General features: G+C 37.9%; 1 protein-coding gene across 1 annotated transcript; it reads left to right on the plus strand.

Annotated features, from left to right (window-relative positions):
• The first annotated feature begins 3,094 nt into the window (after positions 1 to 3,094).
• Positions 3,095 to 58,050, plus strand: LOC147401603 (GroES-like zinc-binding dehydrogenase family protein). The gene is made up of 11 exons (XM_086442930.1): positions 3,095 to 3,418; positions 3,526 to 3,662; positions 21,859 to 21,905; positions 22,150 to 22,472; positions 32,433 to 32,515; positions 32,627 to 32,702; positions 32,788 to 32,849; positions 50,952 to 51,047; positions 51,132 to 51,293; positions 57,218 to 57,345; positions 57,759 to 58,050. Exons 1-10 carry the CDS (start codon positions 3,397 to 3,399, stop codon positions 57,332 to 57,334), a joined length of 1,125 nt encoding a protein of 374 aa, XP_086299056.1. The 5' UTR covers positions 3,095 to 3,396; the 3' UTR covers positions 57,335 to 57,345; positions 57,759 to 58,050.
• Positions 58,051 to 72,089: the final 14,039 nt, after the last annotated feature.

Here is a 72,089-nt window from a genome sequence, read left to right on the forward strand (position 1 = left end):
TTATAAAAAGGCTAGAGACTAGAAATTGCTCATCAACATGTTCTAGGTAGATCCACCTTCAATGGTGCTTTAATTTCATAAGTTTACTTGCTTTTAATTTCATTTACTAGTAATTTTACATCTTATAAGTTCAAAAATACAAAGAAAAACAGTTTTAATTCCATTTAGTTAATTTGAATTTTATCTTCTTAACTTAACTCTACCCCTCCTTTCTCTTGGGTTCGATCCCCTACTTGTCCCACAAGTAAGGTAAAAGTAAGATTAATATTAATTCCGGTGAGAAGAACAACGATAGTCTCATCAAAATACTTGGTGGTAAAACAAATATATTTACAACATGAGCAAAGAAGTCAAAGCCATGGAAAGTGAATAAGCCTTGAACCTTAAGTTACTATAATTAAGTGTAATTAGTAAATTAAAATCGAAGTTATAATAAAAAAGCAAAACGAAAAGAAAAAAAACTTTTTTAAAAAGGTTTGTGTGCAACCAACAACTATTGGTGTGCCCCTAGTTGATCTCCTTAACCATTGGTGTGCAACAATCGTTCCCTAAAAATAAAATTATAAATCGTAATGAACGTGGAGGATATTTAGAAAGAAAACGTTAGTAAAAAAAAGAAACTGCATGACTTGCCTATTAAATAATTGGGGAAATTACTTAAAGGACCTAGGTGGAGGGATTTCTTTCTAATTAGTCCCTAAGTTTTAGGGCTTCTCTTAATAGTCAATTTCGTTAAACTTTTTTTTTCTTTATTTCTAATAAGTCCTTGAACCTCTCCCCGCATCTCTCACAATTGAAACGTTAAATGTGTCATAACCGTTTGAACTCACTTTTTTCATAAAAAAATTTGGAATTTTGGCATCCCAATTGAATTTCAAAGACTAAAAAATTTGAGAAGGAAGAAGAAGTCATTTTCAATTTTATTACTTCGTTTTTGGATGAAAATTGATGGAGGGTTCTTTTGGTTTGAAATAATTTAAACAAAGTCGTTATGTCAAGTTATTAACCTATCTTTCCATATATTTTAGTAAAAAGAACTCGAAAAATGAAAATGGGTGGGTTTTAACAGCATTGGGTTCACCAAATTTTAAAAATTGACGAGTTCAACAATAAAAAAGGGGTGAGTTCGAGAATAAATAAAAAAACGATGAGTTTGACAATAAATAACAAGTTGTGTGAGGGAAATGTAAAATTTAGAAAATGGACTATCAAATACCACCCAAAATTAAAGTACTATTTAGAAAGAAATCCCTCCGTCAGGATCCTTTTTAAGTTATTTTCCCTAATAATTTCTGAAAAAGAAAGAAAGGGCCTGTGTGGATACATGAACCAGAAGTACTTAAAACATAAGTACTTCCAGAAGTATTTTTTGAAGTACTGTTTGAAGTAGCTTAATACATGTTGTACGTTTGGATGCAGGATCTGAGAAGTACTGTCAGAAGTGCTTCTCATAGAGTTTTGTGTTAGGAAACTATTCTGTATTTGGTTAAAATGACCATAATACCCTTATATGTAATAATTACTGTTTTTAACATTATAACTCACAACATATGCTCAAAAAAAATAACCGTTATTGTTTTTATTACATAAAAATATTATAACATCATTTTATACTCAAAATATACTTATTCTTATTTTTTTTTAAAATTCGATAGAACCTCTTCTAAATATTGGACATATGAAAAATAAAACCTGTATAAAAACATAACAACTATCATATAATAAAACCTGTATCATCATACATAAAATCATATGTAATAATCATACCAACATATGTAAAATGAAAATAAAACATTCATAAACAAAATTTATATGTGATCGTCATGCCTAAACAATAGTGATGCAACAACCATAATTAATTATGAGGGATGCTATTAGCACACCAACTTTTACTTATAACACACCAATCCATATGTGATTAATTACAAAACATTGGAGTGTTGATTTGGATTGGGGGTGGGGCTTTCACATAAAAAACATGCCAAGTTGATGAAGCTCATGTTCTTTTATGTTATATTTCTACCCATCTTTGAAACTTGGGAAAATCAACGGCTCTTTAGGGGAAAAAATCACATTTGAGTAGATTGGAAACCAAAGCATGGGATTTCTCAACATGTGAAAATTTAATAATTTACACACAAAAATCAGTGGGAGTGTTGATTTGGGATGTGTTTTTTTTTTTTTTTTTTTTTATATGAGCAAGCACATGCAAAGTAAAAAAAAAAAAAAAAGATTTATGAAACCAATGCTCAAATTTTATTCTTAAACCATTCAATTTTATCCTTAAATTAGTTGTGTATGACCCCAACCATTTAACCATATTGATTTGTGAAACCATTCAATTTTATCTTGGTCTTCTAAACATTATTATGACTGCAAGATCAAGTTCAACTATGTTCGAAAATACGAACTATATTTTTAGTCAATCGATTTTGTATAATCAGTCGATTTTGTAACAAAATTATAAAACACAGAAATTCCCCTTTGCTTTGAAAGATATGAGAAGAGAAGAGACAATCAAATGAGTGTAAGCCGATCGACTTACCTATGAGGAGAGGACGAACTCACCACTATAATCGTCGGAGACGTCGTCGCCGTAGTCGTCTAAGGGAAGATATGCTTTCGTCGTTTGGAGGAGAGAGTTTCGGGAGAATTTCTGTCGAGGATTTATGGTGAACGATAAGGGTTTACAAAACGAAAAAACATTGACTGTTTTGCCGAATTGACTCGGAGAGGTCGTCGTCATAGTCGCCTGAGGGAGGAGATGCTTTCGTCGTAAATAGGAGAGGGTTTCGATAGAATTTCTGTCGAGGGTTTCAAGCGTGAACGACGAGGGTTTACAAAATAACAGGGATTTATTTTGACGAACTGACTTGATATATATGGAGTCAAATAAAAAATTCATGAGGGTAGTTTTGGAACCGCACCTTAGACAAATTTGCTCCCTGCAAAAACAGATTTGAGAAGCACTGTTCTCACAACTTCTCATAGAAGTACTAATTTTACCTTTTTGAAAAATTATTTTTCGAAGTACTTATTTGTCCAAATGACAGGAGCTAGAAAAACTTTAAGAAGTCAATCTAAACAGGCCCAAAAATTGTTAACGAAAAAAATCCGGCGAAGTTAAGTTTGGAGTCGGGAGTAGGTACAAGGAAAATGCTAACCTCACAATGGGTAGATGCTCTGCATAAACATGATCGTTGGGATTCCCAGTGCCAATGTATCTCTAGGAGAAATGTGTTTCTCCTGAAATCATAACGGTCATGTTGATGGAGTAGTAGGTAGAAAAGTCGCTACTAGGTAATAGGTAGTCTCTTAATAGGTAGGCTCCCTTGACTTTCTACCATCTCTATAATATCATTCTGCGTTTCGGATTTCTTGACAGTCCAATTCATCATGTCTTCCATCCCCTGCAAAGGTAAATTAACATCTCTCACGCTGTGTTTATCTCTGATATCGTTGTTCTTGATTTCAATTGTTGCATCTCTTGATGTGTTATGTTTATTCTTCGTTGAATTTGTATAGCTGCGGTTGCTTGGGGACCTGGAGAACCTCTTGTGTTGGAAGATGTGGAGGTCGATCCTCCAAAACCAATGGAAATTCGTATAAAGGTCGTATGTACCTCACTCTGTCGGAGTGATGTCACGCAATGGGAATCCAAGGTCTCTTTTTTTCTTCTTCTTCTTCAAGTTTTGTAAAGAAACTCTTCAAGTGTTTTTTCCTAAATTGATTCGAAGTCCTCCATGTAATTAGTAAGCATATATATCTCCAAAATCTAACATGAATTATCCTTTTGAGTTTGATGATTTTCTTAATCATATGTGTTGGCTTTTGATTTAAATAAACAAATTTATACAATATTAAATTGAGTTTTAAATCTCTTTCCAAAGGGATGTATGGTGTTTAGAAATTAATCAAATAAGTTCATTGTATCTAGTCAAAACTTAAATTCATGAACCCATATTAATGAACCTAGGTGCATTGATTAATGTTCATGGCATTTATGTTGGTTCATAGATCAATGTTCATTCATTAATTCTAGATGAATGAATTTATAGATGAACGTAAGGTTGAAAGGTATTTTGGGACGTGTATTTAATAAATACATGTACAATGTACCTTACTTGGAAGGATTTGTGGGACATGTATTAATTAATTGTGATGCATTTCTCTAAGTTCATCTCCACCAGTATATAAACCCCTAATCCCATTCGTTTTGGTATCTCACTCATTTATCAAATCTCTCAATTTTCACTCTACTCTTTGTGAGAATTTTCCTTTTTTTCTCCATCTTTCTTTTGGGCATCCTAAAGAGGCAAAGTACAAGTTCCTACTGAGTAGTGCATACTTGTAGAGGAAAGAGATCGAGTCTAGGTTAGGTTGAATCCCGGAGATAGTGTTGTTGTGTTCCCTTGCACGAACGGGAGGCTTCGATTATCTTCAAGAAACGTTTACACGCCTCTTAGCCAAGTTGATTTGATCGGAGATTATAATTTTTTATTTGTTTCTTACAAAGAAATCAAGTTCTGTGCTCGATTTTCAACAATATGCAAGTCCTTGGCTTCTTTGAAAACCCAAAACCCAAACAAACAAAATATAGATTATTTATAAGTTACTAAATTGTGGATGTGAAAATTGTAATACTGAATTAGTACTAGTATACAGTAAGTAACAATTGTGAATCATGAGGTGATTCTCTCTCTTTTATTTTTCTTCTTGGCTGCTTTGTTGAATTTTTTAATTAATACATTTATTTAACTAATCAAAAGATAAAAGGAATAGCTATTAATTAGCAAAAAACATACTTACGAACCAAAAGGACCAAGTTCCTACCTACAATATTATGAGCTTTGACATTCCTTCCTATCCTTAGGTAAATTAAAAAAAAAAAAAAGGAATTAGAATTATCAATTACCTATGTGATTCCTCTAATTTGAATGCAAGATTTGAAAGTTAGAAGAGAAAATAAAAAAAGATTAACAACCAATTTACTTGTTCTTATTGGAGAGCAATATTTTACTACAAAAATCTTCAGTATCCCCTAAAGCTGAGAGATAATTTAATAATGTGTAGGTTTTGTTAGGGGATATGAGTGTTGGGAAACCACATGCCTTTCCTTATATTTGCAAATCAGAAAATTGGAACTAAAATAATGCAAACAGACCACAACACGAGAACTCCACCACGTGACAAAATCTTTAGTTTGAAGGAAAAAATCATGAGATCTAGTCCAGTAAAAAACTTCCACTATGTGAATAATGGGTTACTTGTTATCTCTATATGAAATCAACCTTTCCAGCCTTGGGTCCATCTATATAACCCTCTAATACAAGCTTATCACCTTCAAAGCTCCATCACACTTTGGATGTACCTCCGAGATACCTGAGAATCCACTTGAAAATTACCCATTGCATGTTGCTTGAATTTATCAGAAATCTATTATCACCATCTGTATATGTGATGTCTGGCCTCATGTACACCATAAGATGCATACAACTTCCTATGATCGGAGCATGAGTAACTTCCTTCATTTCTTTATCTCTTCCATGGTAGAAGGACATTGCTTAGAACTTAAAATCTTTTGTAAGTGGAGACTGATTTTGCTTTGTCAATTTTGAACTTTTGAAAAACCTTCTCAATGCATCTTCTTTGTGAGAACCATAGATTTTGGTTTTTCTTTCCTGATAGATTTGCATGTCTAAGATTTGTATTGCTGGTCCTAAGTCTTTTATGGCAAAGGACTTTGTTTATTTTTTTGCTTTGTTAACCAACCAGCTACTTCAAAAGACCGATCTGTTGGACAGGGGTTAAAAAGGGTATGCCACGCCTGAGTGTAGAGGAAAAACCCACTCAACATGCTTGAATTTTCTAATTTGGTCCTAAGTCTTTTATGGCAAAGGACTTGTTTATCATTCGTAACAAGCAACATATCATTAAAATAAAACATCAAAACAATAAATCACCATTGGAAAACGTCTTGCTGAATACTCAATGGGGACTGTTCTTCAACCTGTATCTCTTCATTAGCTTACAAATCGTGTTTTTTTATCTTTAACTTTGAAACCTTCTGGCTGCTCCATGTATATTTTCTTCATCCAAATCATGATAAAAAAGGTTTTTTCACAGTAGTTGCTCAATCTCTAGATCCATGTTTGTAGTCAAGCCCAACAAAACTTGAATGGATGATCTCTTCAAAAAAAATATCATCAGCATCAATGCCATTTTTTTCCCCAAAACTTTAACAATCAACCATTCTTTGTATCATGGTTGTGAGTTATTGTCTTTTGCTTTCAATATGAAAAACCCACTAGGCCTTAAATGGTTTCTTACTCTTTCTTAATTTTGCCAATCATAAGTGTGGTTCTTATCCATCTTTTTTCGCATAGTTTCATCAACTCCGCCTTATGCTCACTTTCTTGAGCTTCTAGGCAGTTTTTTGGTTTACCCCCTTTGTAAGCAAAACATACTCCAATGGAAAAATTCCTGAGATGACTTACATTGTAGACTTCCTTAATTGGGATTCTCTTGATTGAAGGGATTGATCCTCCCACTTTAGCAATTCCACATGATCTTCATTCTCAGTTTGAGCATCATCACCAACTTGTTGTACAATACTTTTGGCCCACACAGTTTTGTGTCTCCCGCTTTAGCAATTCCACATGATTTGCATTCTCAGTTTGAGCATCATCACCAACTTGTTTTACAATGCTTTTGGTCCACATAGACACATTTTTGGCCACTTTATGCACAAGCAAACTTGCAAAGTTTCAGAGCAAAATTGAAGAAATTCCATGGAAAATTGTCCAACTAAGATATAAAGCGATTTCTGATCGCTCTAGCCTAGAGTGATCGCTCCATACTTAGAGCTATTGACAAGAGCTTTTTTCCATTTTTTAAGCCCTTTTTTGTAATTTTTTGTTACTAAATCCCCCCTATGAGCCTATAAATAGAGGGGATCAAAGAGAAAAATAGGGAAGAAGGAATTGTAAGGGAAAACTTTGCCAAAGTTACACCAAAAAGCTTAAAGAATTATTGGATCTTTCTCTATTTCCGTCTAAGCCGTTTATCTTTGGTACGAGCTTCTTAGATCTTGCTTTGTTATTTATTTTCCAGCAAGTTAATGGAGTTACAACCATTGGAATTAGGGATTTAAACCAAAAAATTCATTTTTGATGCTTTGTAAGAAAATCCAAGGAATTACCCATTACTTGTGAGGTTGGATCTTTGATCCATCATCCTTGTAATGGGAACAAGAGGAAAAAAACTCAGCCACGGTCTCTCTCTTGATGTCCCTTGAATTTTGGTTGGCTCAAAAGTCTTGAAGAAAAAGAGAAAGTAATACCCCACATCTCAAACTCTAAAGGATTCTACAAAATGGATCCAAAGTGGATGAACAAAATGGTGCTTTCATGGATCCCCTTGGTTGTAATTTCTGGATTTTTGTTCTTAAAATTCACTGTTTTTGTTACTACTTCCTTTGGCTTCTCCCCATTTTCCTGCTTTTTTTTTTCCTTGTTTTTCTTTTGTTTTCTGTTTTTGCTATTGTTTGATCACTGTTTTACTGTTTTCATGCTTCTTTCTTGCTATTTTTTCAGTATTCTCTATGATCCTTTTAATGGTCATTAAATTTTCTTCTTCCTTTTCTTTGTTTCCAAGCTCTAATGGATATTCTGTTTTTATTTCTTTTGTTTTTCTTTGATTTTCCCTCAAAAATATCTTTTTCAATCATTAGTTAATTATTTTCTTTTGTGTCTACCAGTTTTTGGTTATAAAAGGAATCATTGTAACTGAATTTTGTTAGAAAGTGATTTCCGATCACTTTAGTTAGAGAAACAGAGCGATCGCTCTGACCATTGTCCACTCTTTTCTTAGTCACATTCACCCGGTCTCTTGTAGACCTACTTGGTCGTTCTCTTGAGCGACCACTTGCTCTTTTGTGCTCGAACTACCTTGAGCTCTCTTTGCAAAGTTTAGAGCGATCGCCTAATTGCTCTCTTCCAGCAACACCTTTTTCTGTTTTTTCTTCCTTATTTTCACTCTTTTCTATTTTGTCTTTTCTATTTTCCTTTGATATGTTCTGTTCTCTATGTTGTTGTGTACTACCCCCCACACCATTTTATAATTGCGATGCATTATCCCTTCTAGGATTTTGTATTTTCTCTATATCTAGGGTCTTTTTTGGTTGCTCGATTTGTGATAATTACCCCACATTTTTCTTCGGAAAAATAATATCACTTACGTGATATCATGGCTTTGCCCTTTTATGCCCTTGCATCCGAGGACTTTGCTATAATCTCGCTTATGTGCTGTGTTTCTTCTCTTAATGTGGTGTTGTACCACCCATCTATACATGCTCTCTCTTTGCACCTATTCTTTGTCTATATTGCTCATGTCACATTCATTCTTTATTTGCCCACGTTTCCATACACCCACTCTCTCACTGGAAGTTGATAAGGTTGTACCCAAACTTTCTAAAAATAAGACATTCTTTCATGACCCTTTTTGAAATATAACATCAATACTTTAATTCATTTTCCAAAAAAAAAAAAAATGCAAGAACATTTTCTTTCTCCATAGCAAAACATCATTTCTTCAAAATTTTCAGCATGGATGACTTGATTTTAAAAGCAAAAGAAATTCTAAGTCAATCCAAATGGTACAAAGGAAATGCTAGAGTATATGATTGTTTGGTGGAATTAACTAGTGGGATGGCGGATAACAAAACAATTAGGCCACCGGTCGACAATCAACAAGCATTGGATTTAGAAGCAGCGAAAGACATCTTTTATGGTTTAATGAGAGAAGAAAGGAATACCCAATAGGTACAGGCGAATGACAATATTTCAACCTCAAAAGCTCCAATAAGAGAAATTAACCGATTGTGGGAAGAAAGATTGTTAGAAGAAAACGAGGCTCTAAAGTCACAGTTTGCTCAATTAAAGGATGCTTTTGAACGAACAAGTAGAGATAAGGAAGTGAATCACATTCCTGAGAAAGACTATAGTTACACTGAAACTCCACGAAAACTTTCTTGAGATGCAGTTACTGAGAGGTTTGATTTCAAATAATATGACTGATGTTAAGAGTGCAATGACCATGATGAAGGATTTTGTCAGCGTTGAGAAAGGAGAAAGAAAGAACCATCGTAGGGTGCTTTGAAAAGAGGTCTTATTTCCCCCTTTTTTGAAAATGTTTGTTGCTCCCATTTTCCAATAGTATGATGGACCATCGCACCAGCACTAACAATCCAAAGGAAGCTCCATCTACATAAAACATACTAGTAGAGGCCACAATACTCATTCAAAATCCAATAGAAGTGGCTTCAACATCCCAGTAGGTAGCAACCCAAACACAACAATCAACTGAGCGACAAGTTCCCAAAATCATCCCACAACTTGAAGAGTGGCCAGAAGCTTCGGCAAAATACATAACTGATACAAAAGAGGATGCCCCATAGGAAGCAACCGTATGGGAATTGTTTGATGGAGAATATTGTTTTCAACCAACTGCACTATAAAAGAGGGTCAAAGTTGATCAAATTTTGAAAAAGCAAATCCTCTTTAACTGGGCTGCAAAGGATCAAAGTGTTACCCCGAAGTTTGAATACATTAGGATTTGGGAGTCGACACAATGGGCTAACTGGGTGAAAAGAGTGGTAAATAACAATGAAATGAAGAGAAGATTGAAACAGTTGGGTTTATTGGCTGTAGTGGAGATCAACATGAATGATGTCTACTAGAACAAACTGATGATGTATGTATTAACTGATCTATGGAAACCTGATACTCACACATTCATCACTGCCGGCAACAAATTCACTTTCACATTCGAAGATGCAATTAGATTTACCAAGCTACCAGTAGGGATTGAGTTGGCCTATGTGCCATTAAAGGAACTAGACAAGATAGAGAGTGGAAAAATGAAAAGGTTGAGCCGGATGAAGAGTATGTTGAATAAATCAATCAATTGAGACAAGATCTCCTTGAAGAACTGGAGGGAAAAGTACATCCATTACTACTATCAAGAGACGCATTTTGCAGTTTTTCTGGTGTACTTCTTCAGTGTATTCGTTTGCATATGTGCCTCGACATGATGCGTCAGTAACACAATATTTATCATCGTTTCTTGAATCCTAACAAGTAAAGATGTATGCCTAGCCAGCCAATGGCTTAGCTATACCAAGTCTTGGATGACTATTATTGGAAATAATCTAGTTGTTATTTTAGTTCTAGTTGTTTTCTAGTAATAACTTTTTTTTATTTATTTTTATGTAAGGGTAGTTTTGTCTTTTTTACATTTTTTTATTATTATTCTTATAAATTCTTGCCAAGATCTCAGATTGAGACTTGACTTGATTCTTCTCAAATTCTTCTTGGTATCAAAGCTTAGGAATTTCGCCCCCCCTCATCTCCTTCTTCTCTTTATTCACTAAACCTAACCTAGAGTAGCCTCATTCGATCTTCTCCCCTTCAGGGGTCTTTTAATCTTCTTTTTCTTTTATCACATGTTGCATTGACTTTTTTGCGCTGTGTTTATACCTTATGTTAGGGTTTGTTCCTTTGACTTAATTTTTTTTGGATAATAACAACAGTTGCTGTTCTATTTTGCTGTTTTTGGGGTGTGCGGCAGCACTGGGAGTGTTGTTGAGAGGATCCACAGTCCTACGACAGCCCCTCTCCTTCAATCCTGCCTTGCAACAATCCTACCACAGCAATTACTGTTTTTGAGGTGTGCGGTAGCACTGGGAGTGCTGTTGAGAGGATCAACAGCCCTACGACAACCCTTTTCCTTCCATCCTGCCTTGCGACAGCACTAGGAGTGCTGTTGGGGAGACTTACAGCCCCCCACTAGGCCTTTTACAGCCCTGGGAGTGCTGTTGGGAGCTTTACAACCTTGCGACACCAACTTCTAGCAATTCTCTGCTTTACGGCAGCACTTGGAGTGCTGTTGGGAGGATCAACAGCCTTGCGACAGTCCCTATTAGGCGCGTTTTTTAGCCTGCTCCAGTTTTTTGAAGTATTGGAAGACATGTGGTAACATCTTCACAACCCTGGGAGGCTTGCTATTGCACCTAGGGTGCTTGTAAAGTTTTTCTTCTTTGGCCCTCCAATTTCTTTCTTTAGATCTCCCTTCAAACCAAATCAATGTCTTCGGAACAAGGAATTACAACTTCCGCTACAGTCCTTAAGTCTAACTCTTTAGCCCAACGTATCACCACTGCCCTTACACCTATTTGGTCAACACTTACTTAGACATGCACACATGCCAGGAATAACTCGAAGATCTATGAGCTTTATCAAGACATTGCCCAGACTATCCAAGGGACTCAGAATATCGCCGATTACTTTGGATTCCTTCAGTCATGTTGGGAGGAACTTTCTCATTATGAATCTATTGCTGAGTTGTCTTCAGAGGAAGCCGGTTATGTGGTTAAGAAGATTACTTGACATTTGACCTACCAGTTTCTTAGGGGTCTACGTCCAGAGTTTGAGGCCCTTCGGACACAGATTCTCAACACCACTCCTTTACCTTCTTTGTATGAGATTTTTGCGATCGTTGATAGTAATGAATGTCATCGCAGGCATTCTTTTGCTCCAAGTACAGATCAGATGGCCTTAGGTGCCAATTTGAGTTTCTCTGACTCTCGTACCTTTTGATCAGGGAATCGTGATCGTGGTCGTGGTAAATGGAGTGGCCTTACTTGCAGTCATTGTGGGAAGACTGGCCATGAGAAGGCCTACTGCTTTCAGCTTTATTCTCATTTGATACCACTACTCCTCGTGTCGCTACAGTAGAGTCATCATCTATTCCTCTCACTGATCCTCCTTCTTTACTTAGCACGATTGACTTGCAACAGCTACAGACTCAGATTGCCACTATTTTCTAGGATTGGATTCATGCTTATACCAACTTCCTCCTTGGATTCAGGTATATCCCCTCGTAGTTCTACACATGTACCTGTCCTTACCCTTTTTATTTCTGACACTCACTTGCTTATTGCCATTCGCAAGTGTAAGCGGGGGTGTGTGACTGATCACCTTATTGCCCAGTTTGTTTTGTCTTTCTTCCTTTTATCAGGCCTACTTTGCAGCCACTGATTCTATCTATATTCCTCGGTCCATATCAGAGGCTTTGCGAGACCTTCAATAGACTAGAGTTATGACGGCCGAGATGGATGCTTTGCAAAAAAATAATACTTGGGAGCTTGTCACCCTTTTGTATGGGGAGCAGACTGTTAGTTGCAAATGAGTCTTTATTGTGAAATATCTCGTCGATGGGACCGTTTATCAGTATAAGGCACGCTTCGTCACTAAAGGGTTTACACAAACTCTTAGAAAATATTTTGGTGCTATATTTGCTCCAGTTGCCAAATTTTCTACTATTCAACTTCTTATCTCTTTAGTTGCATGTCACTCCTGGCCCCTTTACCAATTTGATGTGAAAAACGTCTTTTTGAATGGTGATTTGACTGAGGTTATTTATATGGACTCCCCTCCTTACTTTCGTCTTCAGGGAGAGTATTCTGGGAATGTATGCCGTTTTCTTAAATCTTTGTATGACCTGAAACAGTCTCCGCGAGCCTGGTTTCAGCATTTTTTGAGGTTATTTTATCGATGGAGTTTTCTAGATGCCACTTAGGTCATACTTGCTTTATTCGTCGATGAGTGGATGGTCGTTGTACCATTGACTTAGTTTATGTAGATGATTATTGTGATTAATGATGATGCATAGTGGATTGATAGAGTTAAGATGTTGCTGGGTCGTGTTTTTGAGGTTAAGGACTTGGGTCTACTCAAATATTTCTTGGGGATAGAAGTGGCCACTTTCGCCGTGGTATTTTGCTATCTCAGCATAAATACACATTGGATCTTCTTTAGGACACTGGGATGCTTGGTTGTTATCCTACTTCGTCCCCTATGGATCAGAATCATCTTTTTCAGGCTGGCCTGGTGATTTTTTATCGGATTCTTCTTATTAGAGACTTGTAGGTCGTCTAATTTATTTCACTAACACTAGATTGGACTTGTCTTTTGTGGTTAGTGTGGTCAGTCAGTTCATGCATACTCCGCGTATTTCTCACTTGATGCTGTTTATCGTATACTTCGCTACTTTAAGTCGCGTCCTGATCTTGACATTTTTTACTCTTTCACTGCTTATTCACATTTGTCTTGTTTTACAGATACTGATTATACTGGTTCTCTCATAGATAGGAGATCTATCTCTGGTTTATGTGCTTTTGATGGTGATAACCTTATCTTGTGGAAGAGCAAGAAACATAATACAGTTTCTCGTTCTTTTGTAGAAGCTGATTATCGTTTTATGGCCCTTGGCTCATGTGAGCTATTTTGACTTTGATCTTTGTTGATAGAGTTGGGGTTTCCTGTTTTTGGCTTTTCTACTCTATTCTGTGACAACAAGTCTGCTATCATGCTTGCTTCTGATACAGTTCTTCTCAAAAGAACTAAGCATATTGAGGTTCATATTCACTTTCTTAGGGAGAAAGTTCGATTTGGTGATCTTCAGATAGTCTTCGTACCTTTTTCAAATCAGTTTGCCGACATGCTTACAAAGTCTATTGGTCCTTTTATCAGTAATTCTCACATTGTCAAGCTGGTTTTAGTTAATATATTTTCCCCAGCTTAAGGGGGAGTATTGGAAATAATCTAGTTGTTATTTTAGTTCTAGTTGTTTTTTAGTAATAGCTTTTTTATTTATTTTTAGGTAAGGGCAGTTTTGTCTTTTTACTCTTTTTATTATTTTTATAAATTCTTACCAAGATCTCAAATTGAGATTTGACTTGATTCTTCTCAACTTCTTCTACTATCACAAAGACAATACAAGTAGAACAACCAAGAGGGCTGAGGGGCAGAAGTAAAGTTAACAGCGGATAGCGCATACAAACCATTTCGGGTGCTGTACTTATGGGCATACCCACGCTTTAAATGAATTGCACCAGCACTCGTGAGAGGTCCGCCAATAGCATATAGGGCTTGCTGCTATGGCATCAAGAAGCCAAGATTAAGGAAGACCATGGATTGTTTCGAAGAATTTTGTACAAAGTTGAAGTTGACATAACGGACATATCAGAACAACGAAAATAGAGTGGAGCCCTTTTTTGAACTAAAGAACAATGTGAATGAAGGAAGGATATAAATGGATGTACATCTATTGCATCACCACCCTTGGGTTTTTGATAGTGATGCCCTCGTACGCCTTGAAAGTACAAATGAGAGAAATGGACAACTTAACAACTCACGTGGTTTACAATCCTCACAGAGTGTCCTAACAGTTGGGGTATAAACAAGAAGTCCCCCATGCATGGGCGAGGATAGAATATGCATTGACTGCAACAATTAAGAAGCGGTATTTTGATATCCCGGAGATCAAGAGAAGGATATGGATTGCTGGAGATTAGAGGCAATGGAAGGCCACCCCAAGATATGAAAGATACTTCAAAGAGTATGTGCAAACTCGATGTACCACTTATTCCCCACTTTTGGCTAATATCATAAACACTACAAGGGATTGTACTAGTGCAAATAGTGCCCCCTACCATCAAATGTGGCTTTCAGAAGGGAGGTTCCTTACCATAGATACCATAATGGATCGGGGATGTTATGTATTAGTTGTAGGGAGGCCCAGAGAAATTAGAATTTTCAAAGAACCAACCAATGTAGATGAGTTGAATTTTGAGGAGAAAGAGAGAAGAGCGAGGGAAAAGGAACTAAGAAAACAACAGGTGTGGCAAGGCAAGGCAATGAAAATATTGAAACCGGGGAGGCACAAAGTGCAAAAGCTCTAAAAGAAAATAGGAAGAGAAAATCCAAGATAACAGAGCTAGAACAAAAGAAAAGGAAAAATAAAGGGGCAAGAGGCCACAACTTGTGGATGAGGCTATTGTCAAAGGTTCGTAACTAAGTAAACAAGAGCCCTAAACATCGGTTAAAATAAATAGAAAATGAAAAATTGTTTAGGCCAATGCTTTTCTAAACTCTTGGTACTTGATTGATTGCACTGGGTAAGGAAAAATCAAAACACTAGTTAATAAGGAAAAATTAACTAACTAAATGCAAAAAATTCAATGTCTTTTAGATACAGTAATCTGAGCGTCATAGGCGAATTACCCATCTGTGAATTTTGAAAGAAACGCAAACTTGGGAGAAAATAAAGTGCAATGTTCTTACAAGGAGGCATAAGGGAAAATAATGAGAGCTCATATACTTTTTCAACGCTAAAGACTATAGGGTTAGAAAAAGAGGCTAAATTCACAAAGCTAGTAAAATAAAACACTCACACACCCATAATGTAATAATGAGAACCTTGGAAGAAAATAGAAGGAAAATCATGCAACAGATTCTCATTATTGCCAGAGTGTATGTTGGACTACCTAGTGCAATTGCCGGAATGTATGTCGGACTACCTAGTGTAGTTGCTGGTGTGTACATCAGACTGTAGGGGGTCGCATTAGGGCTTCTCCCGTCTGACATCGGGGTTCTTGAGGGACTATTCGGTACATAGGTAGGGTTATTGGGAGGACTTACTATTTTTCTGCGGGAGGAGGATCCCTTCTTGAATTGCTTGAAGGGGGTTTTTGACACCGTTGTTGGAGCGTCGGTCTACTCGAAAGTGAGTTTGCCCTTGTCCAGGAGATTCTGGACGGCATGCTGAAAGGTGTGGCATTGGTACATATGATGTCTGGTAGCGCCCATGTGGAAGTCACAAGTGGTGTCCTGATTGTAGTTGCAGCATGTCTCCATATTCAGGCTTGGCCTTTGCAACTTGAGGAGGTTGTCGTCCAAGAGCTTGGGGAGTAGTTGCTCCACTGTCATGGGCAGTGGGGTGAATATAGTCGGGCAGGCAACGGCGGCGTGGTAGCCGTGTGACTCGCTGAGCCTCCGTCAGTACTCTATGGCCTCTAGGGGAGCTTTTGGAGGCATGCTTCGAGTAACCTTTCTCCCTTATATCTCCTTAAGAGTCTTTTGGAGTGCACCCAGGTAGATCTGCATGCGCTAGAGATTGAAGGTCAAGACTTCGTGGGTGGGGGGTTAGGAGACATGTCGGTGAATACAATGCATGTGAGTGTGTGTGATTATCCCTTTTTTAGGATGCCTTGGTTTGAGAAGTACATTTCATTACTCTGCGTTTGTGCAGGGTAACAAGATGTCTTTGAGCCTTTGAATTGACAATTGAGAAAGTTTAAGGTCTTACCAGGGATAGTTTTTTATTAAGTAGAGAACCCTGCATTGTTAGACCAACTCATTTTTTGTTTAGGGTTTGGTCCAACCACCCTTAATCATAAGAGGGTGACGGCTTGGTTGATGATATGTTAGAGGCCATGCTTGCAGCTCTGGGTAGGATATATAAGGTTTCATAGTCTTCAAAACTCCGTAAGTACTAAAATACAAACATCTCAGGTTGGTGAGACTGGGCTGGATACTTTTTGCCTCTGTTACCAAAGGTAAATGAACTCAGGGCGCTAGGTTACTTATATTCAGGGTTTGATTGTTTTATAGGAGGGGGGCGGCTATGCAAATTGGCAATGAATATGAATGTGAGCAATGAAAAACTTCAAGGGTTAAATATGGCAATAAATAATTTAAAGCAAATATATACAAAGCTTGAATCTTAAATAACTTAACAAAAAAAAAAAAAAAAGTCTATTCCCAGCATAATCGCCAATTGTAGCGCCTGTCGTCGCGATGGGTCCCTGCCCTTTTTCTCTTTTCTTTCGGCGCCTGGCCTTTTGGTCGGGTTTGACACTTGTTTAGGTTGGGGTCCTGCCCCACCTGAAGTTCAGTTGAAAAGGGGAGTCGCTCGGTGTACTACATAATTGATAGTCGTCACTGTTCATGTTCAAGGGGTGTGAACACTCACTTGTCGATTGAGATGACTCTCAATTTAGTTTGTGTGATCCAGAGATGTGGGTAAGCAATTCAATTGAGAAAGAAGGTGTTAGGTACCCCAATCCCCAGTCCTAAGGGACACTGCTTTATATTTACTTTGACCAATGCCTCGTGCTTTACTTTGCAAATTTGATAGTCTGAGAGGTGAGTGAGTGTGATTCAAATTGAATCGTAGTTTGTATAGGGGTAAGTGAGTGAATTGAAGTGATCTCGATTGATTGATTTTGAGTAGAGGATTTGATGGAGCGGCCTCTGGTCTTTCGTTTGGTCTTTCCGAGTGTGCAATGCATGAGGAGGTGTTTCAATTTACTCCGCCAGAGTAAGAACTAAAACTGGTACCAAAAATTTTAATTTATAAATGTAAATAACTTATTTATTTACAATTTTATACTTGTACGCTTGTCGGACAATCGAGCAGAGCTTCAGTGTGGTTCTCTATCCGAGTCAAGGTTCTGGCAGAGCTTCCGCAGTGTCGGGATGAAGGGGATCATGAATTGGGTAGCGGTTCAATACTATAAGGGAAAAGTGGGAAATGGTTCAGCCAATTTGAGTAGAGTTTCGGTTACATGGGAGATGGGGGAACCTTTGTATGAAGGTTGGGCGTGAAGGGATTATGGTTTCGGGTTCTTCTAGTCAGATTGTCGGGAAAACGAAAAGTATCAAGGGAGTAGGTGGGAGCTCAAGTGAGTACTAGGCTTGAGAAAGTGAGAGAGGTGTGTTGAAAATGATGGGTGCCCTTTTTATAGGTGGGAGCTCATGTGAGTAGTAGGCTTGAAAAATGAGAGAGGTGTGTTGAAAATGATGGGTGCCCTTTTTATAGGTGTGTTGAAAATGAGAGAGTGCCTTTTTTATAGGGCACAACACAAACCTACTTGAGGTAGTTTGGGGTGGTTGGGCTATCATTCTGGATTGACCAGACCGATGCTGCCGATTGGTTTGGGCAGTCCCTAGTCATATCAATAAGATTTGACTTGGGAAGTTGGTAAAAGGTTGACCTGGTGCGTGGGTTGGGCTTTAAAGGCCCAATGGGCCTGTTGGTGGGCCCATTAAGGTTTTGGGGAGTTTTGGAAAGGTTTAGGAGGGTTTCGAAAATTTGGGAAAATCTCTATTTTTGGGAAAAGTTGGGGGATTGATATGGGAATCAATGGGGGGTGTTTGAGGTTTGGGAAAGCTGTGGGAAGGTTCGAGAAGGGTTCTTAGGCTTCTGGAAGGGTCGGGAGTGTCTGAAAAGGTCTAGGGTTTTCAGTTTCAGACAAGATTTAGGTGCCTGGGAGGTTTTAGGATTAGGCTTAAGGGTTTTGGGAAGTGGTTCGGGGAGTAGGTTTTTGGTTGCTTCTTTGTCTTTGGACCTTATTGGATAGAAGGAACCTGCCAAAGTGCGGCCACTTTGTATTGATAAAGATCGGTGCGCAATTTTGGGGTGTCTATAGAGTGTAATCACTTTCTTTAAGCGATCACAACCATTTAAAAAGCGATTGCAATCGCTCTATGGGGTATTTTATCGAACACTTCTGGAGTGTTCACCCTTTTCGTCTCCTTAGCTTGCTATTTCCCACTTTTATGGTTGCTCATTAAGGTTTTGGGGAGTTTCAGAAAGGTTTAGGAGGGTTTCGACAATTCGGGAAAACCTCGATTTTTGGGAAAAGTTGGGGGATTGATACGAGAATCATGGGGGGTGTTTGAGGTTTGGGAAGGCTGTGGGAAGGTTTGAAAAGGGTTCTTAGGCTTCCGGAAGGGTTGGGAGTGTCTAGAAGGGTTTAGGGTTTTCAGTTTCAGGTGCTTGGGAGGTTTTAGGGTTAGGTTTAAGGGTTTTGGGAAGTGGTTCGGGGAGTAGGTTTTTGGTTGCTTCTCTGTTTTCGGACCTCACTGGATAGATGGAACCTGCCAAAGTGTTGCCACTTTGTACTGATAAAGATCGGTGCGCAATTTTGGGGTGTCTATAGAGTGTAATCACTTTCTTTAAGCGATCATGGCTACTTTAAAAAGCAATTGCAATCGCTCTGTGGGGTATTTTACCGAACACTTCTGGAGTGTTCGCTCTTTTCGTCTCCTTAGCTCGCTATTTCCCACTTTTATGGTTGCTCAGGTTCATCTCCTACAACAACCCATTATTTCGGTTTCAACTTTTTTTTCCCCTTTTCTACCAGATTTTCCTTGGGTTTGTGTCGTTTCTTCATTTCAAATCATTTCCAACAATTTTAGTACTCTCTCATGGTCTTTTACACGATTTAATTTGTGAATCCTAACTACACCCACTCTCGATTATTCTTTGAACTCTACCATTGTTTACCTTGACAACAATCGAAGGTCTCGAGTTTGATGACAAGTAGTAATGCTTGTATACGGTTTGGGCAATTGAGAAGATGAAAGACAAAAGGTCTGATGATAAAATGATCATTCAAATGAGAGTTTTCCCCTTTTTAAGCGAATTATGAAAATTCCTCAAGATAAGCATGACATGATTATGTGCGTTTTAGACCGTTGGACTTCTTTCTCGATCTTAATTTCTTATTGTGGGCTTGACCCTAGGAGCTCTTCCTACAGATTTGACTCGCACAATATAGCAAGCAGATGATTTGTATTGGGCTTTTCTTACCTTTGGACTTGGATAACTTCTGATGAGCCTGATATCCTTGCCCATTGATTTTGGTTCTATGGATCTCTTTTGCTTCACCAATTTTGATTTTGATGGGAGCAATGATGTACATTTTGGTTTGATGTTCACCCTTGAGCTTCTCTCTAGTGGGCAAGCATCAAGGGGACTTTATGTTGTATAATATTTTTGGCTCACAGAGTTTTGTGTCTAAAAATAAGACACATTTTTGGCCATTGAAGGTGGCATAAGCAAACTTGCAAAGTTTTAGAGCAAAATTGAAGAAATTCCACAGAAAATTGTCCAACTAAGATGTAAAGGGATTTTTGATAGCTCTAAGTCAAGAGCGATCACTCCACACTTAAAGCGATTGACAAGAGATTTCCATTTTCTAGCCCTTTTTTGTAATTCTTCGTAACTAATCCCCCTATGAGCCTATAAATAGAGGGGATCAAAAAGAAAAAAAAAAGGGAGAAGGAATTTTAAGAGAAAACTCTGCGAAATTTACACCAAAAAACTCAAAAGAATTATTAGATCTTTCTCCATTTCCTTCTAAATCCTTTGTCTTTGGTAAGAACTTCTTAGATCTTGCTTTGTAATTTATTTTCTAGCAAAATGGAGTTAGCCATTGAAATGAGGGATTTAAACCAAAAAATTCATTTTTGATGCTTAGTAAGAAACTCCAAGGAATTACCCCATTACTTGTGAGGTTGGATCTTTGATCCATTATCCTTGTAATGGGAACAAGGGGGAAAAGAACTCAGCCACTGTCTCCCTCTTAATGTCTCTTGAATTGGTTGCCTTGAAGGTCCCGAAGAACAAGAGAAAGTAATACCCCACATTTCAAACTATAAAGGATTCAACCAAATGGATCCAAAGGAGGGAGAACACAATTATATTATAATTTGTTATATTTTTCCCATCTTCATCATTTTCTTGCACCATGTGCGAATGAATTGTGAGTCAAGACCAATGAGATCATCATTGTAAGGTTGTGGCTTTTCAACCTTATGGTCTTTAAAGAATCCACATTTCTACTTTTAAACCACCTTTTCAACTAGATCCCAAAGCTTGTAACTGAACTTTTTATCTGTAATTGTGAGTCAAGACCAATGAGATCATCATTTTCTTGCACCATGTGCGAATGAATTGTGAGTCAAGACCAATGAGATCATCATTATAAGGTTGTGGCTTTTCAACCTTATGGTCTTTAAAGAATCCACATTTCTACTTTTAAACCACCTTTTCAACTAGATCCCAAAGCTTGTAACTGAACTTTTTATCTGTAATTGTGAGTCAAGACCAATGAGATCATCATTTTCTTGCACCATGTGCAAATGAATTGTGAGTCAAGACCAATGAGATCATCATTATAGGGTTGTGGCTTTTCAACCTTATGGTCTTTAAAGAATCCACATTTCTACTTTTAAACCACCTTTTCAACTAGATCCCAAAGCTTGTAACTGAACTTTTTATCTGTCCAACCTAAGAAGATACATGGAATTAAGTGTAAGAGGTGAATAAATCCTTCCCAGAAGTAGCATGGAATGAAGCACCTGTGTTAATCACACAGTCTCTATCCTGACTTATGAAGCTCAAACGTTCTTTCCCACAACTTGAGAAAATGAAGATATCACTATTTGTCACAGCTGTAGTAATATCATTGTCTTCTTTCTCATCTTTTCCTTTTTCTTCTTTTGCTCTCAATTGAGCTTATTGCACTCTCTCTTCATATACCATTTCTTATCACAGAGGTAACGTGTTATATATTTTCTAGAAATTGACTGCTTATAGACTTGGAACAGTTTTCTTCATCCCTTGTCTACGATCTCTCTCGGTTTTCTATATGCCAAGTGCTCCGATTGTGAAGAATCCAAGGATTTTATTGTTATTTCTTCATTCAACAAACTACTACTTCTCTCATGGAGACAACCCTATCTGATGCAGATTTAATTAGACACCACCAAAGTCTCGACTTTCTGACAAGGAACTAAGAAATAACAGATCTTTCAACTCATCATAAAAAATCATCTTCATAGGGGAGAGCTGTACACGGTCCATATAAAGCTACACAATTGACAATGAGGACATGAAAACCTCCATTCCGTTTTATTATTTTGGTTAATTCCGTTTATAAATTTCACATAGTTTTGATATAATTAAACTAATGTTTCACGTAAACTACATATATTATTATTATGTGTGAATGTTTTGGGCTTTTGTAATATTTTGATGCTAGTTTTCTGATTATGATTGGCTCTAATGAACTGCTAGTAGACCTAATCTCTTTGATTAAACTATATGCCATTGTCTCAGTTCATTCATTTCCTAATGTGATGATGCCTATTCTTGTTTTGGCAGGCATTTGCTCCTCTATTTCCTCGGATTTTTGGGCATGAAGCATCAGGGTTTGTTCTACATTTGATCCCTTATTCTACTTTGGTTCTGCTATAGTTGAGAAATGATGAGACCTGAGTAATATTATATTATCCCAATTTGATACTCTTAAGTCTAGTGCATATGTGGTGAATCTCCAAATTCATCTGGACCATTCAATTGATGGCCCAACTCTTGGATGAAACATAGCCTAAAAGTTTCCTTAAAAAAAAATTACATGATGAGTCAGATATTGAATGTTATAGCAACTTACAGGATTGTTGAGAGCATAGGAGAAGGAGTAACTGAGTTTAAAGAGGGTGACCATGTGCTTACATTATTCACTGGAGAATGCATGACATGCAAGCATTGTTCCTCTGGAAAGAGTAACATGTGCCAAGTATTGGGATTGGAAAGGAAAGGCGTAATGCATAGTGATCAGACGACCCGTTTCTCGATAAAAGGGAAACCTGTTTTTCATTATTGTGCTGTTTCAAGTTTTAGCGAATATACGGTAGTGCACTCTGGATGTGCCGTTAAAATCAGCGCATCTGCCCCGCTCGAGAAAATATGTCTCCTCAGTTGTGGAGTTGCAGCAGGTAACATTCTTGCTTATGATATTAATACAGGTAGGGGTGTCAATGCGAGCCCCATAGGATTGAATTTGAATAAGATGGTTGGGCCGGGCCTATTAAAAAATTGTTATTTTTAATAAGTTAAAATTTTATTGAAAAAAAGGGGTCGAGGTGACCCCTAAGAGTGCAAGAACTTATCAAAAAGGAGAAAAAAGAATGAAAAAAAATAACCGATTAGTCCGCCTCCAAATTACAGATAAAGTCCCACCTTACAACAAAATCCTCAAAAAAAGGTCCAATTATTAAAAAATTATGAAAAGCCAAGTCCAGGCTCTACCCATTGACACCCCTTACTACAGGTTTAGATACTTGGTGCTTTCTCCCGCCTGTTGTTCAAATACTTTATCATGTTTAATATGGAGATTGAGAGAATCAACCATGCAATACACAATAGGAACTATCTAATAATAAATAAAGGAAATGCTTGAAAATAACCAACACAAATTCAAGTCAAAAGAGGTACACATCTTTAAAGGTAAAAGACCCAAAAACCTAAAAAAATAGAAATAATTATATTAAAAAATGTTTCCAAAAGAAGAAAAACGTTTTTTCTTTTCTCATTTTAAAGCATTAGATAAGATAAGCTTAGCATTAGACATCCCAACAACAGCCCCCATTTTCTTTCCCATGGCAAAGGTCCCTGATGACTATTCGAAAAGCAAGAGTCCTTTTTTTTAATCCCCTTTATTTGTCTTTTGTGTAGAAAACAGTCTCGTGGATCGGTCACTGTTAGTGCTATAAGTAGCAGCTAAATGAGATAAATAAAAATAACGCAATGATTAGTAGCCTGTTTGCTGTTGCCAGCTACTAGTCCTCTTACTCCCGAAAGGGACTCAGCTCCTTATGGACCCTAATAAGCCCAAAAGCTCAATTACAATGACCCTCACTCTGGTCTTGCATGCCTTTTTTACGGCTTGGGTTCACATCACTCCTATGTAATGATCGACCATCAAACTGTTATTCCCACCATACCAGAATCCTTACAGACATCAAGCTTTACTTGAAACAAGCAAGACGAGGAAGCTAAAGCTTTGTAGATATGTGTAGGTTTCATTGAAGAAGCCTTCACTCTACTTGGGTTTAGGAGTCGCCACCATTCATGTATTTTAAGGTGTGATGGCCACCTTAAAACAGTTTTCTGAAATCTGCTTTGTCTTGAAAGTGACTCCAAACTAACCTTAACCAAGAGGTTTGAGTAAGGAGGTTTGGTTGAAGGATGGGGAAGGTGTTAGGCATCCCATCCTACTCACTAAGTTGGTGGTTACCTAGTCTTGACCATGTATGAGGACTTTTAGATATTTTTGAAAAACAGTTATGAGATTTTGAAAGGATAACTCTCAACAATTTTGGACTATAGCTTGGTTGTCCCAATGAGTTTAGGCAACCTTGTCCATGTCCTGTGATGCATGCATGCATGAGATTCTTGATGCTAATGTGCATGGAGTCTAAGATGAATACATGTATGTAAACTAAACATTCCCTTCGAAAATGTTTTTTTTTACTTAGAGTTGGGAAGGATATCTTGTAAGAGGGCCTTCTTAGATTCTATCACTCTTTTGGATATGATGCATGCTAAGTATATGAAAGCTAGGGGGATTTTTGTTGGTAATTAGCTCTAAAAAAAAACACTCCATGAATTAGGTTGTTCCTTGCATAGCTTTACCATTTCATGCTTAAATCTATATGATGAATACGGCAAGTTGGATGTGTGTGTGTGCAAGTGTATGCATGGATCATGCTCCAAGGGAGCTTGTTATGGACTTACAATGGTGAGGATCACCTAATAAAGATGGTATACTTCCTATCCCCAAATTTGTCACCATGGTTGCTTGGTATGGAAGTGCTATGAGAATGCTTTTAACTATCATGAAGGGTATGCAAGTATGTTTCTAATTACAATTGTCATGCTAATGCTCTCATGGAGCTTATTATGGACTTACAAGCGTGAGGATCACCTCAAGAAGAGGGTGTACCCTCTAATCCTTATTTTGCCATGATGGATGCTTACACTACATGATGGTGTTTTTATTATGAACTACATGATTTGGGTGTTCTAAAATTTTTCCTAGAGGGTCTTACTTACTCTTTCATCTGGGTTCTCACATGGAGGTAAAAGTGGGAGAGAGGGAATGCAGTTAAAGTAAAGATGCACTTAAGAGTATTCCTACCTTGGTCTTCTTCTTTTTCTTTTTGTTGTTGTTTTTCTTCTTGAACCTTCAAAACTTGACTTCAAAATGGGTTGAGATGGCACTTGGACAGAGTTTTGGGGTCTTACAAGCTCTTGAGAGAAGAATTGAATAGAATTTTGGGAGGAGAGAAGACTTGGTACTCAAGTCTTGGGTGCCTCTTCTATTTATAGGCTTTTGAAGACCCTTGGGGATGTCCATACATCACTAGTTCAATTTAATTTCAGTCCATCAAAGAGGACTTGATGGTTATTTACCTCTTAATGAGTCTTACAAATCATGATGATCAAAGGATAAGTGTGTGTAAATCTCACTCAAGGTCTCTAGAGAATTCTTTGAGGGATTGAATTGTCCATACCATTGAGAAGAACTTGAATTTCATAAAACCTTAATTGGTGGCATGCAATTATTCACACTTGGAAGGTCTTAAGGGTCATTTACTCTACGTTGAGCTCTAACAACTTGAGGTTAAGAGGGTATGCTCCTTAAGTTCTAGAGAATTCTTCTTGACGGGTAAAAGGTTCCAAAACTTTTAACTTAGTCAAATTACATTGCACTTTTAATAAATGGAAAATAATTAATCAAAAGAAGAGGGTCTCAAAGGTCAATTACCTTGCTTTGAGTCTTGACAAACTGAGGTTAGAGAAGTAATTGGACTTTGAGAGGGCAAGAGGAAATTACTTTTAAGGATACCACAAATACAAGAAAACCTTGGTAGAAACATGCATGGAATGATTAGGGGATGAGTAGAGTGGGTACTTTACCTTCATTCTCTCAAGATAAGAGGGTAACAAAGTGATTAGTGAAGGTGTTAGATTAATTCATTATTATTATATTCTTAGTTTGTAGGCCCTTTTTAGTCTTTTCCTTATTTAAATCTTTGTAATACTTTAAAACCTAATTAGGGCTAATTAATTGAATAATAAGAAATTCTCTAAGTTTAATTTGGTATCGAGCCAAAAACTCTTTGCCTCCATCGAAACCTATTGCTACAAACTCCATTAACTGATTCTTCGTTAAATCATCCTCAACTTCTCTCGTTTTCAATTTCATATCACCCCTACGGGGGTCTTCTGTCACTACAAACCCTAATCGCATCATGCGATAGGGAGTTAACACCTATTCGAAGCCTACATTCAGGCTATTCTCACAGCAATGATGCTGTTTGGTGCCTAAAATAGCAAGGTGACTTTCTCTGAGCCTTGCGACACTCAAGATAGAAGTTTCGATCTTGTGCAACCATTGTAGGTGGCTGTATGAGACCTACGATCACATCATGTACCATTTTTTGAGTTTTTTAACCGTCGTGAGTGGCTGCTCAACCTCGTGCGACCATCGTAGGTGAGTTTATAAGACCTGAGATCACAGCAGTAGGCTGTTTTGGAGCTCACGATCACAGAAGATCATGGTTATGAAATCTGCAACACAACAGGATACCTCCACAGGACCTTATGATTGCAGTAGATTATTGTTTTGAGTTTGGCGACACTTTACGATCATAGCAGAAAGCTAACGACTACTTCAGATGGGGATTCTTGTATCTGCGACACCTGTGATCACTGCAGAAATACAGTTTTGAAGCTTGCGATCAGTTTTTGAGTCTTGGTTTGAGACCTACGATTACTGCAGAGGTGCAGTCAGAGGTCTACAACCACTCGAGTGATGGTGGTCACAGAAAACTCCCTGTTTTTTTTTTTTTTGAAAACTAACTCTTTGTTTGGGAGGATCACAGTAGTAGTCGCAGATTTTTTTTTTCTTGATCTCCCTTTCCAAACCAAAGTACATATTTTGTGTTTGTTATGGCCTCTGAGATGTCTTCTTCCTCGATCACCGATGATAGTGCTGAATCAGGAGGTCTTCCCTCTCATTTGATAGATTTTCCAGGCATTCAAATCACCACCGTAAAATTAGATGGTCCTAATTATCTTCTTTGGGTTCGTTCGGTTGAAATGTTTATTGGTGGAAAAGGGAAGATTGGTTACCTCACAGGGGTGGAAAAACAGCCGGCATCAACGGCCACTACTTACCCCCAATGGTTTGCTAATGACTCTATGGTCCGTTCTTGGCTAGTTACATCTATGCAATCACACATTGCAGTTGGTTTCATGTTCTCCAAGACTGCAAAACAGATATGGGATTCCACAAAAAATATCTACTCGCAACGTCAAAATAATGTCCGAATTTTTAACTTGGAGCGTGAGATTTCCCGCCTTTCGCAAGGAGACTCTTTAGTCACCTTCTATATATCACAGCTACGGGCTAGATGGGAATAGTTGACCTTCTACTCCTCCTATGATTGGAAGGACTCGGGTGATGAGGCATTATATGCGTCGATTCTGGATAAGAATCGAGTTTTTCAGTTCTTAGCCGGACTCCGGGATGAGTTTGAGTATGCGAGAGTGCACTTATTGGGTATGGATCCTTTTCTGTCCCTATAGACCGCATATTCCTATGTTTTGGTTGATGAGAGTTGTCGCGCAGCTATTCTACCTCATTCTTTAGGAGAACATGCAGCTATTCTACCTCATCTCACTACTAATCTTATATCTGTTAGTAGTATTACCAAAAACTTGAATTGTAGTGTAATATTTTATCCCTCTCATTGTGTCTTTCAGGATCTGGGGTCGAAGAGGACGATTGGTACTGGACGTGAAGTGAATGGACTGTATCTCTTGGACGTACCTGGTTCCCTTAGCATCCATTCTGTCTCCCAGCTTAGTAGTAGTAGTTGTTCTAATAAGGCTCTTGTAATGCGTTGGCATTTACGCCTAGGCCATATTTCTTTTAGATATTTGAAACACATGTTCCCTACTTTATTTAATAATAACAATTTGCTTGATTTTTCATGTGAAACTTGCCAATTAGCTAAACATGTGCGTTCCTCTTATCCCATTAGTATGAATACTACTGCACCTGCTATGTTTGACCTAATTCATTTTGATATATGGGGTCCTTCCCCTGTTACATCAACCCTTGATTTTCGTTATTTTGTTCTGTTCATTGATAACCATAGTCGTATCACTTGGATTTATTTAATGAAACACAAGAGTGAAGTTTATGGGATTTTCAAGCAATTTCTTGCTATCTCATACCTAGTTTGGTCGTACCGTCAAGACCTTCCGTTCTGATCTTGGTACTGAGTACACCTACAGTGAGGTCTTGAAACTTTGTTTAGAATCTGGCATTGAGCATCAAATGTCTAATGTTAAGACTCCTCAGCAGAATGGTCGATCCGAACGTAAAAATCGCCATATTCTAGAGTTAGCTCGTGCCATTTCTATTGGAATGAACGTGCCCCAATCCTATTGGGCTGATGCAGTACTTACTGCTGTCTATCTTATTAATCGAACCCCATCCCAAGTTCTTCAGTTTGTCACACCCCTTTCTAAGCTCTATCCAGATCGTCTCCTTTTTCTACTTCCTCCACGTGTTTTTGGGTGTGTCTGCTTTGTTCAAATTCTTGACCAAACTCGTACTAAACTAGACCCTAAGACTGTAAAATGTATTTTTTTGGATTATTCTTCTACCCAGAAAGAATACCGATGTTACCATCCTCCTTCTCGACGGCGATTCATTTATCGGGATGTTTCATTTTTTGAGCATACCCCGTACTACAATGGGTCCGTTGGCATTCAATCTGAATTATTTACCCTCGATTCATCTATTGATCCTTTCCCTTTTTTATTTCCACTTCCCATACCTGTTCCTCCATCTCCACCCCCCGTCCGTTCGTCATCTCCTTCTTTGCAGGTTTACTCTCGGCGTTTTCGCAATACTCCATCACTCCTATGCCAGACCAACTCGCTTCCTCGCCTTCAACTCCACCTCTTGTTCACTGTGATGACCGTCCCATTGCTATTCGTAAGGGTAAGCGCACTTGTATTTATTCAATTTCTAATTATATATCTGATTCGGTCCTCTCACCCTCCTATCAGAGTTTTCTTGCTTCTGTGTCCGCTGTTTCTCTTCCAACTACTGTTGCAGATGCTATTACCCATCCTGAGTGGCGCGTCGCTATGATTGATGAGTTGAATGCACTTAAAAAAACTCAGACTTGGGAAATTGTACCTCTTCCACCTGGTAGGAAGGCGATGGGATGTCGCTGGGTTTTCAATCTTAAGTATAATCCGAATGGCTCTATTGCTCGTTATAAGGCCCATTTGGTAGCCAAGGGTTATGCTCAGACCTATGGTATTGATTATCAGGAGACATTTGCTCCGGTTGCCAAGATGACCACCATTCGCGTTCTTCTTTCTGTTGCTGCTATCAGAGGGTGGTCTCTCTTTCGGTTGGATGTCAAGAATGCGTTTCTTAATGGTGATCTTCAGGAAGAAGTCTATATGGTCCAACCTCCTGGGTTTCTTACATCTGCTTCTCCTGCACATGTCTGTCGCCTTCGTCGTTCTCTTTATGGCCTGAAACAGTCGCCTCACGCATGGTATGAGCGCTTTACTAAAGCTATGCGTCAATTTGATTTTCATCAGAGTTCTGCTGATCACATTCTTTTTTTGCATCACTACCAAGGCAAAATTGTAGCTCTGATTGTTTATGTGGATGACATTATTCTTACTGGAGATGATGCTGTTGGCATTGCCGAGGTAAAAACCTCCTTAGGCCGTCAATTTGAGATTAAAGACCTTGGGCATCTTCGCTATTTTTTGGGTATTGAGGTTGCGCGGTCTCAATCCGGTATATTTATTTCTCAGCGAAAGTATGTTCTTGATTTACTCAGTGACTTTGTTCAGCTTGGTTCTCGTCCCACTGATACTCTTATTTAGCAGAATCACAGGTTAGCTGATTCTGAGGGGGAGTGTTTGGAGGATATTGGTCAATATTAGCGTCTTGTGGGACAATTGATCTACTTGTCTATGACTCGCCCTGATATTGCCTATGTTGTTAGTGTTGTAAGTCAGTTTATGCACTCTCATCGAACATCTCATTTTATTGCTGTCTATCGTATTCTTAGATATTTTAAGGGATGTCCTGGTCGAGGTATCCTGTTCAGTAATAATGGTCATCTTCGCCTTGAGGCATGGACAGATGCAGATTATGCTGGTTCGGTGACTGATAGACGGTCTACTTCTGGGTATTTAACTAAGGTTGGTGGCAACTTGGTAACTTGGCGCAGTAAGAAGTAGGATGTGGTTTCTCTGTCCAGTGTTGAGTCAGAATACTGAGCTATGGCACTTGAAGTGTGTGAGTTATTGTGGCTGAAGATCTTACTAGCAAACTTGTGTCTTCTTGTGCCAGTCCCGTTCTTACTTTATTGCGATAATAAATCAGCTATTAACATAGCATCAAATCCAGTTCAACATGATAGAACGAAACATATCGAAGTTGATCGTCATTTTATTAGAGAAAAGATTCTTTCTGGACAGATTTGTACTCTTTTTGTACCTACATCTCAACAACTCGCTGATATTCTTACTAAAGGTGTTAGTAAAATAGCCTTTGAAGGTGTCTTGTCCAAGTTGGGTGTTGTTGATATCCACGCACCAACTTGAGGGGGAGTGTTAGATTAATTCATTGTTATTATATTCTTAGTTTGTAGCCCTTTTTAGTCCTTTCCTTATTTAAATCTTTGTAATACTTTAAAGCCTAATTAGGGCTAATTAATTGAATAATAAGAAATTCTCTAAGTTTAATTGAAGGGTTATGGTGTAAACATACCTTAAGAAAATTTGTAACACATGGGGTAGAGATCCAATAAAAAAACAGAAACTGTTAGTCCTTCCCTAAGACCTACATGTGCAAAATTACCATGGTCCTTGCTCCTAGGACGGACCATGCAAAAATAGGTCTAGTCTATGCTTGAACCAAGTCTATTTCAGGCTTTTATTGGATGGGGGCTTTGGGCCAGGATTGCACCTTGGATTTTTTGATGGTTTTGGGACTAGGCTCTATCCTGCAAGATTCTAAGAGCTTTCGGGGCTTGATCCAGACAAATTTGTGTGTTTACAAGCTTCCTAGACAAGGCTTATTCCATACTTAGCTTACTGTCTTGTGTAGTTGCCCCTATCTCTAAAGAGCTTATGCACTCCATTCATTGACTAAATGAGCATTACAATGAGTGAGCAAAGACTTCAATTTGGTGGCTTCCCTACCAACATACAACCATAACATGACAAAACTCCACCTATAAAGTCTTTGGCCCAGCAAGTGGATATAGGAAAGTCTACTTGTGCACTAGCTCCACCCCACCCCCACCAAAAAAAAAAAAAAAAACAATCTTTAGCTCTTTGGGTGGCCAAAGCGTGGGCCCCTTATTAAGGAGTCAAAACACCAAGGTGGTTGTGTTCCAGGGGCCCTACACTTGTCGGGCTAAAACACTAAGGGTGAAGTGTTTTAGCCCTTCACCCTTAGTGTCATGGGAAGTGAAGGAGGGGGGAGGTGAGAATTTGAGTAGTCTCTCTTGTGAGCATTCTACTAATATCTTGTTCCGGCCATTAGGCTCCTTCACTCCACTCCTTCATTTTCACATAAGATTCACCGATTTGGTTCGTTTTATAGATTATTGATGGGATACTCGAGAAGCATAATATTTTTTAGGAACAACTTGTACGACAATAGATAGGGATCCGGTTTGGTATTTATGCCCCATGCTCCTCCAAACAATATGGTAGCCTTTCAACTTGTACTGCTCACACTCCTATATCCACAATCACAAAGTCAGGGTTCGGGAATAAGTTGGCAAGGAAAAACAAAACAGATAAAAGGGGGAAAACATTGGAAAAAATTGTGAAAAATCAAAATAGGGTTAGGACTGAAATTATTCCTGTTAAGTGGTGTTGTTATTTATATCATCAAATCCGTTTTAAACTTTAATAATAAAAATGAATGAAAAAAATCCTCCAAAATTTTCACGATTTAATCGCGAATTTAATTGTGAAGTTTGTTACAATCACGACTTTTTTAAAACAAAGTTGTGATCAAATCATGTTTAATCAACAAATGAGAAAGTCGTGATTTAATTATGATTTTTTTTTTTCGAAAAATCAGCAACTTTAGCGACTGTAGCTATATCTTCATGGCACCTTTTCCACCATACTGTGAGCCTTTCAGCTCATACTGGTTAGACTTCATGACTGTAGTGATGGTTGCCCTATATTCATGCTCTCACTTTCAACAATTGTAGAGAAAGGAAGATATGATACATCTTGATTTGTTATTTACTTGGGTGATCTCTAGGTTCTCCAAAGCTCTGGAATGGAAGCAATAAGAGCCTAAGGAGCTCAAATGTTTGTCATAAGAAAGCCTAAGCCCTATCTCTAAAGAGCTTCTAGAGCTCAGTTACTCACTCATTTGTGATGATTGATTTTTAAGAGTTCATAGAAGTTGGATCTGATGCAACAAGCCAACTTTGCGAGTCACTAGAAAATACTAAAGCATGCATAACTGCAGTCACCTTTGATGACGTGGAGTTGATGACAACAATCCCCTGTTGTTCATAAATGGCGAAATAAATGGAAAAAGTATTCTCAAACCCTATACGAATCAATTTATATGTTTTTTCATATGAAAGGAGGAACTAATTTGTTTTGTTTATGAGTGAGTGCAAGGAATATAAATCATGATGTATAGATCTTGTTGAAACTAATCCAATGAAACCAGTTTCGGTTAAATTTGTTATGTTATTTTTCTCTTCATTGTTCCACTCATGTTTGTTTCTTTTATGATTTGCTTATATCTATCATCTTACATTCGATTCAGCTATTGGTTTGGGGTTCATACTTTTTAGGTCTTGGTGCGGCTTGGAAGGTTGCTGACATAGATAAAGGATCAAATGTAGTTATTTTTGGTCTTGGAACTGTAGGCCTCTCTGTAAGTGTGAGAACTTAGTAAAATTGTGTAACACATTTTTTCCCAGAATGTTCTCATTTCGTATCCCTCAACACATTTTTGATCAATCACCATTTCTTCTTGTATAAGTAGGTAGCTCAAGGTGCCAAGCTAAGGGGTGCATCTCGAATAATTGGTGTGGATACTAATCCTGAAAAGAAAGAAACAGGTAATCATAATTTCTGTTGATAATTATGGTTTGATCCATTTGGAGACATGTACATTGTTGATGGCCATCTTTTCTTGGTATACAGGGAAGGCTTTTGGGGTAACTGAATTCATCAACCCAGATGATTGTGATGAACCAGTTCAGCAGGTATTTCATTCTCATTGAACTCCCTGGACAATTTTTTTTATCAAAGAAAATTTTACTGGTGAAAGAATGATATAAAGCGATGAAGGAAAAACACCACAATATATATAGGGACCGATACCTACAAGATATAGCGACAGGAGCCAAGCTTCACTAAGGCAGTGTGATCTCTCACCCTACTGGAAGAGCCACATGATTGAAGCCTCCTTAAATAAGGGACTAGCTTTAGTTGTTTCTTTTTCACAGGTTAAGAGTTGTTTTGGAAGTTATATTTTGATCCCTGAAATTAGGAAGCTTCTAATAAGTTTAATTTTTTAGTTTTTTCAACAATTTCTTTTTGTTTTTGTTTTTTCTGATCTGTATTGACTCAAAACATAGCTGGAATTCAAACAGTTGAGATGAATAGTACACAGAGATCCAATCATATTGCCTCATTGCTTTACCCTGGAGAAATTCAAAGCCTCAAAGGTGGCTCACTCCCTTCATAAATGTGTTTGCAAATCCCTAATTTTGTTGAGCTCAATGCCTCAAGAGGGATTGTTCCATTTTGATGGGAAGGCAAGTTATGTTTTCTGCACGAAGTTGAGTTTTTGAAGAAAAGTTGAAGGTTTGGAGCAAATGAGGTTCTTGTATGTATGTAAAGCAAGACAACTGGGCTTCTCAAAAAGAAGGTTTTCAGTCATTGTGAGGAAATTAAGTTATTTCTTCTGAATATGTGAAATAAAAGTTATAACAAGAAAGGAGTTTCTTAATATGGTTATAATGGAGATCGAGTGGAGGCAAAAGTTGATATCGAGATGGCTGTAAGAAGTGGACAGGAATATCAAATTCTTCATGGAATTGCTAATCCTAGCACATATCACGGCTTTTAATCAATGGTCAAACTTATAGAGGAAATCAGAAAGGCAGTAGTAAAGTTCCCTTCAAATTTATGCTTAGAACCATGTTTAGTGCGTCGTACCCTAAATGGGCTTGATTTCGATTTGTATTAGTTAGGCTCAATGGCCACAAGTTAGAGAAGCCAATTATAGAGGGAGGGGTGCTTGGTGAATTGATTGGAGATTTTGCTCCTTGCTTGGAAATGTTTACATTAAAAAATTGTTAGTGATCATCAAGTGTGATTTCATCAGTGGTTGTGGTGATGATGCTTACCTTGATTGTAGTTTTGAAAGTACTTCCATCACTATAATCCCAAATACAGGCGGAACTGAAACTAAAGGTTTCTAACCAATTAGCCTCGTTGAAGTGTAATAACCTGAATTTTCATTGTGAATCTTGAGGAACAATTTGAATATTAGGTCCTATTAAATACCAATTTTGATAGAAATGTTTTGAAGAAAAATTGACTTCTCCATTAGACTCAAAATAGCCGAGAAACATAGTTTAGACTGCAAGCATGCCTAAATTTGAGTTCAATCGAAGAATCAAGAAAATCTCAGAAAGCACGCAACTAGCAATCAAATAGTGATTTTTTTTAGAAGAGGTTTTGGGACAAGTAAGGAATACCATTAGGTTCGTATCGAAAAATTGTCCGGTTAGAATTTAGGCTTGCTTAAATATGAGTTTAAGTGAAAAAAGATAAGAAACCTTGAGATATTTTTTATTTATGACGGGGGTTTCGGACCTGTAGGCCCGAGACTAGCAGTGGCGAGGCAACTGGCCTCTTAGAGTACCATATCTCGCCCAAATCCCCCAGGTACATGCAATACCCCACAAATCACACATATCAGGTAAGCAGGGATAAATCCAGGGGGGGGGGGGCTTGAACTAAATACCTCTCCATTTTTGGAGGGATGCCTTGGCCACTGCGCCCAACGCTCATTGGTTAGAAACCTCGAAATATGTGTATGTAATTGTTGAAAATGAGCTTTTTTCTAGAAGATGTTTCTGAACAATGTAATCACATGGACTCGTAGATCTCGAAAAAAATACTACTAATTGACTGTAAATACATCAAGATTGGAGACTTGATGATAAAAAATGAGAGCTAGCAAATAGCATTGGCCGAGTTTGACTAAGTCAACCCATGTTGACCAGGGTTAGAAGGTGACTCACCTGCTTGTGATGAGTCACACCATCAGACATAAGGTTTTGACACCTTCACCACCCATGTGTCCTCTCCACATTTAAACCTTATAAAATACATTTTTTTTTTTTTTAAAACAGAAGAAAAGTTTGTTTATCATTTTCATTTTATTGAACTAAATACCTCTCCATTTTTGGAGGGATGCCTTGGCCACTGCGCCCAACGCTCATTGGTTAGAAACCTCGAAATATGTGTATGTAATTGTTGAAAATGAGCTTTTTTCTAGAAGATGTTTCTTGAACAATGTAATCACATGGACTCGTAGATCTCGAAAAAAATACTACTAATTGACTGTAAATACATCAAGATTGGAGACTTGATGATAAAAAATGAGAGCTAGCAAATAGCATTGGCCGAGTTTGACTAAGTCAACCCATGTTGACCAGGGTTAGAAGGTGACTCACCTGCTTGTGATGAGTCACACCATCAGACATAAGGTTTTGACACCTTCACCACCCATGTGTCCTCTCCACATTTAAACCTTATAAAATACATTTTTTTTTTAAAAAAACAGAAGAAAAGTTTGTTTATCATTTTCATTTTATTGAACTAAATACCTCTCCATTTTTGGAGGGATGCCTTGGCCACTGCGCCCAACGCTCATTGGTTAGAAACCTCGAAATATGTGTATGTAATTGTTGAAAATGAGCTTTTTTCTAGAAGATGTTTCTGAACAATGTAATCACATGGACTCGTAGATCTCAAAAAAATACTACTAATTGACTGTAAATACATCAAGATTGGAGACTTGATGATAAAAAATGAGAGCTAGCAAATAGCATTGCCGAGCCGAGTTTGACTAAGTCAACCCATGTTGACCAGGGTTAGAAGGTGACTCACCTGCTTGTGATGAGTCACACCATCAGACATAAGGTTTTGACACCTTCACCACCCATGTGTCCTCTCCACATTTAAAACAGAAGAAAAGTTTGTTTATCATTTTCATTTTATTTTTTCGATCTTCTTCTCCAGATTTTTTTTCTCTAGCAACCTGTCTTCTCCATTCTTTTTCAAATTCTGCATCTTCTCTAACTCTTCATCTTCATCTTCTTCATTTTCTCAAATTAGCCATCTTCAATCAAGTTTTCTTCTTAATTTGTTTTTATTTTTCAATTATGTTTTTTTTCTACTGTTGCTGGTCCAACAAAAAACACCAAGCAACCATTATCTTCATCTTCAATTTCTTCTTCAATCTTCTTTAGTCCATCTTCTTCTAACACACAAACCAATATTTTCTTTTCCAGCTTGTTGCTGGCCAAACAGCATAACCAGCCATATCCTTCAACTCACATCTACCCATCTTCAAGGAAGAAAACCAATTCATCATCTTCCATAAACTCTACTTGAAAAATCAGCTACTTGGAAACCTAAATTCCTCTACCCATCTTCAAGGAAGAAAACCAGTTCATCATCTTCCACAAACTCTACTTAAAAAATCAGCAACTTGGAAACCTAAATTCCTCTATCTTAGAATAGAAGTTTGAAGGTAATGCAAGAGATAGAAGTTTTCATCACTTCAATAACTCTAAGAAGCACTTTTCCATATTGAGTTCTGGGAAATTATTTAATTTCGAAGGCAATCTCCAGCAGGTTTAGGGAAGATGAAATCATTAATCGGGTTAACCTTCATCATCTTCAGCTCTCATTCTTCATTATCTACTCTTTAATCATATCATAATTCAAATCAAGATCAAAATCAGTTCAACCTAAAGGTCATTAGAAGGTATTGGAAATAATGAAGTTTATTATGAGTTTTCTATTTCTATATAAGGGCATTTATGCCCATTCACACATTAGTTATTATAAAGATCTGCCAAGCTCTCATTATGAGACTTGACAATTACTCTTCACAATTCTTCTTGGTATCAAAGCCTTTCAGAGGACGCATTGATCTCTTCTTGGGATTTTTTTATTCCTCTTCACTTCTTGGAGTCTTGAATCTTTGCTTCTCTCATTTTTTCTCTTCTTCCCTTATCAACACCTTAGATCTTGAAAACCTAATAATCTAGCAAGAGCTTCATTAGGAGGTCTCCCCTTTGGGTTTTGTTTTGTTTTTTTCTCTGATTCATGATCCTTAATCACATGTTGCGATAAGGATTGTTCCCGTTTTCACATGATGCGATTTTTTGCACTTTGTTTATACCCTATAATAGTGTTTTCTACCTTTCGATAGACTTTTTTGGTCTATCCCTAGCCTACGACAACAATTTGGTGTCTCTTCTAGGGTTCATTGATCTATTTTGTGGTGGCTTGTGACAACAATAAACTGCTGCTGGGTGACCTGCGACAATAGTAGGATTGTTTCTGACAACAATAAATAGCTGTTTGACATCAATAAATAGTAATAAACTGCTGTTTAACAGCAACAAACAGGTCTACACAAGACCATAAATTTGTTTGGTGGTTTGTGACAGTACTGGTGGCTGCTTGGGTACCTGTGACAACACCATAGACTTGTTGGGAGGCTTGTGACAGCAATAAACTATTGCTGGGTGACCTGCGATAGCAAGGGAGGCATCCTTGGTGACCTGCGACAGCAGTAAGATCGTTTTTGGTTGCCTGCAACTGGGCTGGTGATTGATTGGGGGCTTGCAACAGCATCACAGCCTTGTTTGGCGGTCTACTACTCCAGTTTGGTGGCTGTTTGGTGGTCTGCACATCCCCACAGTCTTGTTTGGTGATCTACGACTCTTGATTGGGGGCTTCTTGGAGGCCTGCAACAACAAAACAACAGTGGTTTGCTGTGTGTTTGTGGACTAGGAGTTGTGCTGTTTGGGTTGTGTGAAGGTCTGCGACAATAGCAAACATCCCTGTGGAGATTTGCGATAGCAACAACAGTGCTATGTGTGTTGTGTGCAGGTCTGTGACAACAACTGGGGTGTTGCGACAAGGCTATGGTGCCACTTATTTGGGTATTGGGTTGAGATTATGAGATATCTCCTTTCAAGCCAAAGTCTCAAGTCTGGATTCTCACACCCTAAGTGTATGTTAATTTGATCATACATTTTTCCTCATCAAATGGTAGTCTTTTTACACTTGATTATTGGTTTTCTTTTTATCCATTTGTTGTTGAAAGGTATGATGTCGCATCAGTCTTGGTTTCGGTTCGTGAGACTATTTGGGAACTAGAAGCAAATTTGGATGGCTTTTGAGTACTGTTACTACTCGTTGTGGCCGAGGGGGCCGCGGTCATGGTCAAGGGAGTAGTTTTATTTGCAGTCTTTGTGGGAAGACAATCCATGAGAAGATCAGATGCTTTTCGCTCTATCCTCATTTGTTGAGTTGTACTGCCACTCTTTCGTTGGGGCATTTTGTTCCTTGTGCTACCATTATGGATTTCTCACTTATTCCCACCACTGTTTCTCCTGACACTATTGATTTACAATAGCTTCAAACCTAGATTACCACTTTTGTTCGTGATAGAAGAATTTTAGAAGAGAAAAATTAACTCTCATAATGAGAGCTTGGTATATATTTATAACCCAACAAAAGGGAATGGACATAAATGCCCTTACACAGAAAGAATAATAGAAATAAATCCATATAAAGCAAACTAGAACTAACTATCTATTCTAATATTTTCAATACTCCCCCTCAAGCTGGGGCAAATATATCCATTAGGCCTAGCTTGGCGAGATGAGAGTTTGTGACATAAGGTCCAGCAGACTTTGTAAGTATATCAGCTAGTTGATCTGAAGAAGAAACAAAGATTGCCTTAAGTACACCAAATCGAATTTTCTCCCTGAGAAAGTGAACATCAACTTGAATATCCTTAGTCCTTTCGTGAAGGATTGAGTCAGATGCCAATATGATAGCAGACTTGTTGTCACAGAACAACGAGAAGGAACTAACAGTAGGAAATCCCAACTCTATTAGCAAAGATCTAAGCCAAAGAATCTCACATGTGCCAAGGGCCATAGCATGATACTCAGTTTCAGCAGAGGAACGAGAAACCACACTATGTTTCTTACTTTTCCACGAGATAAGATTACCACCATAGAAAGTACAGAAACCAGATGTAGATCTCTTATTTGTAAGAGAACCCGCATAATCAGCATTAGTGAAACATGACAGATGTGGCTGAGCAGTAGATGAATAAAATAAGCCTAGACCAAGACGAGACTTCAAATAGTGAAGGATACGATACACGACATCAAGATGAGAGGTACGCGGAGCATGCATAAACTGACTGACTACACTAACTGCGAAGGTCAAATCCGGTCTAGTGTTAGTCAGATAAATCAAACGGCTTACGAATCTCTAGTAAGATGAAAGATCAGATAAAAGTTCCCCAGATTCAACGTGAAGACAATGATTCTGATCCATTGGGGAAGAGGCAGGGCGACAACCAAGCATACCAATGTCCTGAAGAAGATCTAATGTGTATTTATGTTGAGATAACGAAATACCACGGCATGAGCAGGTTATCTCTAACCCCAAAAAGTACTTGAGCGGATCTAAGTTCTTAACCTCAAAAGCACTACCCAATTGCCTCTTAACCTTATCAATCCACTGTGCATCATCTCCAGTTACTATAATATCATCCACATAAACTAAACAATAGTATTGCGGCCATCTACTCCTCGTCTAATAAAGCAAGTATGGTCAGAGTGGCATCTGGAAAATCCCATAGATAAAATGACCTCAGAGAAACGTTGGAACCAGGCTCGCGGAGATTGCTTGAGGCCATACAAAGATTTAAGAAGACGACATACTTTCCTAGAATACTCTCCCTGAAAATGAAAGCCAGGAGGGGGATCCATATAAATGACCTCTGTCAGATAACCATTTAGAAATGCATTCTTCACATCAAGCTGGTGAAGAGGCCATGAATGACAGGCCGTTAAAGAGATAAGTAGACGGACAGTAAACAGTTTGGCTACAGGGGCAAATGTGGCTCCAAAGTCCTTTCCCGGAGTCTGCGTAAATCCCTTAGCGACAAGTCGAGCCTTGTAGCGATCAACAATACCATCTGCGAGATACTTGACTTTGAAAACCCATTTACAACCAACAGTCCGCTCCCTAGAAGGAAGATAAACAAGATCCCAGGTGTGATTTTTCTGCAATGCATCCATCTCAGTACTCATGGCTCTAGTCCACATAGGATCACGTAAAGCCTCAGATATATACCGAGGAACCCGAATAGAGTCTGTGGTGGCAAGATAGGCTCGATAGGAAGGATATAGACTCTGATAAGAAACAAACTGGGCAATAGCGTGATTAGTTACACACCCTCGCTTACCTTTGCGAAGTGCAATCGGTAAGTGAGAGTCAGAAATAGAAGGAATAGGCGTAAATGTAGAAGGGGATATACTTGAGTCCAAGGAGGAGGTTGGCAAAGTTTGAGAGGGGGGAGGGCGACGAGAGTAAACTTGTAGCGGTGACGGCGAAGATGAAGATGGAGAGAAAACTAGAGATGGTAGCACTATTGGAGAAGAATCCTGTAAAGGAAAAGAGTCCTGCAAAGAAGGTGAAGTACGAAAATATGAAACATGTTCAAAAAAAGTGACATCCAGGGAATGAATAATACGATGAGAGAGGGGATCATAGCGCCGATACCCCTTTGACATAGAAGAGTAACCCAAGAAGACACAACGAGTAGCTTTGTCATCTAGTTTGGTGCGATGAGGAGTTCTATCCTGAACAAAGCAAGTACACCCAAAAACTCTAGGTGTAATAGGGAAGAGAGTGCTATCAGGGCTAAGAACATGAAGAGGTACCTGTCCCCCTAAAGTGCGGCTCGAAACACGATTCAGGAGGAAAGCAGTAGTAAGAACTGCTATATTCCAATATGACTTGGGAACATGCATCCCTCGCAAAAGGCAACGAACGATGTTCATGAGGTGGCTATTCTTACGTTCCGCCACCCCGTTTTGTTTAAGAGTATATGGACAGGTTAACTGATGAAGCATACCACGCTCATGAAGATGGGAGCGAATCCCATTAGAAATATATTCCCCACCATTATTTGTTCTAAGAGATTTGACTGTAATGTTGTATTGAGTTTGAATCATTTTAAGGAAATTAACAAAAATAGGTAAGACCTTAGAGCGATAACGGATAAAATAAAGCCAAGTACAATGAGAATAGTCATAAATAAATGTAACATAATATCTATGACCATTAAAAGCAGTAACATGGGAAGGCCCTCACACATCAGAATGAACCAAATAAAAAATAACATTAACTCTATGCATGCGAGTAATAGAAGAGGTACGTGTGTTTAACAAACTCACACACAAAGCACTGAAATTTATGTCCACTACAAGATTATTTTAAAGTAGGAAATAATGAACATAAGTGCTGAAAATTAGCATGTCCTAAATGAACATGCCATAAGTCTAATGTCTGAAAAGAAAAAGTGTGATTTCCAGTGAGTGGGAATACGGAAACTGGGGCAGCAGTAGGTGGAGCTTCAAACAGGTACAACCCATCCCTCTCACATTCCTTGCCAAAAATCTTCTTCGAAGTCAGGCCTTGAAAGACACAGTGAGTAGGAAAAAATGTTACAGAACAATTAAGCGATTTTGTAATACTACTCACAGACAGAAGGTTAAGAGATAAGTGTGGAATATGGAGAACAGAATCAAGAGGAAAATCAGGGGTAAGAGACCTATCAGCAAGGCGAACCTCTTTATGAGTAGGAAAAATAGAAAAAATAAAATGATTGGACTCACTGGTCATGTGATCAGAAGCACCAGAATCAATGACCTAGGTCAGAGGAGCAGAGTTAGACTGAGTGACATGGAATGGAGAAGAGGTACCTAGAGGAGTGGTAACAGATGCGACTGTTGAGGATGAGGGAGTCTGAGCTTGGAGTTGATCCTGTACAATAGCTGTAATCTGTGTCTGAAGATGTTGTAGGAACACAGGCTTGTAGGAACCTGTTGCTGTCACAAGTCTCCAAGCAAGACTTTTTTTGTTGTCACAGATCTCAAATAGCCCTCTGTTGCTGTCGTAGGTCTCCACACAGCCCACAGGTAGGAACACAGGCCTGTAGGAACCTGTTGATTGCTGTCGCAAGTCTCCAAGCAAGACTTTTTTGCTGTCATAGATCTCAAACAGCCCTCAGTTGCTGTCGTAGGTCTCCACACAGCCCACAGTTGCTGTCGTAAGTCTTCACACAACTCAACAACACTCCTAGCAAGACTTTCTTGCTGTCGCAGATCTCAAACAGCCCCCAGTTGCTGTCGTAAGTCTCCACACAACCCAATAACACAGTCGCAAGCCTCCAGTCCACTATCGTAGGGCAGCAACAAAGGCAAAGATACCTATCGTAGGTACCTAACAACCCTCCAAACGTTAATCGAAGAGAGAAACCCTAATGTAGGCATAAATCGAACAAAAAAAAAAAACTTATACAAGGCAGAAACCCTATTGTAGGGCCAAGAAACACAGCGCAGAAAACTCTCGCAGCATGTGAAGAATTGATAAAATTCTTATCGCAACATGTGATAAAGGGAATTAAGAAAAAGAAACCCCTGAAGGGGAGACCTTACAACGAAGTTGCTGCTAAGTTATTAAGTTTCAAGATCTAGAAGTGTTGATGAAAAAAAGAAGAGAAGGGAGGTCAATGGATCCTTTTTGGCTCTGATACCAAGAAGAATTTTAGAAGAGAAAAATTAACTCTCATAATGAGAGCTTGGTATATTTTTATAACCCAACAAAAGGGAATGAACATAAATGCCCTTACACATAAAGAATAATAGAAATAAATCCATGTAAAGCAAACTAGAACTAACTATCTATTCTAATATTTCTAATAGTGATTAGATCCGTACTTGCTCATCTTCGACTATGGCCTCAGGTATATCTTCTGCATTTTATGTCACACAGTCTGGTCTAGCTTCCCTGACATGGGTTATTGATTCTGATGCCTCTGATCACATTACCGGTGAGTCTAGCCATTTCACTTCATCTATTTTTCTTGATACTCATAAGGAGGTCGCCTTGCTGATGGGTCATTTACACCTATTCACAGCAATGGTACCATTCCCTTATCATCTGGTTTTTCTCTGGACTCTTTACTCCATGTTCCTTATTTATCTCTTAATCTTTTATTTGTGATTAGTCTTACAAAATCTCTAAATTGCTCAGTGACCTTTTTTCCTACTCATTGTACTTTTTAGGAGTTGACTTCGAGGAAGATTTTTGACAAAGGGTATTAGAGGGATGGGTTGTACCTATTTGGATCTCCGCATACTGTTGCTTCGGCCTCTGTGCTATCCTCTTCTGAGGGTCATACTTTTTCTTCTCAATCCTTAGATTGGTGGCATATTCACTTAGGACATGATAATTTTTAGCACTCATGTTCTTTATTTCCTACTTTAAAAAATTCTTGTAGTGGGCATAAGTTTCAGTGTTCTGTGTGTGAGCTCTCCAAACATACTCGTACTTCATATATCCTTCGCATGCATCAGTTTAATATTATGTTCGATTTAGTTCATTCTGATGTATGGGGCCCTTCCCCTATTACTGCTTTTATTGGTCATCGGTATTATGTTACATTTAACGATGACTATTCTCGTTGTACTTGGGTCTATTTGATACGATTTCGATCTGAAATGATTCCTATTTTTATTAACTTTCTTAAAATGATTCAGACCCAGTACAATATTACTGTTAAAGCTCTTCGGTTTGATAATGGAGGTGAATATATTTCTGATGGGATTCGTTTTCACCTTTATGAGTATGGTATGCTTCACCAGTTAACTTGTCCTTGCATTCCGCCACCTTATGAACATTGTTCACTATCTTCTTCAAGGCATACATGTTCCTAAGTTATATTGGAACATGGCAGTCCTCATCGCGGCTTTTCTTCTTAATCGTGTTCCGAGTTGCACCTTAGGGGGACAGGTGCCTCTTCATGTTCTTCGCCTTGATAACACCCTATTTCCGAGTATACTTAGAGTTTTTGGGTGCACTTGCTTTGTTCAGGACCACACCCTTCATCGGACGAAATTTGATGACAAAGCCATTCAGTGTGTTTTCTTGGGCTACTCATCTATGTCAAAGGGGTATTGATGTTGTGATCCTATTTTTCATCGAGTCATACATTCTATGGATGTCACTTTTTTTGAAAATGTTTCCTACTTTCGTGCCACATCTTCTTTACATGATTCTTTTCCTTGGAAGGATTCTTTTTATGCTCCTTCTATAGTGCTGCCTACTCTAGTCTTCTCTACAACTTCGCCAATACTTAAGGTTTATTTTTGTTGTCCTTGCCCCTTTCCAACCTTGCCAACCTCCTCCTTGGATTCAAGTATATTATTTCCTACCCCTGCTCTTATCCCATCTGTTTCTGACTCTCACTAACCTATTGCACTTCGCAAAGGTAAGCAGGGGTGTATTATTGATCATTTTGTTGTCCAGTTTGTTTCCTATCAATGGCTCTTTCCTTCTTATCAGGCCTACCTTGCAGCCATAGCTTCTATTAGAGTTCTTCGGTCTGTTTCAGAGGCTTTACAAGATCCTTAGTAGACTGCAACCATGATTACTGAGATGGATGCTTTGTAAAAGAATCATACTTGGGAGTTTGTTTTCCTTTCCCTTGGGGAGTGGACTGTTGGTTGTAAATGGGTTTTTACTATCAAGCATCTAGCAGATGACACTATTGATCAATACAAGGTCCGCTTAGTTGCTAAGGGATTTACGCAGACTCCAGGAAATGATTTTGGTGTTATATTTGCTCCTGTAGCTAAACTTTTTACTGCTCGCATTCTTATCTCTTTAGTTGCATGTCACTGATGGCCTCTTCACCAACTCGATGTGAATAATGCTTTTCTGAATGGTGATCTGACTGAGGTTATCTATATGGACCCCTCTTGAATTTCTTCTTCAAGGGGAGTATTTTGAGAAAGTATGTCGTTTTTTTAAATTTTTATATGGCTTAAACAGTCTTCGCGAGCCTGGTTTCAATATTTTTCCGAGATTATTTTATCTATGGAGTTTTCCAGCTGCCATTCAAATCATACTTGCTTTGTTTGTCGAGGATTGGATGACCGTTGCATCATTGTTTTGGTTTATGTGGATGATATTATCCTGACTGGAGATGATGCACAATGGATTAACAGGGTCAAAATGTTATTGGGTCGTACTTTTGAGGTTAAGGACTTAGGTCTCCTTAAGTAGGACTTGGGGATAGAAGTGGCCCGCTCTTGTCGTGATATTTCCTTATCTCAGCGCAAATACACATTGGATCTTCTTCAGGACACTGGTATGCTTGGTTGTCGTCTTGCTTCCTCTCCTATGGATCAGAATCATCTTCATGTTGAATCTGGTGATCTATTATCTAATCCTTCTTTTTATCATAGACTCGTATGCCATCTGATTTATCTAACTAACACTAAATCAAATTTAACCTTTGCGGTTAATATGGATAGCCAGTTCATGCATATTCTGTGCACTTCTCATCTTGATGCTATTTATCGTATTTTTCGCTACTTGAAGTCATGTCCTGGTCTTGGGCTATTCTACTCGTCCACTGCTCAACCTCATTTGTCTTGTTTCATTGATTGCTGATTATGCTAATTCTCTTATAGATAGGAGATCTACCTCTAGTTTATGTATTTTCCATAGTGGTAACCTGATCTCGTGGAAAAGTAAGAAACAGAGTGTGGTTTCCCGTTTTTCTGTTGAAGCTAAGTATAGTGCTATGACCCTTGGCACATGTGAGCTTATTTGGCTTCGATCTCTACTGACGAAGCTGGGATTTCCTGTCTCTGGTTCTTCCACTTTATTTTGTGGCAAGTCTGCTATTATGCTTGCTTTTGACTCAGTTCTTCACGAAAGAACTAAGTATATAGAGGTTGATGTTCACTTTCTCAAGGGAAAAGTTCAATTTGGTGCTCTTCAAACAATCTTTGTATCTTCTTCAAGTCAATTTGTTGACATGATTACGAAGTCTGTTGGTTTTTCTGTCACTAACTCTCATCTTGTCAAGTTAGGCTTAGTTGATATATTTTCCCTAGCTTAAGGGGGAGTATTGAAAATAATGTAGTTTATTATGAGTTTTCTTTTATTTCTATGTAAGGGCATTTATGTCCATTAACACGTTAGTTATTATAAATATCTGCCAAACTCTCATTATGAGACTTGATAATTACTCTTCACAATTCTTCTGAAGGAAATAATAAGAGTTTATTTAAGAAGCTTAGAAGAAAAGAAGAAAAAAACTAAGGAAGAGGAGAAGAAGTCAATCAAAAAGAGATTTCCAATTCAATTTTCAGTAAAGGAGGAAAAGGGATTTGTTTAGAAGCTGCCTGATCCATTCAGTAGGTAAAATTCCTCACATCAACCTCAATTATTTTCTTACTACTTTTCCAAAACTTAGCCAAGTTGAAATTAATTCATCCAAAAATCTTTTTGGAAGGGAAAAATAGAAATTGAAGACTCGTGTACAATCTATGGGTTAAGATTGTTGTACAAATCCAACTAATGATCCTATTTGAAGAATTGGAGAGGAACCATTGAAAAATTAGGTGAATCATCGAAGAGTGAATCAACCAAACAAGGTAGGTAGTTTGCAATTTCTTTTGAATAGTTATAGAAGTTTTATTGGTTTTTGAAGGAAGTGCCTGATCAGTAGTCGACTAAGAGACAACATGAGCTGAGGACCGGTCAGACAGTTGACGTTGCTGATTAGGATGACCATGGATTGCATAGCAACGGGTCTTCACGTGACCCAACTTTCCACAATAATCACATTTATGTCGCTGATGTGGAAGCAGTGATTTGCTAGAAGGCTGTGGAGAAGATATGCGAGCAAGCATAGCAGAGTGGTCTCTTGAAGAGTAGGGTAGGATAGCTGTATGATGACTTTCATTAGCTAAGACATAAGAATATGCAGTTTGTAAGGATAGAAAGGGATCCATACCCAATAAATGAACTCTTGCATACTCAAACTCATCTTGGAGTCCGGCTAGAAATTGAAAAACTCGATTCTTATTCAGAATCGACGCATATAATGCCTCAGCAACATAGTCCTTCCAAGCATAGGATGAGGAGTAGAAGGTCAACTCTTCCCATCGAGCATGTAGCTGTGATATATAGGTGGTGACTGAAGAGTTACCTTGCGAAAGGCGGGAAATCTCATGCTTTTAGTTTAAGATCCGGACATTGTTTTGACGGTTCGAGTATATACTCTTTGCGGAATCCCATATCTGTTTTTCGATCTTGGAGAACATGAAATCAGCCGCAATGTGTAGTTGTATAGATGTAACTTGCCAAGAACAGACCATAGAGTTATTAGCAAACCATTTGGGCTAAGTAGTGTCAGTCGATGCAGGTTGTTTGTCCGCCTCTATGAGGTAACTGATTTTTCCTTTTTCACTAATAAATATTTCAACCGATCGGGCCCAAAGAAGGTAATTAGGACCATCAAATTTCATGGTGGTAATTTGGATGCTTGGAAAGTCGGTTGAATGAGAGGGAAAACCTCCCAATCCATTACTATTACCGGTGATTGAGGAAGAAGACGTCTCGGAAGCTATCAAAAAAACCTATGAGTTTTGATTTGAAGGGAATTCTAATAAGAAACTGATCGCTACACTCTAAAAGTGACAATACATGATCGTAAGAGACTTGGAAGGTGATCAAACACTGCTGAAGGTGACCCGAACACCCATCAACTCAATCGTAGGGCCCCAAGAAGCAATCTTGCGGTTGCTGTAATCCTCAAACAGCAAGGCTGCTGTGATTGCAGCCTCCAAACAACAGATTTGCTGTTGTTGGAACTCTCAAACAGCAAGCTATTGTGATCGCAGCCTCCAAAAGTGGGTCTGCAGTGATTGCTGCCTCCAAAAATTAAATCTGCAGTGATCGCAGCCCCCAAACAGCACCATTGCTGTGGTCGCAGGCCCCAAACAGCACCTCTGCGGTGATCGCAGGTCATATAGGTGTCAAACAGCCAAGGATCTGTTGCCGTAGGTCTGTGTAGATGGTCCAATGGCCATCGTTTGGCTTAACAACACCAAAAAACAGTAACTCTGCTGTTGCCTTAGGCTGCAGTGTATTCTAACACTCCTATGGCATGGTGCGATAAAAAAAAAACCCCATAGGGGTGATGTTTGAATTTAAAGACTAGAGGTGTTGAAGATGGATGTAAGGGGGGAGAGGGTCGATGGAGGTAGAAGTGGTCGATGGTGGTAGTCTCTGATACCAAATTGAATTCAGAGAAATCTAACTTAATTAATTACAAAGCCCTTATCAGGCTTTAAAGGGATTACAAAGTCTAAAAAGTGAAAAGACAGAAAAGGACAAAAGACATAAAATACTAAATAAAAAGAGTTATTCAACACCAATCTTCACTGTGCACTTGTCAAGGATTGTTACATGAGGTAAAAAAAAAAAAAAAATTTATGCATAATTTGGACCAAGTAAAAGTCATCAATGATTATGGAATGGATGATATTTGGATTTAGGAAATTCATCTTTTTCAACGATTTTTTGATTAGAGCAATGTTCCTTACCGATATCCTTTTTGTGGTGCTTATTTGCACCAAGTTGGGAGATTTTGGCAGAATTCAATTACTTTGCGAAAAAGAATTGTCTGATTCATTTAAAAAACTAATCAGATATCACAGATTCTTGCTTGCATCGGTTTAACTTTAAATTAACTAAATCTTACAAACCTAATCTATGATTTTAGACTTCATACCTATTGATTGATCTCAGTGATCAAACAATTGATGCTCTGTTATGAAGTTTTATTCTGCTTTCTGGATCTGTTCCCCTTCCCAACTTTTATCATGATTTCACAATGTACCTTTCACCATCCTGGCCATTTACACACACATACGTAGCACTCATTTTCTCAAAAACTGATATGAGTTGAAGCAATGTGATTGCAAATGCACATATGTGATATCATGTTCAATTTTTGGTTTGGTTGGGTCGTTGTGCTATCACATACTGTATTGTGTGATCGTATATACAGTTTGTGATTGTATATTGCTGTTACATTCAGATTTTTTACCGTTGGAACTTTACGTTAATTTTTTTAACCCATCTTCTCATTTAAATACCCTATTCCCCTCCCACTCCTTCCTACAACACTCTTAAGTTATTTCTTCCATTCTTCTACTCATTTACTCTCTTTGATTCCTATTTTCACTCCTATTCTTCTATGCTATCATCTATAACTACAAGTCTACAACTGTTCAAAGTCAATAATTGAAGAAACAAGTCTACAAGTCTTTCACTTCATCTTCAAGAAGCAATATTCAAGCAACCTAAAAATCAAGAAGCAACATTCAAGAACCTTAAATTGATTTATTTCATCTTCCATAAGCAACATTCAAGGTTCAAAAAGCAACAAACAAGAGGCTTAAATTGGTCCACTTCATCTTCTCTAACTTTAGATCTTCATTTTTCATAAGGTGTTTTGCTTTTTAAGTTAATTTAATTATAATATTTCCATCATTTATCATCATGTTTTCTTCTTTGGCTGTTTCTTCTCTAAAGCCTAAATCTAATAACCTTGATTTCAGTAGCTTAGAGTAAAGAACCCAGAAATTTCATGAGATGAAACGTTTAGAGCGGTATTATTTATGTTTTGCGGACATTACGGTCACTAAGATGAGATCTCTAGAGAATCTAATTGCCAATGTGATTGGTGCTTTGTTAGATAAATATTCTTGATGCATTTGGATGCAGTGGGGGTCATGTGCTTACTTACGTAACTTTTAGGGGAAGTGGGAGATTGTTAGAAATATTTCCCTAAAAAATTCATTCAAGTAAATAGTTGGTATAAGTTGGATACGCCAATAAAGAAAGAATGTTGTGCTCTTTTTAGGGTAGTTCTTGGAGCTGTTTAGTCATCATTGGAAATTGCTCCCTTTTGTGATTTGTTGGATTTTATGTAAGTAAAGGAACAACCTCATATTTTAGTCTTAAGGAAGGGAATGTACAATCATTCACCTTGAAGATTAATCCATGCTTTTCTACTGGTCTTCAATGTTGAAGGGGATTCAATTTGTGGATGTAGCTTTTATTTTTAATGCTCAGCTAGCCTATGCCTAGCTGTGTCATGTAGTTGGTCATGGCCCTCCTCATTATTTCCTTCCTTGTATTTTGGGGATTCTTTCTCCTCCATTTTAACAAAAACTCATTTGCCTATTATTGAAGTGGTACAATGGGCATTAACACGATGAATCCCACGGGACACAATGGTGTAACCATGCTGATCAAGCAATCTAAATTGCTGATTGCTAGTGTAGTCATGGTTCAACTGCTGTGAATTTCTTAATTCATGGGTCAAACCACCAAATGTGTGTCATGAGATGCTATATCTGCCTCTGATTCTAGTTGTATTGTGATACCTTCTACGGCTTGGCCCGCAGCAGTACCTTGACCAACTCCAGGTCCAATAGAAGCAAGCCCTACGGCCAATCCAGCAGCAATAACGGAAGCGGCAGAAACCAGTGGATTCATGGTAAGCTCCTTGCACAAAAAGAAAGAAATGGTTAATGATACAATCAACCAATAAATATTGTATACAATGAAATCGTTATTAAGTTGATGGTGAAGATGACGCCAAGAACTTTTTACGTGTTTAATGCTGTTCTTGTTAAAGAACACTACCAAAGTATATAGACAGTGCAGTGATGAAACTCACTGAGCTCGAGATTGTATCCACGGGGACTGTTGGAACACTAACACGTATAAAATACCACTAAAAAGAAAACTACGAATCCTAAAATCTAACAATATCAGGTGTCCACACCAAAGTACAGAGCAGATGTAAATAAAAAGCAAAACTAAATAAAAAAAGTTGCTAAGGCAACAATCTATGATTTTATCTTTTATCAACTTTTTTTTGTTGGTTAGATTTGAATGAAGATTCTCTCTAACTAGATGATTTATCTATTAAACCAAAAATAACAATAAAAGTCATTGATACCTTCTACGGTTTGGCCTGATGATTCAGTTTATTAGATTGTTACTATTGGCATACTTATTGTTTAGCAGATTTTTTATGGGTTTTGAGCATTAATGGTGAAACAAACTTTCATTGTTAGGTTATTAAGCGTATTACTGATGGAGGGGCAGATTATTCTTTTGAATGTATTGGGGATGCTGGAATGATAACTACCGCATTACAGTCATGTTGCGATGTAATTTCCGTTCTCTCTGTGATTCATATATATATTTTTAGCTATAAGGGTGGTTTAATTTTTTGAATTTTTTAATTTCTTCAGGGTTGGGGCCTGACGGTTACTCTTGGTGTACCAAAAGTGTCGCCAGAGATCAGGGCTCATTATGGATTACTTCTATCTGGAAGAACTTTGAAAGGTTCTCTATTTGGAGGGTGGAAACCCAAATCTGATCTCCCACTGTTAGTAGAAATGTATTTAAGAAAGGTAAAATTTACTGCACCAACTGCTTGACAAATGTAAAGAAGGAATGGGATTTACACCTCTTTCTCTGCTTTTATAATTTTTGTTATCTTGTAATCTGGGTGCAAATGATAATCTCCATACTTTCTTGTCTTGTCTTTCATGGGCTGGGAATCAGTTTCTACTATGGCTGTGTTTGATGACTTTTCTCATCTCACAGAGGGAATGAGATGGGAAATGTGGGACTCTTCTCTAAAGGATGTAAAACAGTTCCATGTGTGGACATTGGTGTCTTTATGTTCAGGTTAACTATCTTGGCAGGTCCTAGATAATTCATAAAAAATTCAGAATCAAAATGGATAGAGATCTTTATCTTCTTATAAGTAGAGTGAACTGATACTCTGAGACAAGGAGTGTTGAACTTATAAGTACATCAAAATGGGAAATGGTTGTCAATATTCAAGGGTAATAATTACAAGCATAGACATGTTTGCAGCTGAAGGTGCCAGATTGCTAAGTCAGTTGGAGTCTCTAACTATTGCTACCATGACTTGGGTTCATAACCCTCCTTCACCAACTAGTTACAAGCCACTAATCTAGCTTAACTAGTAGAAAGATAAATAAACATGTTTACAGCTTTTGCACATATGACAGTCATAGTAAGTTCGCATTAATAGATTCTGATTGGCTGGGTAATAGATTTGGTTATTACTTATGCTGTAGTTCATAGTCTGATTGTTTTATTAATCACTAGATTCCCTAACATCTTCATGTTGGTCAAGGACAATCTGGATTTTAGGTATTGTTAGCCTTCTATGGTGTTTGTTAGAGTTTCAGATTTATCTTTATTATTTTTATGTGGTATGCATTATTGGGCCCATAGCTTTACATGGTATCAGAGTTTTTCTAATCCGTGGTTTGTCGTTTTGTTAAATTCGTTCTTCTTCTTTTCTTTCTTCTATTATTCGGGTTGCTAAATCCTAAGGCTTTGCCACAAACTAAGCATTAGGGTTTGTTTGTTTGAACCTTGTTTAACCGTAGATGGTTATTTAGGGTGGGCTTTATGTATGCCTAGTTGTTTTTCAATGTTTGGAGACTTTCATTTGTATGTTTGAAGTTGTTGGTGCATGTCTCGGTTTTTTTGCTCGTAATGAGAGATTTTGATGGTCTTCGCATTTCTTAAGATTCTTAAGGGGACTTATTTGGGTTTTTTCTGTTTCAATTTTGTTCAAGAGTATAGGGGAAATTTTTGGTTGGGTCTTCTCAGGAGTTTATGGTTTGATTACGAATGGGGAAAGAGCTCAATTTTGGGATGAATTGGATGATGTTGGGTAATACTGGGACGACCTATGGTATATTGGTGGAGACTTTAATGTCATTTGATTCCATTTCAAAAAGTTGGGTTGCTCGAGATGGAATGCTAAGATGAGGAAGTTTAGTGAGTACAAATGAGTTGTTGGATATCCCTTTGCGTGGGAAGGCTTTCACTTGGTAGGTGGACCCATCCTTCACTAGACTTGATAGATTTTTGGTCTCTTGTGAGTGGGAAGAGAATTTTGGGATCATAGTTCAAGAGACGAGCCCTAACTCCGCTTCTAGTCATTGCCCTATTTGTCTGATTGTAGGAGAAGTCAGAAGAAGACCTCCTTTCTGCTTCGAGAACATGTGCTTTTTCCAAGATGGTTTTGTGGAGTTGATGGAACGAACTAGGGTGTGAGGGAGACCAGGTTTTGTGTTTAGAGCTAAGTTAAATTTCATCAAGGAGAATTTGAAGAAGTGGAACCTTGAGAAATTTGGCCGGGTAGAAGTCGTGAAGGGGGAGTTGCTAGGCCAGGTTGATGCCATTGACAGAAAAGAGGAAACTAGCAGGTGGACAGATGAGGAAAGAACAACTAGATTGAACTACAAAGCTAATTTCCAAAAGTTGGTGGAGGAAATTTGTGTGGTGGCTTAAAGAAGGTGATAGGAATTCGAAATTCTTCCATAGAATGGTTAATTATCACAATAGAAGAAACTTCATATCCAAGCTTAAGATCAATGGGGATTGAAAGTCCGATGAGGAACGTAGTAGAAAAGGGATTGTTGAGCTCTACACAAAGCTTTACTCTGAAGACCATTTGTTGCGGCCACTCCTAGATCAATTGGGATTTGATGCAATATCTTTAGATCAAAAGGCACCATTGGGGCATCCTTTTGAGGAGGAAGTTCATCGAATTGTGTCAGTTATGTGTATTGATAAATCTCCAGGGTTGGATGGTTTTTCTATGGGATTCTTCAAGGCTTGTTGTAGGTGATCAATGAAGACCTTATGGTGGAGACTCACGATTTTTATAGGGATGGTTTATTGGACTTTGGTTCAAATGGGACTTTCATTACCTTAATCCCTACTAGGGGGTAGAGGACATTTTTTATTTGAGGCTTATCAATCTTGTGAGAACTACCTACAAGATAATTTCAAAATTGTTGGTAGATAAATTGAAGTTGGTTTTGGAAGGTGTTATCGGATCTTAGCAAGGTGCTTTTGTAAAAGGCAAACAAATCTTGGATGGAATTATGGTCGCTAACGGGTACATTGATTCAAGGTTGAAGTTAGGAATCCTCGGGATAGTTTGCAAGGTAAACTATGAGAAAACTTACGACCATATGAGTTGGAATAGTTTGAGGTATTTGTTGGATCATTTGGGTAGATTTGGTTATGAAGTGTGTTTCCATAGCGACATTCTCAATTCTAGTAAATGGGTCGTTGGCTAGCTGATTCAGGAGTTCGTAAGGCAAGGAGATCCTTTGTCCTATTTTCTCTTCATTATTGTGGCAGAGGCTCTTGGGAGGATGGTGGGCAAGGTAGTGGCGAACAGGGAATTGTTAGGTTTAGTGTGAGCACTCAAGGAGTGTTAGTTTCGCACCTTCAATTTGCAGATGATACCTTGATTTTTCTAGACATCTCTTTGCAGCAATTCCGGTTCTTGAATGGGTTAGTTATTTGTTTTGAGGTTTTTTCTGGAATCCCCCTAAATCTAAGAAAAAGTAAGGTTTTCGCAGTCGAGAGGGTGGACACTATAGATGAGCTTGGAGCGAAGATGGGTTGCTTACCCGCTACTTATCTAGGTCTCCCATTGGGTGCAACCTACAATAGTAAGGCGATTTGGGACCCAGTGTTGGAAAGAGTTGGGAAAAGGTTATCCTCATGGAATGTGCGGTATTTTTCAAAAGGGGGGAAATTAATGTTGTTGAAAAGCACGTTGGCTAGTATACCGATTTACTACATTTTTCTCTTCATCATGCTAAACTCTTTGGAGAAAAGTTTGAGTCTGTTATTTAGAGATTTCCTTTGGCAGGATAGAGATGGGAGTAGGAAATTCCATTTACTTAACTAGAAGTGTGTTTGCCTTCCTAGAAAGTTTGGCAGCCTTGGGGCTTGGAATTTAAAGAAGATGAACCAAGCTCTTCGAGGAAAGTGGTTATGGGGATTTGGAACTGAGAGTACTAGTCTTTGGAGAGCAGTCATAGCAATGAAGTTGGGGGAGGGGTTATTCGGGTGGCTTAGTGGCGGTTCTCGAGGGCCTTACGGTTATGGAGTGTGGAAATGTATTTTAAAGGTTCTCCCTTAGTTTCAGGAGAAGGTCAATTTTCATATTGGGAACTGCTTAAGGTTGAGATTTTGGGAAGATTGTTGATGCAGCTCGAGACCCTTAAATGAGCAATTTCTAGATCTCTTTTTTTGCTTTGTCTTTGAAAAAAGGCGCTAGTGTTTCTTCTTTCATTACTTCGTCAGACTCTGGTTTGGCGTGGGACTTCGGTTTCAGACGAGCCTTTAACAATTGGGAAGTAGACTTGGCGGCTAGTCTGGTCGTGGTTGCTGATTCGGTGGTCATAAACTTAAGGGAAGTAGACTTGCCCATTTGGGATCCGGGTAAGAATGGGGTGTTTTTAGTCAAAGCCTTTTATTGTGGTTTAGCAGGGGAGCAAAATAGGACCTTTCCCATGGTACAAGTGTGGGGCCCCAAAGTACCTTTGAAAGTTACCTTTTTTATTTGGGTAGCATCCTTAGTGTAGATCTTGAATTTGAATAATCTAATGAAGGTAGGCATCATCTTGAACTTTTGCGGGTTGTGTAAGGAGGATGGTGAGCCAGTGGATCACATACTTCTTCATTGCAAGGTGGCCTCAGAGATTTGGTACTACTACTTGAGACTTTTTTGGGGTGGTGTGGTATGCTTCGAGCTCTTTTAATGATCTAGTGGATGGTTGGTTAGCCATTGGAATGAGTTTTTTGGGTTTTAAGAGAACTGTGGAGCCTTACTCTGTTTGCAATTTGTTGGGAGATTTGGAACCAAAGGACCCTTAGGAATTTGAGGGGAAGGAGTCTTCGGTTCAAGGAATCCCACTCTCCATCTTGGGTTCTTTATTTTTATGGAGTATGGTTTGTCAGGAGTCTAAGGGGTCTTGTTTGAAGATTGTGGGAGTGGGTGTGTAATATCTCTGATTAAGTTGGGTTTTGTTTTTTTTCCTTTTTTCTTGTTTATAGTTTGTTTTGTTCTTTGCTTCATGGTCATCTTGACCATGCTTTTAATAAAGTTCTTTGACATATGAAAAAAAAGGAGGATTTATTCTCTATCCTTGCCGCCCCTATTATTGGTCTATAAAGGTTGCTGAATATCCACCACGGTTGATGATAAGAGGTATGAACGCTAGTAGGGTGAAATTTTTGTGGTGTTGACTAAGCAAATCACTACTGTGTTCATCAAGTCGGAAAATCAGTTGGGAGATGCCCGCATAAAGGCGTTGCCTAGGAGTTCACTTTGCATATTATGTACAAAGCTAGGCATGTTTGATTTGTGTATGCTCCAGCTTGAAGGGGAGTGTTAGGAGTTCTAAATTTGTTTGTATTATTTTTATGTGGTAGGTAGTATTGGGCCCTTGAGCCCGTAACTTCACAGTGTTGATTAAAAAGTTTGATGCAATCCAATTAGAAGGATTGGAACCCAAGCTAATTTGACACTAGGAAAAGAGGTCCCATATCTTGAAATCTCTTAGAGATACGGAGTTGGATTTGAGAGGTTAGAAATTTCTGCTTAAGGGTCCTATCATTACCTGTCTAGTGTGTTGGAAAGCTTATTTCAAGATTGACAACAGTTCTTTTGATTGGTGACATTCAACATTTATTGTAAAATTTTTTCATCTCAAGTTCCACAAGGAAGGCTGAAAGTTTAGGTAGGGTCACTTACAGGATTTTAGGCAATTCAATCCTTGTTTGAATTAAATTAATAGATGACTAGGCATATTTAGTGACTAAATTGGCTTTGGGGTTTCCTCAATACCTGCCTCTTTTTTGGGAGAGGGGGAGGATTTATTACTGATAAGGAAAAGATGACAATTGAGGATATCCTTTGGTTTCAATTGTGATGCTCAATGTGCATGTGTTGTATTATGCTTATATGAGGATTGTTTTTTTCCTATTAGATTATTGTTTGCTAATCAATCCCTTTTAGTGTCTTCGATTTTTTATTTTTTTTCTTCATATTTTGTTCCTAGTGTCAATGTTGTTAAATTTCAAAAACTGATTTGCTAATACCTTCAATTGAATACCACAAAGGCATATGTGGTATACAGGAATGGTTACAAGAAATTCATAAATCATCCATGTTTTAGTATTTCAGTAAAGCTAAAGCAGTCTATATGTTTGATTCATAAAAACAAAATTCTAAGTTTGAAAAAAGATACAAAAGCAATCTGAGCACCATCTCCTGTAGTTTATGTTCATATTATTCCTTCTGTACTTCAACTTGATGAAGACACTTTTAGTTTCTTGAATATATTAGCTGAGTCATTAATGGATTGCACCTTTACATTCTATCATAATGAAATAAACAAATAAAAAATAAAAAATAAAGAAGAAAAAAGCTCAGTACTGATGGTTTAGTTCTAATGTTGCAATTTTATGTATACAGGAAATTCTAATTGATGAGCTTGTCACACATAATCTGCCATTTGAGGATATCAACAAAGCCTTCAACTTGATGGGAGAAGGGAAGTGTTTACGGTGTGTGATTCACATGCCAAAGTAATATTCTTTGAGGTACAAGTCCGATAACAAGTAGTGTTACAAACATGCACATAAGTGCACATAAAAAATATGCCTTCACATTCTTACTTTTTTCCCCAAACCAATTGGCAATAACTTGTATGATATATAATTAGCTGTCTCTTTTCTTTGGTTCATCTATTTGTTTCTCTTTTTTGCATTCTTTCTAGCACCTTTAGTGGGGACATGATTTTCTTCTGTTATTTGAAGATTAACATTTCTTTATTTTACAATTTACAATTTACAATTTATTCTGTCTTCTTAAAATCATTCTCTTCTTCTCGACATAGCAGTATTAAATCTTTTACTTTATTAAAAAAAATTTAGAGAAATATCTGTTGTTTCTTATTTCTGTGGAATGAATTTATCATTTTATTGTAAAATAATTGTTATCTGGTCATCTCCAGGATAAAGGAGTTTCTTTATTTGGGGTTTTAAGGACTATTCAAAGCTCAAGTGCTCAGCCGGGGTGATTTTGGAGAAGATAACAATGCTATTGTTAACTGATATCTGAGGTTCTATCAACATTAAGGAATCGAATGAGGTGTGACTGTCTCTCTTTGAAGATTTCTATTCTAAAACTATTGTTTGCACATGAAGAGGTGCCTAGACAGTATGTATGATTATCATCTTATTTTCACGAATTAAATTGACTTTGGGCATTTCTTTGGTTTCTTCTATCAAGTTATGTTTCGATTAGAGAGTTGTTTTCTTTGGAATATAAGTAAAAATAAAAATATATCATGGCATTGAACACTTGTAATTTGATAACTATGGAGGTCCTGATTGGATATGTGGAGGTTGACTTTCTGTGTGCATTCGGATGCATGAGTACATTTTTGCACGTATTCGATGCATTGGTGAACTCACTATTGTAATGCCATGAAAAATGACTAAAGATGAGTGTTTTCATTTTAAATGCTTTTGATTTTTTTCATAATATAAGGATTTGGAAAGTGCTATAAGGCATATTTGTACCAAATTTTTAGAATCCTGTGAGAATACAAGATTCTTTTTTTCCATGAGGATGACGAATTCTAGTTCTAGTGGTTCAAAGACATTTTCGATTTTTTACTGGGTCTCCAATTCAATATCAGACATGGTGATAGTCTTAATATGCAAATCACAACTATGAAGTTGGATAGTACAAACTTCCTCGATTGATCTGTATCTGCTAAGATGTATATCGATGGGAGAGGAAAACTAGAAGAATTTGAGAATAATTGTGTCAGGTCTCTTTGTGAGAGCTTGGCAGGAATTTATATTAATTACATAAAGGTCCTTATAAATAAGATTTAAATAAAAGACTATCACTATTAAGTAATTAAGACCAGAAAACAATTATAGAAACTAATTAAATTATTTTCAATACTCTCATTCAAGCTGGGAGAATATATCAACTAAACCCAGCTTGACAATGTGAGAATTAGTGATAGACGGGCCAACAGACTTCGTAAGCATATCGGCAAGTTGATTTGAAGAAGGTACGAAGACTGTCTGAAGGTCACCAGATTGAACTTTCTCCCTGAGAAAGTGAATATCAATCTCAATGTGCTTAGTTCTTTCATGAAGAACGGTGTCAAAAACAAGCATAATAGCAGATTTGTTATCACAAAGTAGAGTAGAAGAACCAGAAATAGGAAAACCCAACTTTGTCAACAAAGATCGAAATCAAATTATTTTACATGTACCAAGGGCCATAACACGATACTCAGCTTCAGTAGAAGAACGAGATACCACATTCTGTTTCTTACTTTTTCACGAGATAAGATTATTACCATAAAATGTATAAAAATCAGAGGTAGATCTCCTATTTATAAGAGAGCTAGCATAATCAGCATCTGTAAAACAAGACAAATGCAGCTGAGCAGTGGACGAGCAAAAAAGTCAAGACCAAGACGTGACTTCAAGTAGTGAAGAATGCGATAAATTGCATCAAGATGAGATGTACGCGGAGTATGTATGAATTGGCTGACCATATTGACCGCAAATGACAAATCCAGTTTAGTGTTAGTCAGATTAATCAGATGGCCTACAAGTCTCTGATAAGAAGAAGGGTCTGATAAATAATTACCAGAATCAGCTTGAAGATGATGATTCTGATTCATAGGAGAGGAAGCAGAATGATAACCAAGCATCCCAGTGTCTGAAGAAAATCCAATGTGTATTTACGCTGAGATAGTGATATACCTAAGTCTTTAACCTCAAAAACACGACCCAATAGCGTCTTAACCTTGTCAATCCACTATGCATCATTTCCAGTCATAATGATATCATCCACATAAACTAAAACAATGGTGTAACGACCATCAACTCCTCGACAAATAAAACAAATATGATCTGAGTAACATCTAGCAAACTCCATAGAAAGAATAACCTTAGAAAAGCGTTGAAACCAAGCTCGCGGGGACTGCTTCAAGCCATATAAAAACTTAAGAAGGCGGTATACATTCCCAAAATACTCCCCCTGAAGACAAAATCCTGGAGGATGATCCATATAAATCACCTCAGTCAAATCACCATTCAAAAATGCATTATTTACATCAAGTTGAAGAAGTGGCTAGGAGTTATATGCAGCTAGGGAGATAAGAAGGCGAACAGTAAAGAGTTTGGCGATAGGAGCGAACGTGGCACCAAAATCTTTTCTGGGGTCTGTGTAAATCTCTTAGTAACTAGTTGTGCCTTATATCGATCAATAGTACCATCTGCGAGATATTTCATTGTGAAGACCCATTTACAACCAATAATCCGCACCCCAGATGGAAGATAAACAAGTTCCTAGGTATTATTGGTTTGCAAAGCATCTATTTCCGCAGTCATAGCTTTTGTCCACTAAGGGTCTCTTAATGTCTCTGAGACAAATCGAGGAACTTGAATAGAATCAGTTGTGGTAAGGTAGGCCTGATAAGAAGAAGAAAGACTTTGATATGAAACAAACTGGGCAATAGGATGATCAGTAACACATCCTCACTTACCTTTGCGAATGGCAATAAGTAAGTGAGAATCAGAAATAGACGGAATAAGAACAAGAATATGTGTGGAGGTAGAAGATGATATACTTGAATCCAAGGAAGAGGTTGGCAAGGATGTAGAGGGGTGAGGACGACGAGTGTATACTTGAAGTGACGACGAAGACGGAGGAAAAACTAGAGAAGTTAGTACGATAGGAGATGAGTCCTACAAAGTAGGAAAATCCTGCAAAGTAGATGTATTATGATAGTATGGAACATTTTCAAAGAAGGTAACATCAAGAGTGTGGATGATATGGTGAGAAACTGGATCATAACACCAATACCCCTTGGACATAGAGGAGTAACCCAAAAAAATGCATTGAATGGCTTTATCATCCAATTTCGTACGATTGGGGGTCTTGTCCTAAACGAAACACGTGCACTCAAAGACACGAGGTGTAGTAGGAAAGAGAATGTTATCTGGTTGAAGGACATGATGTATTCCGCGAAGAAGACAATGGACAGTGTCATTCTGCTCAGGAGTATAAAGACAGGTCAACTTGTGAAACATACCATTCTCATGAAGATGGGAGCGAATACCATCAATATATATTTCCCCCATTATCAGACCTAAGAGATTTAACAATGATATTGTACTGAGTCTGAATCATTTTAAGAAAATTAACAAAAATTGGGAGCACCTTAGAACGTGAATGCATCAGATAAACCCAAGTGCAATGAAAGTAGTCATCTATAAATGTAACATAATAGCGATGATCATTAAAGGCAGTAACAGGGGAAGGCCATCACACATTTTTTTTTGTTACTTGTGTTAGAATTGGGCCCCGACCAACTTCTTACTTTGCTAATTAATGTAGAAAAGACTCATGTAGGCCCAGATCCAAGTGGGATCCAACTTCAATGCTAAATCCATGCGTAGAGTAGTGGCGATCAAAAAAAATTCTTTATTGATAATATCTTTTCAGGTTACATGTATTCCACGGTCTAGGCAGCTCTTGATCGATTATTGTTATTAAATAATAGATTCCTTTCTGGCCTACCCTTGCTACTCTATATGGCCCTTCCCAATTAGCGCCTAGCTTGCCACTATTCTGCTTTTCTGTGTTCTGGAATACTCTACGTAGCACAATATCTTTTTTAAACTGCATATGGCAGGCTCTCTTGTTGAAGTAACTTTGCAGCTTCTTATGATAGCTCTCTAACCTTACCAACGTTACTTCTCGTTTTTCTTCCAACAAATCTAGTTATGCGATTATCTACTAGTTGTTCTAGTCAGTTTGCACTATTCTAGATCTTCTTGTGGGAAAGTTATTTTCTGTAAGAATCACTGCCTACATTCCATGGGCCATAGCTAATGGCGACTGAAAGCGCCCTCGATCCGCAGAGTGTGCGGATCCACTTTTGACTTTTGAGGTTTGGGAGTCGCCACCTAGTTATTACGGTCTAGGAACCGAACATCGATTCTAAAAGGATAAAACAACTAATCTATCAAAAAAAACTAAGTCCGGGGATCAAGTTACTGGATTGGAAGGTGTTAGGCACCAACCTCGCCCAGCAAACGCTGGTCTCTACTATTTCCCAAGAAGACTACATTGCTAAAAAGACCTAAATAAAAAATAAAAAATATTTACCTTGATGATCGCAACGGTAGTTCCCTTAGAGCTGGCTGAGAGATTCCCTTGATTAATATTCCTTACTTCGTTCTGTCACCGGATTCACTTCAGATCTCCAAGACGAAGTAGCTCCTTCTTAGATCTGAATCTTTCTGATTTGTTTATGGATTGCTGGGTGTTTTTGAAGGGTTTCTGTGTGTTTTTTGAGCTAAAGTTGGGTATGGATGTTAGGTAAGGAGTTATGGCTTCAAAATTAGGGTTTGGAAGATGCTAAGGAAGCTTTTTGACCTACTTCTCTTAGGGTTTATTTTGACCTACAAGATTAGGGTGTGGAAACCCCTATTTATAGATTTTTTAAAGAGCTTTTTAGATAGAGTTAAAGTTAGATTATGTTTCTTTTAGATAGTTATAGAGTTTAATTAGAATTCCATTAGGGTTAGGGTTTGACTTTGGTCTTATTAGATTGATTAGGGTTTTGATTTAAGTCTCACTTGATTGACTAGAATTTAGGGTTTTGACTTAAGTCTCACTTAATTAACTAGATTTTAGGAATTTGACTTAAGTCTCACTTGATTGACTAGATTTTAGGATTTTGACTTAAGTCTTACTTGATTGACTTGACTTAAAAAAAATTTAATTTTAATTAGGATTTCACTTTACATTACTTAATGTTTTAATTATTAATTTTAAAATTTTTAATTATTAAAATTGTAAAATTACAGTTTTGCCCTCAGAAAGGATTTTTGTGTTTTAAGTCACTTTTCAATGTTCCAAGATGTTTTGGAATTGATTTTTCATAATGAATTCAATGAAAATATTGGTTTGTGTCATTTATAAAAAATTTTGTGCGAAATGGTCGTGAACTTTATGAGGGCCATTTGTGTAATTTTTTCGAATTTTGTGAAAATTGGCAAAATGATTTATTTGGTTTCAATTTGTTGTTTTATGTGTTTGAAATGATTTTCCTAAGCATATTATGGGCTCTAGGGATGTTTTGATGTTAGGGGTATTTTGCTAATTTGGTCATTTTTAGTAATTTTAATCATGAAGTATTTTTTTATTTGAAAAATGATGATTTCTATGTTTTTGAGGCACATTTTCCCAGTGTAGCGTGGTTTCTACAGTTTTGTTTGCTTGAGATACCTCATCCGAATTTCTGAAACATATCTGGTAATAAACAGAGCATTGGAATAACCATCCATCATTGGGAACCGTCGCAATTGGGTTGACGAATTGATTAATCAGGTGAGTGCAAAAATGAGGTGTCTACAGATGCCCCTCTTTGGCAGTGGGTTGAAGCAAATTAGATAGCAAATCTATTTTGATAGATAGTGCGATATCCGAATGCCAAAGCTAGTAACAGTTCATTTTGCAGCCTGATTTAACAATTCGTCGGAACATTCGGATCCTTGAGGGTAAAACTCTCCCCGAATAAGTTTGTCAGGTCCTCGAGCTTGAGCTCTCACTAACGATGTCAGATCCTCGAATTTTAGAAAATTCTCCCTGACTAATGCAAAAGTGCACGTGTGTGCAATGGTGTGATGCTTACTGAGTAAAAATGTGTCAGATCTTAGAGATCTTCTCTTACTGACAATAATGATTCAAAATTGAAATGTGTTTATGCAACGCAAGCAATCATGGTAAGGTTGAACAATGAGGTAATTGGAGCCATAACATTGTAGGAACTTTGTTAAATCCTATTTGAAAATCTTTTTTAGAGTTCGAAAAAGTTTGAGTCTCGTTTATCGGACTCGAGCCTATTGTAGCCACGCTTCTCGGGCTAAGGAACTTAAACAATCATGTTAATTCATTCTATGATTCAAAAAAAGTTGGAGTTTCGTTTCTCGGACTCGAACTTATTAGAGCCATGCTTCTCGGGCTAAGGTTTACAGGAACTTAAACGATCCTATTAATTCATTCTATGATTAAAAAAAAATTTGGATTCTCGTTTCTCGGACTCAAACTTACTAAGCCACGTTTCTCGGGCTTAGATTTATAGGAACTTAAACAATCCTATTAATTCATTCTATAATTCAAAAAAAGTTAGAGTTTCGTTTCTCGGACTCGAACTTACTAAGCCACGTTTCTCGGGCTTAGATTTATAGAAACTTAAATAATCATATTAATTCATTCTATAATTCAAAAAAAGTTGGAGCTTGGTTTTTCGGACTCGAACTTACTAAGCTACATTTCTCGGACTTAGATTTAAAGGAATTTAAACAATCCTATTAATTCATTCTACAATTCAAAAAAAGTTAGAGTCTCGTTTCTCGGACTCGAACTTACTAAGCCACGTTTCTCGGGCTTAGATTTATAGGAACTTAAACAATCCTATTAATTCATTCTATGATTCAAAATCGAGCTCAAAGTTTGAAAGATCGGGCCTTTATTGGCTTATCATGCATCTGAATTCATAATTATCATTGGACTTCATCGGAATTTTAAGATCATGTGATTAAGAACAAAACTTTGGAATTAAATGACTTTCAAAAATGCCTATAGTTTCAAGGTTATCTTTTACTGGAACTTGACTACGAGATTGATGGAATGGATTACGCTTGAAAAATATAGTCTTTGATGTATGACAGATAGAAGAACTAACATTCCCTTAAATTTAAGACTCTTAAGATTATTATATGTGCAATAAGGGATTGATAATTTTCTTTTGAAAAATGCTTGAGTTAGATTTAAAAAATATTGATAAATATTAGAATAGAAGATCTTTCTCTTCAAAGTGATTGATGATTGTAGACATGAAATGTTCGCCATGAACCTCAATGTTACAGTGTTTGGAGTCGCCACCATTCTTTTTTAGAAGTGGGTGTGAATGGGCACCTGAATTGATTTTTTGAAAAATCATTTTTTCAATGGCATTGTAGTGACTCTCATTTGTTAGAAAGGGCAAGGTCTACCTAAGATCTAGGTAAGGAGGTCCGATTAGAGGATGAGGAAGGTGTTAGGCACCCCATCCTCTCCACCAAAAGTGCTTACCTTGCTTGGCCATTTTGTTTTGTAAAAATTTAAAAAAATAAATACTAAAATGCATGAGGATGCATGATAAGGGTGGTGTGTGCATTAGAATAAAATGTCCCATTTTCAAAGGGTTTTGATTTCAAAGTGACATTAATGGCATTCTATGGAAAAGAATGACTCACGTAGTCACATTAAATTTATGCATATGAATATAGGTTTGAGCTTTTTAGAGAGACTCCATGATGGAGTTCCCTTGAAGCCACAACCTTGATGCATGTATGCATGGCTAGAAACTTAGTGTTTCACCCCATCAAGAAGGTGACACATTTCTTCGTCATTGTCATGCATAGGTGAGTGTGTGTATTGTGTACAATATGATACATGATTGAGGTGAAAAGGGCTTCAACCCCCATCCTTTCGATCGAACCTTAGTCTAATCTACCGGGGATGGGAGAGGGTATGCATTACATCATAAGACTTTCTAAAAAGAAAATAAAGTAGAGGGTTCGAAGAAGAGAATGCAAACTTTGAAACAAATAGACTACATGTTAAATCCCACCTTGTCCCTTGATGAACTTGAACCTTGAAAAGTAGGCTTGGGAGTTGAGTGAGATGGTTGAGAGTTGAGTTGAAGTTTAGAAGATGAGAGAATGAGTAGAGATTTTGGTAGAGTTTTAGGTTGAGAGATGAGGGCTTTTGAGCATGAGTTGTTCATAGAAAATAAATGTATTTATAGAGTTTTTGGAGAATTTTTAGGGATAAAGTGGTCCAAGCCTAAAAATAAAGAGAATTGACACAAAATTTAGGTTATTTCTTTTTGGATTTTTCATTTGTATGAAGGGCAAAGATGACATTTGTGAATAAACCTTAAAAGCGTTATTTGATCCTTGGTTTTTTGGTAAATAGAGGTGAGAGAACAAAAGTACTTTTGGGAAGGTGAATAGGGGAATGACATCTGTAAATGTGGAATGGTAGGTAAAAAGTAGATCTTGGTTTATTTGTAAATAACACATAAAGCAAAGGGTGGAAGTATATTTCTGAAATGGACCAATGGGAGAACAAAAGTACTTTTGGGAGGGTGAATAGGGGAATGACATGTGTAAAGGTGGAATGGTAGGTAAAAGGTAGATCTTGATTTATTTGTAAATAACACATAAAGCAAGGGGGGGAGTATATTTTTGAAATGGACCAATGGGAGAACAAAAATACTTTTGGGAGGGTGAGTAGGAGAATGACATGTGTAAAGGTGAAGTGGTAGGTAAAAAGTAGACCTTGGTTTATTTGTAAATAACACATAAAGCAAGGGTGAAAGTATAATGCATTGGGTATTGAAGGCTTATGAGAGATCAATATGTGTCATCTTTTGGGAGGTGTGAGAGAATGGACTTAGAATGGGTTTGGTGTTGGGCTTATAATGGACTTGGTTTTGGGCTTAGAATATGGACTTGGGTTTGAGCTTAGAATATGGACTTGGGTTAGGTTGGAAAATGGATATACGTTCGGATCGGATCAAGGAAGTAAGTAGAATTGGCTTGGATTAGGGATAAGGTATGGATATGCGAAAATAATATGAGATGATGCATGTATGCATGACTAATGTTAACAAGTGGCAATGCGGGCCCGTTGAGAGGCTCGAGTTCTAAATCGAAATCAATTCGAGGAAATTCGAATTTTTCTAATGGGTTCGTGCAAATTGGGGTGTCTATAGCTGTCCCTCTTTGCAGGAGTTGCTTGTAAAGAACTGCAAAGAATAAATTAGACCTTTCATTTGCACGAATCCGAAATAATTTATTGCATGATGATTAAAAACGTCGGATGAATTGAAGATTTTTTTTTGCGGATTGTGGCTACCCAAGCACGGGGTCTGAAAGGGTTAACCTTTTTTAAACCTTAATTTCGTGGCATGGAGCTCGTTTGAAATCTTGGATATAATTTTTTGAAGATTTTTAAAAGTGATTGATGTTTTAAATCATGCAATGCAATTTTGAGATATATTTTTTTTCTTTTGTTAATTCCAAATTTTGAACTTCCATCTTCCCTTTTCATGGAAGTTACAAGATCGTCCTTGAGGGAGACTTGCATGATGGTATGATATTTGAGTATTTGGTCTGTCGTCATGCCTCGAATATAGAGAGAATCATCGTTGACCAAATTGCTCAGATCAAAACCTTAGAGGATGACTTGATGCCTACTACGCTTTCCAGGAAAATGCTTGAGTGGCTCTTTGCCCGTTATTCCTTCTTGTACCCTGCTTTTAATGAGAATGATGTAGCACTATTTGAAATGAATGAAATATGATTTTTTTTTTTTACGTAGTAGCTTCAGATATATATACTGCTTTCGAAAACTCTTGATTTTAAGAAAAGTCCTAGATTCTTTGTCATAGGCCAAAAATAGTAATTTTGATGGTGCATATTTTTATTTTTTATTTTAGGTTTTAAAAGATTGCCTTTGTCGAATAATCTGTGACAGACTGTGTTTGAAAACTCTGAAAGTTAACGATCATGGTGCCTTTGCCAAATGCCGAGGATACAAGTATCGGCTAATCCTTAGCCTCTTTAGAGTCATCCCCGAGATTGAGAATTTTGACTGAGTTATCTTAGTTGCATCTGTTGGAACATTGAGGACTTCAAGATTTTTACTGTTCACAGTTTATACTCTTGTGGGCCAGGAGTTTTTTTTTTCTTATTTATTATTATTTTTTTTTGTATTTTCTTTTTCATTTTTGCCCTTGGCGCCAGTTACGGTTTTCACCAGACCTGATTTCCATATTGTTGCGCATCGACGCCCTTTTTGGGTTTTCATTCTGCCGGTGGTTTTGGTCTTGCCATAGATTGATTTTTTTACTCACAGTGCCCTGACGGGTTTTCACCATGCCCTTTCAGTCTATGCTTACTTTATAGATTTTCACTTTAAATACCTTCTCAATTTCTGTGTGCCCCTTGTGGCTTGGTGACTTAAGTTGAGCTGCGAGATCGACCACTCTACTCTTCTAGTGGCGCTCTTTCTTGAGTAATAGATCTGGACTCCCCTCTCGAGTTACTCTAACGATTTTTATGGTGCGGTGACTCAGGTTGAGCTTCGAGATCAATGCCTCTATACTTTGAGTCGTTTTTTTTTTTCAAATATTCGATCTGACCTCCCCTCTCAGGTCTTCCAACGACTTTGGCAGCTTGAAATCCTATTTGAGTGGCAAGATCGACTGTACTTGACAATATTTCTTATGACATGCTTCCACCGTAGTTGAGTTGCCTTGAACCATTCCCTGATCTAAGATGACTTTAAATAAGACGAAATGTAGGCTTAGGTTAGGGTTATGGAAGGATAAGAAAGGCTGAATCTAGATTTATTTAGGTAAAGGATGGACACGGGGTTGGTCTATTTTTGTTTCGAAAATATGATCTATGTTTACTCCCAGCGTCTCACGAACTCATTTAGGTAGGAGATTTGGGTCGAGCTTAAGAACAACTATTCGAGATTTTCGACTTTTTGATTTTTTTGTACTTTTAGCCGTTCACAGTTTATCCTCATGCGAGCCAGGAGTATACTTTGGTATTTTTGTTTTGACTTTTGATTGTTTTTTTTTTTTTTTAATTTCCTTGGTAGCGGTGATTTGCCCCGGTCCTGGGTTAAGAAATGAATGTGATGGCTCAAAAAGGGTTAATTAAGGGTAGATGGTTGTTCAGTAGTAGAAAGATTCTCTTCATTTCAAAGGATGACTTTTAGGCGTAATATTTTTTAACGGTGTTGGCATTGATGGTTGCGGAAAGACTTCCCCGTCCATCTCTGTGAGAACCAACGCTCCTCCGGACAATACATTTTGTACGACGAATGACCCCTCGTAATTTGGACGAAACTTTCCTCTCGCATCTTCTTGTATTGGTGGAATCTTCTTTAGAACTAAGTCTCCGGGTACAAACTCCCGAGGTTGAACCTTCTTGTTATAAGCACGTGCTATTATTTGTTGATACGTTTGACTATGACAAATTGCTGAAAGTCGTTTCTCTTCTATTAAGTTCAACTGATCAAATCGGGCTTGGACCCATTCTGCCTCATCCAATTCAACTTCTTTTAAGATCCGAAGGAATGGAATCTCGACCTCAACAGGCAAGACCGCTTCCATTCCATATACCAATGAGTAGGGTGTTGCCCCAGTCGAGGTTCAAATTGACGTTCGATAAGCGTGTAGAGCAAATGGTAACATCTTGTGCCAATCCTTATAAGTGACAGCCATTTTCTCAATGATCTTCTTGATGTTTTTATTAGCGGCTTCAACTGCTCCATTCATCTTTGGTCTGTAAATGACTGAGTTGTGATGGGTGATCTGAAAATCCTTGCACATCTTAGACATGTCTTTGTTCTTGAGATTTTTGGCGTTATCAGTTACTATTTCGCTTGGGAGGCCGTATCGACATATGATGTTGTTCTTCACAAACTTCAAGACATTGCCCCTTGTAACATTGGCGTAAGATGTTGCTTCTACCCATTTCGTAAAGTAGTCGATGGCAACCAAGATGAAGCGATGCCCATTAGAAGCTTGAGGATTGATCTGCCCGATGACGTCCATGCCCCAGAGTGAGAAGGGCCAAGGAGAAGTCATATTGTGCAATTCTGAAGGTGGTGCATTGATTTTGTTGGCATAGATTTGACACAAATGACACTTCCAAACATGTTGGTACCCGTCGCTCTCCATAGTCATCCAGTAGTAACCCATTCTCATAATTTTTTTTGCGAGCATATGTCCATTCATGTGAGGTCTACAGACTCCTCCATGCACGGTATCGATTAAGTGTTGAGCTTCTGTTTGAATACCAATCTCAAGAGGGTCAACTATGATATCTTCAGAGATGCTGATCATTGAGGCCAGAGTAGCCAATGCGTCTGCAAACTGGTTCTTAGCCCTCGGCATATAAGTGAATGAGATTCAGGCAAAGTTTGAGCTTAGATCCTCGAGATACTCATGATAAGGAACTAGTCTTTGCTCTCGGGTCCTCCATTCTCCTGTTGTTTGGTAGACTGCCAGACTTGAGGCTCCAAATACATCTAGTTCATCCACTTCGAGGTCAATTGCTGCTTTCAACCCCACAATGCATGCTTCATACTCAGCTTCGTTGTTCGAACATTGGAACCTTAGTCTGACCGCAATAGGGATATGAGTCCCATCTGGCTTAACCAGAACTGCGCCAATTCCATTTTCCTTTTGATTTATTGCTCCATCGAAGTACATTTTCCAACTAGACTCTTCGTCGTTACTCTCGGCTTCAGCAAACAAGATGGCTTCATCAGGAAAATTTGTCTTTAATGGCTCATAGTCGGGCAGAGGGTGTTCCGCTAAGTGGTCCGCAATAGCTTGTCCTTTAATGACTTTTTGAGTGACATAGGTGATGTCGAACTCAGATAATAGTAACTGCCATTTTGCGTTGCGTCCCGTTAGTGCCGGCATCTCGAAGAGATACTTCAAGGGGTCCATCCGAGCAATAAGCATAGTCGAGTAACTAAGCAAGTAGTGACATAGTCGTGGTGATGCCCAGACGAGGGCACAACATGTCTTTTCGAGGGTTGAATAGTTTACCTCGTAACTTGTGAACTTCTTGCTAAGGTAATAGATGGCTCGCTTTTTCAGACCAGTTTCATCGTGCTGCCCCAGTACACAGCCTATGGAGTTTTCTTGCACGGAGAGATACATCAGTAGTGGTCGACCTGGTGTAGGTGGAATCAAGACGGGTAGATTAAGCAGGTATCTCTTAATCTTGTCGAAAGCTTCTTGACAGTCTTCATTCCATTCTTTCGGCTCATTCTTCTTTAGTAATGTACTGAATTCTCCCTAGGAATCTCCTGATCTCTTTTTCTGATTTAGGTGGCTCCATATTTATAATGTATTTTGCTTTAGCCGGATCGATCTCAATGCCTCTTCTATTGACAATGAACCCAAACAGCTTCCTTGATATGGTCCCAAATACATACTTTGTCGGATTAAGTCTTAAACTGTACTTCTTTAATCGATCGAACAATTTCTTCAAGTTTACCAGATGATCCTCATTGAGATTGGATTTAGCTATCATGTCGTCCACGTCTACTTCTATCTCATTGTGGATCATGTTATGAAATAAGGCTGTCATGACTCGTTGGTAAGTTGCTCCAGCATTCTTGAGACCAAATGGCATAACCTTATAGTGAAAGGTGCCCCAAGGTGTGATGAACGCAGTCTTCTCTTAGTCCTCTTCTACCATTTTTATCTGATTATAACCCGAGAAACCATCCATGAAGGAGAACATACCGTGTCCAGCTGTATTATCAACCAGAGTGTCGATGTACGGTAATGGAAAGTCATCTTTAGGACTGGCTCTATTCAGATCACGGTAGTCCACACACATGCGTACTTTCCCATCCTTCTTTGGTACAGAGACGACATTAGCGAGCCACTCAGGGTAGGTGGATATTGCAAGAAACCCTGCTTGGAACTCAGGGTAGGTGGATATTGCGAGAAACCCTGCTTGGAACTGTTTCATTACTTCATCATTGACCTTAAGTGTCCACTCTGGTTTCAACCTTCGTAATTTCTGCTTGACTGGCTTGCTTCTTGATTTGATAGGTAACTTGTGGACGACTAGATCCGTGTTTAACCCAGGCATGTCTTGATAGGACCATGCGAAGACATCCTGGTATTGTTGTAAGAACTTTGTCATCTCTTCTTTCTGCTCAATCGTTAATAGGGTTCCGATTTTGATGATCCGTGGGTCATCTTCGATACCTAGGTTCACCGAGTTTGTATCTTCTATATTTGGCTGAACACCCTTCTCATGGCGTTCTATGAGTTCTTTGATTTCTTTTGGAGGATACTCAATCTCTTCCTCTGACTCTTCTTCGATCCCCTATGAGATAAAAGTCAAGCTCGATGTCAAAGTTGTATTCATCTTTTTCATACTCTGTTCTGTCACAAGGTTCATTCAATTGAGGAAATTCTTTGAAAACCTTTGGTATTTTGAAGATTTCTAATTTTTTTGAGTTTTTGAAGTTATTTGATTTTTTTGAGTTTTACAGAATTTTTGATTTTTTTGAATTTTGAAAGATTTTTTATGTTTTTGGATTTTGCGGATTATCCGTATGCCTGAAACAAGATAAAGAAAAATCATGCAAATTCATTTGCGACGAAGGTGAGCCCCCAAAACAGTCTTGCTCC

This window comes from Akebia trifoliata, chromosome 5 (assembly GCF_017979445.1).
Source record: "Akebia trifoliata isolate Shusen 1 chromosome 5, ASM1797944v1, whole genome shotgun sequence".
Taxonomy (NCBI): Eukaryota; Viridiplantae; Streptophyta; class Magnoliopsida; order Ranunculales; family Lardizabalaceae; genus Akebia; species Akebia trifoliata.

What these genes read in the sequence shown, in the direction of transcription:
- LOC147401603 (XM_086442930.1), top strand. Translation starts at nt 3,397, where the DNA reads ATGTCTTCCATCCCCTGCAAAG. An exon ending in TCACGCAATGGGAATCCAAG is followed by an intron (nt 3,663 to 21,858) that starts GTCTCTTTTTTT and finishes TTGTTTTGGCAG; the next exon opens with GCATTTGCTCCTCTATTTCC. An exon ending in TCCTGAAAAGAAAGAAACAG is followed by an intron (nt 32,703 to 32,787) that starts GTAATCATAATT and finishes CTTGGTATACAG; the next exon opens with GGAAGGCTTTTGGGGTAACT.